This window comes from Camelus bactrianus, chromosome 15 (genome assembly GCF_048773025.1).
Source record: "Camelus bactrianus isolate YW-2024 breed Bactrian camel chromosome 15, ASM4877302v1, whole genome shotgun sequence".
In the NCBI taxonomy this organism is placed as follows: Eukaryota; Metazoa; Chordata; class Mammalia; order Artiodactyla; family Camelidae; genus Camelus; species Camelus bactrianus.
The window spans coordinates 11,777,457-11,847,377 of NC_133553.1; positions in this window are offsets into that span (position 1 = coordinate 11,777,457).

Below are 69,921 nucleotides of genomic sequence, written 5' to 3' on the forward strand. Positions count from 1 at the left end.
TGTCTTCCCCGAGTGTATGCATGTGCGGGCTGCCGGGCAAAGGCGGGGTTTGGGCTGGAAATGCAGGTAGCATGTATGCCTCCCGCTGGAAAGGGTAGGCAATTAGCGGATTTCCCCATGCCAGGGAACACCTTTGACACCACTTAGCTGCGTGGAGTGCGGCCCCGAACCTCCCCCACACAGTCAGCCGTGTTCCGGAATTGTGAGTGTGGGGAGGTTCCGTCTTCTGTCTGCAGCACCCGGGATCTACTAGGAGCACTTCGCGTGTCTTCCCCGAGTGTCTGCATGTGCGGGATTCCGGGGAAATGCGGGGGTTGGGCTGGAAATGCAGGTAGTATCTAATGCCTCCCCCTAGACTTGGGAGGTAATTAGCGGACTTCCCCCTGCCAGGGAACACCTGTGACACCAGTCAGCTGCGTGGAGGGCGGCCCCGAACCTCCCCCACTCAGTCAGCCGTGTTCCGGTATTCTGAGAGTGAGGAGGTTCCGTCTTCTGTCTGCAGCACCCGAGATCTCCTAGGAGCATTTCGCGTGTCTTCCCCGAGTGTCTGCCTGTGCGGGCTGACGTGAAAGGCGGGGGTTGGGCTGGAAATGCAGGTAGTATCTTGTGCCTCCCCCTCGACTTGGGAGGTAATTAGCGGACTTCCCCATGCCAGGGAACACCTGTGACACCTGTCAGCTGCGTGGGCGGCGGCCCCATACCTCCCACACACAGTCAGCCGTGTTCCGGAATTCTGAGAGTGAGGAGGTTCCGTCTTCTCTCTGCAGCACCCGGGATCTCCTAGGAGCCTTTCGCGTGTCTTCCCCGAGTGTCTGCATGTGCGGGCTGCCGGGGAAAGGCGGGGTTTGGGCTGGAAATGCAGGTAGTATCTAGTGCCTCCCCCTTGACTTGGTAGGTAATTAGCGGACTTCCCCCTGCCAGGGAATAATTTTGACACCAGTCATCTGCGTGGACGGCGGCGCCAATCCTACCCCACACAGTCAGCCATGTTCCGGAATTGTGAGTGTGGGGAGGTTCCGTCTTCTGTCTGCAGAACCCGGGATCTCCTAGGAGCCCTTTGCGTGTCTTCCCCGAGTGTCTACCTGTGCGGGCTTCCGGAGAAAGGCGGGGGTTGGGCTGGAAATGCAGGTAGTATCTAGTGCCTCCCCCTGAACTTGGGAGGTAATTAGCGGACTTCCCCATGCCAGGGAACACCTTTGACACCACTCACCTGCGTGGAGGGCGGCCCCAAACCTCCCACACACAGTCAGCCGTGTTCCGAAATTGTGAGTGTGGGGAGGTTCTGTTTTTTGTCTGCAGCACCCGGGATCTCCCAGGAGCCTTTCGCGTGTCTTCCCCGAGTGTATCCCATTGCGGGGTACCGGGGAAAGCGGGGGTTGGCCTGGAAATGCAAGTAGCATCTAGTGCCTCCCCCTGGACAGGGTAGGCAATTAGCGGACTTCCCCGTGCCAGGGAACACCTTTGACACCACTTAGCTGCGTGGAGGGCGGCCCCGAACCTCCCCCACACAGTCAGCCGTGTTCCGGAATTCTGAGAGTGGGGAGGTTCCGTCTTCTGTCTGCAGCATCCGAGATCTCCTAGGAGCATTTCGCGTGTCTTCCCCGAGTGTATGCCTGTGCGGGCTACCGGGGAAAGGCGGGATTTGGGCTGGAAATGCAGGTAGCATGTAGTGCCTCCCCCTGGAAAGGGTAGGCAATTAGCGGATTTCCCCATGCCAGGGAACACCTTTGACTCCACTTAACTGCGTTGAGGGCGGCCCCGAACCTCCCCCACACAGTCAGCCGTGTTCCGGTATTGTGAGTGTGGGGAAGTTCCGTCTTCTGTCGGCAGCACCCGGGATCTCCTAGGAGTCCTTCGCGTGTCTTGCCCGAGTGTCAACCTGTGCGGGCTGCCGGGCAAAGGCGGGGTTTGGGCTGGAAATGTAGGTAGTATCTAGTGCCTCCACCTGGACATGGGACGAAATTAGCGGACTTCCCCCTGCCAGGGAATACCTTTGACTCCACTCAGCTGCGTGGAGGGCGGCCCCGAACCTCCCCCACACAGTCAGCCTTGTTCCGGAATTGTGAGTGTGGGGAGGATCCGTCTTCTGCCTGCAGCACCCGGGATCTCCTAGGAGACCTTCGCGTGTCTTCCCGAGTGTCTGCATGTGCGGGCTGCCGAGGAAAGGCGGGGTATGGGCTGGAAATGCAGGTAGCATCTAGTGCCTCCCCCTGGACAGGGAAGGCAATTAGCGGATTTACCCATGCCAGGGAACACCTTTGACACCACTTAACTGCGTGGAGGGCGGCCCCGAACCTCCCCCACACAGTCAGCCGTGTTCCAGAATTCTGAGAGTGGGGAGGTTCCGTCTTCTGTCTGCAGCACCCGAGATCTCCTAGGAGCATTTCGCGTGTCTTCCCCGAGTGTATGCATGTGCGGGCTGCCGGGGAAAGGCGGGGTTTGGGCTGGAAATGCAGGTAGCATGTATGCCTCCCGCTGGAAAGGGTAGGCAATTTGCGGATTTCCCCATGCCAGGGAACACCATTGACACCACTTAGCTGCGTGGAGTGCGGCCCCGAACCTCCCCCACACAGTCAGCCGTGTTCCGGAATTGTGAGTGTGGGGAGGTTCCGTCTTCTGTCTGCAGCACCCGGGATCTCCTAGGAGCACTTCGCGTGTCTTCCCCGAGTGTCTGCATGTGCGGGCTTCCGGGGAAATGCGGGGGTTGGGCTGGAAATGCAGGTAGTATCTAGTGCCTCCCCCTAGACTTGGGAGGAAATTAGCGGACATCCCCCTGCCAGGGAACACCTGTGACACCAGTCTGCTGCGTGGACGTCGGCCCCAAACCTCCCACACACAGTCAGCCGTGTTCCGGAATTCTGAGAGTGAGGAGGTTCCGTCTTCTCTCTGCAGCACCCGGGATCTCCTAGGAGCCTTTCGCGTGTCTTCCCCGAGTGTCTGCCTGTGCGGGCTGACGTGAAAGGTGGGGGTTGGGCTGGAAATGCAGGTAGTATCTTGTGCCTCCCCCTGGACTTGGGAGGTAATTAGCGGACTTCCCCATGCCAGGGAACACCTGTGACACCAGTCAGCTGCGTGGGCGGCGGCCCCAAACCTCCCACACACAGTCAGCCGTGTTCCGGAATTCTGAGAGTGAGGAGGTTCCGTCTTCTCTCTGCAGCACCCGGGATCTCCTAGGAGCCTTTCGCGTGTCTTCCCCGAGTGTCTGCATGTGCGGGCTGCCGGGGAAAGGCGGGGTTTGGGCTGGAAATGCAGGTAGTATCTAGTGCCTCCCCCTTGACTTGGTAGGTAATTAGCGGACTTCCCCCTGCCAGGGAATAATTTTGACACCAGTCATCTGCGTGGACGGCGGCCGCAAACCTACCCCACACAGTCAGCCATGTTCCGGAATTGTGAGTGTGGGGAGGTTCCGTCTTCTGTCTGCAGAATCCGGGATCTCCTAGGAGCCCTTTTCGTGTCTTCCCCGAGTGTCTACCTGTGCGGGCTTCCGGGGAAAGGCGGGGGTTGGGCTGGAAATGCAGGTAGTATCTAGTGCCTCCCCCTGGACTTGGGAGGTAATTAGCGGACTTCCCCATGCCAGGGAACACCTTTGACACCACTCACCTGCGTGGAGGGCGGCCCGGAAACTCCCCCACACAGTCAGCCTTGTTCCGGTATTGTGAGTGTGGGGAAGTTCCGTCTTCTGTCGGCAGCACCCGGGATCTCCTAGGAGTCCTTCGCGTTTCTTGCCCGAGTGTCAACCTGTGCGGGCTGCCGGGCAAAGGCGGGGTTTGGGCTGGAAATGTAGGTAGTATCTAGTGCCTCCACCTGGACATGGGACGAAATTAGCGGACTTCCCCCTGCCAGGGAATACCTTTGACTCCACTCAGCTGCGTGGAGGGCGGCCCCGAACCTCCCCCACACAGTCAGCCTTGTTCCGGAATTGTGAGTGTGGGGAGGATCCGTCTTCTGCCTGCAGCACCCGGGATCTCCTAGGAGCCCTTCGCGTGTCTTCCCGAGTGTCTGCATGTGCGGGCTGCCGAGGAAAGTCGGGGTTTGGGCTGGAAATGCAGGTAGCATCTAGTGCCTCCCCCTGGACAGGGAAGGCAATTAGCGGATTTACCCATGCCAGGGAACACCTTTGACACCACTTAACTGCGTGGAGGGCGGCCCCGAAACTCCCCGACACAGTCAGCCGTGTTCCGGTATTGTGAGTGTGGGGAAGTTCCGTCTTCTGTCTGCAGCAAACGGGATCTCCTAGGAGCCCTTCGCGTATCTTCCGCGAGTGTCTGCCTGTGCGGGCTGACGTGAAAGGCGGGGGTTGGGCTGGAAATGCAGGTAGTATCTTGTGCCTCCCCCTCGACTTGGGAGGTAATTAGCGGACTTCCCCATGCCAGGGAACACCTGTGACACCAGTCAGTTGCGTGGACGGCGGACCCAAACCTCCCACACACAGTCAGCCGTGTTCCGGAATTCTGAGAGTTAGGAGGTTCCGTCTTCTCTCTGCAGCACCCGGGATCTCATAGGAGCCTTTCGCGTGTCTTCCCCGAGTGTCTCCCATTGCGGGCTGACGGAGAAAGCGGGGGTTGGGCTGGAAATGCAAGTAGCATCTAGTGCCTCCCCCTGGACAGTGTAGGCAATTAGCGGACTTCCCCGTGCCAGGGAACACCTTTGACACCACTTAGCAGCGTGGAGGGCGGCCCCGAACCTCCCCCACACAGTCAGCCGTGTTCCAGAATTCTGAGAGTGGGGAGGTTCCGTCTTCTGTCTGCAGCACCCGAGATCTCCTAGGAGCATTTCGCGTGTCTTCCCCGAGTGTATGCATGTGCGGGCTGCCGGGGAAAGGCGGGGTTTGGGCTGGAAATGCAGGTAGCATGTATGCCCCCCGCTGGAAAGGGTAGGCAATTAGCGGATTTCCCCATGCCAGGGAACACCTTTGACACCACTTAGCTGCGTGGAGTGCGGCCCCGAACCTCCCCCACACAGTCAGCCGTGTTCCGGAATTGTGAGTGTGGGGAGGTTCCGTCTTCTGTCTGCAGCACCCGGGATCTCCTAGGAGCACTTCGCGTGTCTTCCCCGAGTGTCTGCATGTGCGGGCTTCCGGGGAAATGCGGGGGTTGGGCTGGAAATGCAGGTAGTATCTAGTGCCTCCCCCTAGACTTGGGAGGAAATTATCGGACTTCCCCCTGCCAGGGAACACATGTGACACCAGTCAGCTGCGTGGACGTCGGCCCCAAACCTCCCACACACAGTCAGCCGTGTTCCGGTATTCTGAGAGTGGGGATGTTCCGTCTTCTGTCGGCAGCACCCGGTATCTCCTAGGAGTCCTTCGCGTGTCTTGCCCGAGTGTCTACCTGTGCGGGCTGCCGGGGAAAGGCGGGGTTTGGGCTGGAAATGTAGGTAGTATCTAGTGCCTCCACCTGCACATGGGACGAAATTAGCGGAATTCCCCCTGCCAGGGAATACCTTTGACACCACTCAGCTCCGTGGAGGGCGGCCCCTAACCTCCCCCACACAGTCAGCCGTGTTCCGAAATTCTGAGAGTTTGGATGTTCCGTCTTCTGTCTGCAGCACCCGGGATCTCCTAGGAGCACTTCGCGTGTCTTCAACGAGTGTCTGCATCTGCGGCCTTCCGGGGAAATGCGGGGGTTGGGCTGGAAGTGCAGGTAGTATCTAGTGCCTCCCCCTGGACTTGGGAGGTAATTAGCGGACTTCCCCCTGACAGAGAACACCTGTGACACCAGTCAGCTGCGTGGACGGCGGCCCCAAACCTCCCACACACAGTCAGCCGTGTTCCAGTATTCTGAGAGTGAGGAGGTTCCTTCTTCTGTCTGCAGCACCCGAGATCTCCTAGGAGCATTTCGCGTGTCTTCCCCGAGTGTCTGCCTGTGCGGGCTGACGTGAAAGTTGGGGGTTGGGCTGGAAATGCAGGTAGTATCTTGTGCCTCCCCCTGGACTTGGGAGGTAATTAGCGGACTTCCCCATGCCAGGAAACACCTGTGACACCAGTCAGCTGCGTGGGCGGCGGCCCCAAACCTCCCACACACAGTCAGCCGTGTTCCGGAATTCTGAGAGTGAGGAGGTTCCGTCTTCTCTCTGCAGCACCCGGGATCTCCTAGGAGCCTTTCGCGTGTCTTCCCCGAGTGTCTGCATGTGCGGTCTGCCGGGGAAAGGCGGGGTTTGGGCTGGAAATGCAGGTAGCATGTAGTGCCTCCCCCTGGAAAGGTTAGGCAATTAGCGGATTTCCCCATGCCAGGGAACACCTTTGACACCACTTAACTGCGTTGAGGGCGGCCCCGAACCTCCCCCACACAGTCAGCCGTGTTCCGGTATTGTGAGTGTGGGGAAGTTCCGTCTTCTGTCGGCAGCACCCGGGATCTCCTAGGAGTCCTTCGCGTGTCTTGCCCGAGTGTCAACCTGTGCGGGCTGCCGGGCAAAGGCGGGGTTTGGGCTGGAAATGTAGGTAGTATCTAGTGCCTCCACCTGGACATGGGACGAAATTAGCGGACTTCCCCCTGCCAGGGAATACCTTTGACTCCACTCAGCTGCGTGGAGGGCGGCCCCGAACCTCCCCCACACAGTCAGCCTTGTTCCGGAATTGTGAGTGTGGGGAGGATCCGTCTTCTGCCTGCAGCACCCGGGATCTCCTAGGAGCCCTTCGCGTGTCTTCCCGAGTGTCTGCATGTGCGGGCTGCCGAGGAAAGTCGGGGTTTGGGCTGGAAATGCAGGTAGCATCTAGTGCCTCCCCCTGGACAGGGAAGGCAATTAGCGGATTTACCCATGCCAGGGAACACCTTTGACACCACTTAACTGCGTGGAGGGCGGCCCCGAAACTCCCCCACACAGTCAGCCGTGTTCCGGTATTGTGAGTGTGGGGAAGTTCCGTCTTCTGTCTGCAGCAAACGGGATCTCCTAGGAGCCCTTCGCGTATCTTCCGCGAGTGTCTGCCTGTGCGGGCTGACGTGAAAGGCGGGGGTTGGGCTGGAAATGCAGGTAGTATCTTGTGCCTCCCCCTGGACTTGGGAGGTAATTAGCGGACTTCCCCATGCCAGGGAACACCTGTGACACCAGTCAGCTGCGTGGGCGGCGGCCCCAAACCTCCCACACACAGTCAGCCGTGTTCCGGAATTCTGAGAGTGAGGAGGTTCCGTCTTCTCTCTGCAGCACCCGGGATCTCCTAGGAGCCTTTCGCGTGTCTTCCCCGAGTGTCTGCATGTGCGGGCTGCCGGGGAAAGGCGGGGTTTGGGCTGGAAATGCAGGTAGTATCTAGTGCCTCCCCCTTGACTTGGTAGGTAATTAGCGGACTTCCCCCTGCCAGGGAATAATTTTGACACCAGTCATCTGCGTGGACGGCGGCCCCAAACCTACCCCACACAGTCAGCCATGTTCCGGAATTGTGAGTGTGGGGAGGTTCCGTCTTCTGTCTGCAGAACCCGGGATCTCCTAGGAGCCCTTTGCGTGTCTTCCCCGAGTGTCTACCTGTGCGGGCTTCCGGAGAAAGGCGGGGGTTGGGCTGGAAATGCATGTAGTATCTAGTGCCTCCCCCTGGACTTGGGAGGTAATTAGCGGACTTCCCCATGCCAGGGAACACCTTTGACACCACTCACCTGAGTGGAGGGCGGCCCCAAACCTCCCACACACAGTCAGCCGTGTTCCGAAATTGTGAGTGTGGGGAGGTTCTTTTTTTTGTCTGCAGCACCCGGGATCTCCCAGGAGCCTTTCGCGTGTCTTCCCCGAGTGTATCCCATTGCGGGCTACCGGGGAAAGCGGGGGTTGGCCTGGAAATGCAAGTAGCATCTAGTGCCTCCCCCTGGACAGGGTAGGCAATTAGCGGACTTCCCCGTGCCAGGGAACACCTTTGACACCACTTAGCTGCGTGGAGGGCGGCCCCGAACCTCCCCCACACAGTCAGCCGTGTTCCGGAATTCTGAGAGTGGGGAGGTTCCGTCTTCTGTCTGCAGCACCCGAGATCTCCTAGGAGCATTTCGCGTGTCTTCCCCGAGTGTATGCATGTGGGGGCTACCGGGGAAAGGCGGGATTTGGGCTGGAAATGCAGGTAGCATGTAGTGCCTCCCCCTGGAAAGGGTAGGCAATTAGCGGATTTCCCCATGCCAGGGAACACCTTTGACACCACTTAACTGCGTTGAGGGCGGCCCCGAACCTCCCCCACACAGTCAGCCGTGTTCCGGTATTGTGAGTGTGGGGAAGTTCCGTCTTCTGTCGGCAGCACCCGGGATCTCCTAGGAGTCCTTCGCGTGTCTTGCCCGAGTGTCAAACTGTGCGGGCTGCCGGGCAAAGGCGGGGTTTGGGCTGGAAATGTAGGTAGTATCTAGTGCCTCCACCTGGACATGGGACGAAATTAGCGGACTTCCCCCTGCCAGGGAATACCTTTGACACCACTCAGCTGCGTGGAGGGCGGCCCCGAACCTCCCCCACACAGTCAGCCTTGTTCCGGAATTGTGAGTGTGGGGAGGATCCGTCTTCTGCCTGCAGCACCCGGGATCTCCTAGGAGCCTTTCGCGTGTCTTCCCGAGTGTCTGCATGTGCGGGCTGCCGAGGAAAGGCGGGGTTTGGGCTGGAAATGCAGGTAGCATCTAGTGCCTCCCCCTGGACAGGGAAGGCAATTAGCGGATTTACCCATGCCAGGGAACACCTTTGACACCACTTAACTTCGTGGAGGGCGGCCCCGAACCTCCCCCACACAGTCAGCCGTGTTCCAGAATTCTGAGAGTGGGGAGGTTCCGTCTTCTGTCTGCAGCACCCGAGATCTCCTAGGAGCATTTCGCGTGTCTTCCCCGAGTGTATGCATGTGCGGGCTGCCGGGGAAAGGCGGGGTTTGGGCTGGAAATGCAGGTAGCATGTATGCCTCCCGCTGGAAAGGGTAGGCAATTAGCGGATTTCCCCATGCCAGGGAACACCTTTGACACCACTTAGCTGCGTGGAGTGCGGCCACGAACCTCCCCCACACAGTCAGCCGTGTTCCGGAATTGTGAGTGTGGGGAGGTTCCGTCTTCTGTCTGCAGCACCCGGGATCTCCTAGGAGCACTTCGCGTGTCTTCCCCGAGTGTATGCATGTGCGGGCTTCCGGGGAAATGCAGGGGTTGGGCTGGAAATGCAGGTAGTATCTAGTGCCTCCCCCTAGACTTGGGAGGAAATTAGCGGACATCCCCCTGCCAGGGAACACCTTTGACACCAGTCAGCTGCGTGGACGTCGGCCCCAAACCTCCCACACACAGTCAGCCGTGTTCCGGAATTCTGAGAGTGAGGAGGTTCCGTCTTCTCTCTGCAGCACCCGGGATCTCCTAGGAGCCTTTCGCGTGTCTTCCCCGAGTGTCTGCCTGTGCGGGCTGACGTGAAAGGTGGGGGTTGGGCTGGAAATGCAGGTAGTATCTTGTGCCTCCCCCTGGACTTGGGAGGTAATTAGCGGACTTCCCCATGCCAGGGAACACCTGTGACACCAGTCAGCTGCGTGGGCGGCGGCCCCAAACCTCCCACACACAGTCAGCCGTGTTCCGGAATTCTGAGAGTGAGGAGGTTCCGTCTTCTCTCTGCAGCACCCGGGATCTCCTAGGAGCCTTTCGCGTGTCTTCCCCGAGTGTCTGCATGTGCGGGCTGCCGGGGAAAGGCGGGGTTTGGGCTGGAAATGCAGGTAGTATCTAGTGCCTCCCCCTTGACTTGGTAGGTTATTAGCGGACTTCCCCCTGCCAGGGAATAATTTTGACACCAGTCATCTGCGTGGACGGCGGCCGCAAACCTACCCCACACAGTCAGCCATGTTCCGGAATTGTGAGTGTGGGGAGGTTCCGTCTTCTGTCTGCAGAACCCGGGATCTCCTAGGAGCCCTTTTCGTGTCTTCCCCGAGTGTCTACCTGTGCGGGCTTCCGGAGAAAGGCGGGGGTTGGGCTGGAAATGCAGGTAGTATCTAGTGCCTCCCCCTGGACTTGGGAGGTAATTAGCGGACTTCCCCATGCCAGGGAACACCTTTGACACCACTCACCTGCGTGGAGGGCGGCCCCAAACCTCCCACACACAGTCAGCCGTGTTCCGGAATTCTGAGAGTGGGGAGGTTCCGTCTTCTGTCTGCAGCACCCGAGATCTCCTAGGAGCATTTCTCGTGTCTTCCCCGAGTGTATGCATGTGCGGGCTACCGGGGAAAGGCGGGGTTTGGGCTGGAAATGCAGGTAGCATGTAGTGCCTCCCCCTGGAAAGGGTAGGCAATTAGCGGATTTCCCCATGCCAGGGAACACCTTTGACATCACTTAACTGCGTTGAGGGCGGCCCCGAACCTCCCCCACACAGTCAGCCGTGTTCCGGTATTGTGAGTGTGAGGAGGTTCCGTCTTCTTTCTGCAGCACCCGGGATCTCCTAGGAGCACTTCGCGTGTCTTCCCCGAGTGTATGCATGTGCGGGCTTCCGGGGAAATGCAGGGGTTGGGCTGGAAATGCAGGTAGTATCTAGTGCCTCCCCCTAGACTTGGGAGGAAATTAGCGGACATCCCCCTGCCAGGGAACACCTGTGACACCAGTCAGCTGCGTGGACGTCGGCCCCAAACCTCCCACACACAGTCAGCCGTGTTCCGGAATTCTGAGAGTGAGGAGGTTCCGTCTTCTCTCTGCAGCACCCGGGATCTCCTAGGAGCCTTTCGCGTGTCTTCCCCGAGTGTCTGCCTGTGCGGGCTGACGTGAAAGGTGGGGGTTGGGCTGAAAATGCAGGTAGTATCTTGTGCCTCCCCCTGGACTTGGGAGGTAATTAGCGGACTTCCCCATGCCAGGGAACACCTGTGACACCAGTCAGCTGCGTGGGCGGCGGCCCCAAACCTCCCACACACAGTCAGCCGTGTTCCGGAATTCTGAGAGTGAGGAGGTTCCGTCTTCTCTCTGCAGCACCCGGGATCTCCTAGGAGCCTTTCGCGTGTCTTCCCCGAGTGTCTGCATGTGCGGGCTGCCGGGGAAAGGCGGGGTTTGGGCTGGAAATGCAGGTAGTATCTAGTGCCTCCCCCTTGACTTGGTAGGTTATTAGCGGACTTCCCCCTGCCAGGGAATAATTTTGACACCAGTCATCTGCGTGGACGGCGGCCGCAAACCTACCCCACACAGTCAGCCATGTTCCGGAATTGTGAGTGTGGGGAGGTTCCGTCTTCTGTCTGCAGAACCCGGGATCTCCTAGGAGCCCTTTTCGTGTCTTCCCCGAGTGTCTACCTGTGCGGGCTTCCGGAGAAAGGCGGGGGTTGGGCTGGAAATGCAGGTAGTATCTAGTGCTTCCCCCTGGACTTGGGAGGTATTTAGCGGACTTCCCCATGCCAGGGAACACCTTTGACACCACTCACCTGCGTGGAGGGCGGCCCCAAACCTCCCACACACAGTCAGCCGTGTTCCGGAATTCTGAGAGTGGGGAGGTTCCGTCTTCTGTCTGCAGCACCCGAGATCTCCTAGGAGCATTTCGCTTGTCTTCCCCGAGTGTATGCATGTGCGGGCTACCGGGGAAAGGCGGGGTTTGGGCTGGAAATGCAGGTAGCATGTATTGCCTCCCCCTGGAAAGGGTAGGCAATTAGCGGATTTCCCCATGCCAGGGAACACCTTTGACACCACTTAACTGCGTTGAGGGCGGCCCCGAACCTCCCCTACACAGTCAGCCGTGTTCCGGTATTGTGAGTGTGGGGAAGTTCCGTCTTCTGTCGGCAGCACCCGGGATCTCCTAGGAGTCCTTCGCGTGTCTTGCCCGAGTGTCAACCTGTGCGGGCTGCCGGGCAAAGGCGGGGTTTGGGCTGGAAATGTAGGTAGTATCTAGTGCCTCCACCTGGACATGGGACGAAATTAGCGGACTTCCCCCTGCCAGGGAATACCTTTGACTCCACTCAGCTGCGTGGAGGGCGGCCCCGAACCTCCCCCACACAGTCAGCCTTGTTCCGGAATTGTGAGTGTGGGGAGGATCCGTCTTCTGCCTGCAGCACCCGGGATCTCCTAGGAGCCCTTCGCGTGTCTTCCCGAGTGTCTGCATGTGCGGGCTGCCGAGGAAAGTCGGGGTTTGGGCTGGAAATGCAGGTAGCATCTAGTGCCTCCCCCTGGACAGGGAAGGCAATTAGCGGATTTACCCATGCCAGGGAACACCTTTGACACCACTTAACTGCGTGGAGGGCGGCCCCGAAACTCCCCCACACAGTCAGCCGTGTTCCGGTATTGTGAGTGTGGGGAAGTTCCGTCTTCTGTCTGCAGCAAACGGGATCTCCTAGGAGCCCTTCGCGTATCTTCCGCGTGTGTCTGCCTGTGCGGGCTGACGTGAAAGGCGGGGGTTGGGCTGGAAATGCAGGTAGTATCTTGTGCCTCCCCCTCGACTTGGGAGGTAATTAGCGGACTTCCCCATGCCAGGGAACACCTGTGACACCAGTCAGCTGCGTGGACGGCGGACCCAAACCTCCCACACACAGTCAGCCGTGTTCCGGAATTCTGAGAGTGAGGAGGTTCCGTCTTCTCTCTGCAGCACCCGGGATCTCCTAGGAGCCTTTCGCGTGTCTTCCCCGAGTGTCTCCCATTGCGGGCTGACGGAGAAAGCGGGGGTTGGGCTGGAAATGCAAGTAGCATCTAGTTCCTCCCCCTGGACAGTGTAGGCAATTAGCGGACTTCCCCGTGCCAGGGAACACCTTTGACACCACTTAGCAGCGTGGAGGGCGGCCCCGAACCTCCCCCACACAGTCAGCCGTGTTCCAGAATTCTGAGAGTGGGGAGGTTCCGTCTTCTGTCTGCAGCACCCGAGATCTCCTAGGAGCATTTCGCGTGTCTTCCCCGAGTGTATGCATGTGCGGGGTGCCGGGGAAAGGCGGGGTTTGGGCTGGAAATGCAGGTAGCATGTATGCCCCACACTGGAAAGGGTAGGCAATTAGCGGATTTCCCCATGCCAGGGAACACCTTTGACACCACTTAGCTGCGTGGAGTGCGGCCCCGAACCTCCCCCACACAGTCAGCCGTGTTCCGGAATTGTGAGTGTGGGGAGGTTCCGTCTTCTGTCTGCAGCACCCGGGATCTCCTAGGAGCACTTCGCGTGTCTTCCCCGAGTGTCTGCATGTGCGGGCTTCCGGGGAAATGCGGGGGTTGGGCTGGAAATGCAGGTAGTATCTAGTGCCTCCCCCTAGACTTGGGAGGAAATTAGCGGACTTCCCCCTGCCAGGGAACACCTGTGACACCAGTCAGCTGCGTGGACGTCGGCCCAAAACCTCCCACACACAGTCAGCCGTGTTCCGGTATTCTGAGAGTGAGGAGGTTCCGTCTTGTGTCTGCAGCACCCGAGATCTACTAGGAGCATTTCGCGTGTCTTCCCCGAGTGTATGTATGTGCGGGCTGCCGGGGAAAGGCGGGGTTTGGGCTGCAAATGCAGGTAGCATGTACTGCCTTCCCCTGGAAAGGGTAGGCAATTAGCGGATTTCCCCATGCCAGGGAACACCTTTGACACCACTTAGCTGCGTGGAGGGCGGCCCCGATCCTTCCCCACACAGTCAGGCGTGATCCGGAATTGTGAGTGTTGGGAGGTTTCGTCTTCTGTCTGCAGCACACGGGATCTCCTAGGAGAACTTCGCGTGTCTTCCCCGAGTGTCTGCATGTGCGGGCTGCCTGGGAAAGGCGGGGTTTGGGCTGGAAATGCAGGTAGTACCTAGTGCCTCCCCCTTTACTTGGTAGGTAATTAGCGGACTTCCCCCTGCCAGGGAATAATTTTGACACCACTCAGCTACGTGGAGGGCGGCCCCTAACCTCCACCACACAGTCAGCCGTGTTCCGAAATTGTGATTGTGGGGACGTTCCGTTTTCTGTCTGCAGCACCCGGGATCTCCTAGGAACCCTTCGCGTGTCTTCCCCGAGTGTCTCCCATTGCGGGCTGCCGGGGAAATGCGGGGGTTGTGCTGGGAATGCAGGTAGCATCTAGTGCCTCCCCCTGGACAGGGTAGGCAATTAGCGGACTTCCCCATGCCAGGGAACACCTGTGACACCAGTCAGCTGCGTGGACGGCGGCCCCAAACCTCCCCCACAAAGTCAGCCGTGTTCCGGAATTCTGAGAGTGAGGAGGTTCCGTCTTCTCTCTGCAGCACCCGAGATCTCCTAGGAGCATTTCGCGTGTCTTCCCCGATTGTATGCATGTGCGGGCTGCCGGGGAAAGGCGGGAATTGGGCTGGAAATGCAGGTAGCATGTAGTGCCTCCCCCTGGAAAGGGTAGGCAATTAGCGGATTTCCCCATGCCAGGGAACACCTTTGACACCACTTAGCTGCGTGGAGGGCGGCCCCGAACCTTCCCCACACAGTCAGCCGTGTTCCGGAATTGTGAGTGTGGGGAGGTTCCGTCATCTGTCTGCAGCACCCGGGATCACCTAGGAGCACTTCGCGTGTCTTCCCCGAGTGTCTGCATGTGCGGGCTCCCGGGAAATGCGGGGTTTGGGCTGGAAATGCAGGTAGTATCTAGTGCCTCCCCCTTGACTTGGTAGGTAATTAGCGGACTTCCCCCTGCCAGGGAATAATTTTGACACCAGTCATCTTCGTGGACGGCGGCCCCAAACCTCCCCCACACAGTCAGCCGTGTTCCGGAATTCTGAGAGTGGGGATGTTCCGTCTTCTGTCGGCAGCACCCGGGATCTCCTAGGAGTCCTTCGCGTGTCTTGCCCGAGTGTCTACCTGTGCGGGCTGCCGGGGAAAGGCGGGGTTTGGGCTGGAAATGTAGGTAGTATCTAGTGCCTCCACCTGCACATGGGACGAAATTAGCGGAATTCCCCCTGCCAGGGAATACCTTTGACACCACTCAGCTGCGTGGAGGGCGGCCCCTAACCTCCCCCACACAGTCAGCCGTGTTTCGGAATTGTGAGTGTGGGGAGGATCCGTCTTCTGTCTGCAGCACCCGAGATCTCCTAGGAGCATTTTCGTGTCTTCCCCGAGTGTATGCATGTGCGGGCTGCCGGGGAAAGGCGGGGTTTGGGCTGGAAATGCAGGTAGCATGTATGCCTCCCGCTGGGAAGGGTAGGCAATTAGCGGATTTCCCCATGCCAGGGAACACCTTTGACACCACTTAGCTGCGTGGAGTGCGGCCCCGAACCTCCCCCACACAGTCAGCCGTGTTCCGGAATTGTGAGTGTGGGGAGGTTCCGTCTTCTGTCTGCAGCACCCGGGATCTCCTAGGAGCACTTCGCGTGTCTTCCCCGAGTGTCTGCCTGTGCGGGCTGACGGGGAAAGGCGGGGGTTGGGCTGGAAATGCAGGTAGTATCTAGTGCCTCCCCCTGGACTTGGGAGGTAATTTGCCGAATTCCCCCTGCCAGGGAACACCTGTGACACCAGTCAGCTGCGTGGACGGCGGCCACCAACCTCCCCCACACAGTAAGCCGTGTTCCGGAATTCTGAGAGTTTGGATGTTCCGTCTTCTGTCGGCAGCACCCGGGATCTCCTAGGAGTCCTTCGCGTGTCTTGTCCGAGTGTCAACCTGTGCGGGCTGACGGAGAAAGCGGGGGTTGGGCTGGAAATGCAAGTAGCATCTAGTGCCTCCCCCTGGACAGTGTAGGCAATTAGCGGACTTCCCCGTGCCAGGGAACACCTTTGACACCACTTAGCAGCGTGGAGGGCGGCCCCGAACCTCCCCCACACAGTCAGCCGTGTTCCAGAATTCTGAGAGTGGGGAGGTTCCGTCTTCTGTCTGCAGCACCCGAGATCTCCTAGGAGCATTTCGCGTGTCTTACCCGAGTGTATGCATGTGCGGGCTGCCGGGGAAAGGCGGGGTTTGGGCTGGAAATGCAGGTAGCATGTATGCCCCCCGCTGGAAAGGGTAGGCAATTAGCGGATTTCCCCATGCCAGGGAACAACTTTGACACCACTTAGCTGCGTGGAGTGCAGCCCCGAACCTCCCCCACACAGTCAGCCGTGTTCCGGAATTGTGAGTGTGGGGAGGTTCCGTCTTCTGTCTGCAGCACCCGGGATCTCCTAGGAGCATTTCGCGTGTCTTCCCCGAGTGTCTCACATTGCGGGCTGCCGGGGAAATGCGGGGGTTGTGCTGGGAATGCAGGTAGCATCTAGTGCCTCCCCCTGGACAGGGTAGGCAATTAGCGGACTTCCCCATGCCAGGGAACACCTGTGACACCAGTCAGCTGCGTGGACGGCGGCCCCAAACCTCCCCCACACAGTCAGCCGTGTTCCGGAATTGTGAGTGTGGGGAGGTTCCGTTATCTGTCTGCAGCACCCGGGATCACCTAGGAGCACTTCGCGTGTCTTCCCCGAGTGCTGCATGTGCGGGCTGCCGGGAAAGGCGGGGTTTGGGCTGGAAATGCAGGTAGTATCTAGTGCCTCCCCCTTGACTTGGTAGGTAATTAGCGGACTTCCCCCTGCCAGGGAATAATTTTGACACCAGTCATCTTCGTGGACGGCGGCCCCAAACCTCCCCCACACAGTCAGCCGTGTTCCGGAATTCTGAGAGTGGGGATGTACCGTCTTCTGTCGGCAGCACCCGGGATCTCCTAGGAGTCCTTCGCGTGTCTTGCCCGAGTGTCTACCTGTGCGGGCTGCCGGGGAAAGGCGGGGTTTGGGCTGGAAATGTAGGTAGTATCTAGTGCCTCCACCTGCACATGGGACGAAATTAGCGGAATTCCCCCTGCCAGGGAATACCTTTGACACCACTCAGCTGCGTGGAGGGCGGCCCCTAACCTCCCCCACACAGTCAGCCGTGTTCCGGAATTGTGAGTGTGGGGAGGATCCGTCTTCAGTCTGCAGCACCCGAGATCTCCTAGGAGCATTTCGCGTGTCTTCCCCGAGTGTCTGTATGTGCGGGCTGCCGGGGAAAGGCGGGGTTTGGGCTGGAAATGCATGTAGCATGTATGCCTCCCGCTGGAAAGGGTAGGCAATTAGCGGATTTCCCCATGCCAGGGAACACCTTTGACACCACTTAGCTGCGTGGAGTGCGGCCCAGAACCTCCCCCACAAAGTCAGCCGTGTTCCGGAATTGTGAGTGTGGGGAGGTTCCGTCTTCTGTCTGCAGCACCCGGGATCTCCTAGGAGCACTTCGCGTGTCTTCCCCGAGTGTCTGCCTGTGCGGGCTGACGTGAAAGGTGGGGGTTGGGCTGGAAATGCAGGTAGTATCTTGTGCCTCCCCCTGGACTTGGGAGGTAATTAGCGGAATTCCCCATGCCAGGGAACACCTGTGACACCAGTCAGCTGCGTGGGCGGCGGCCCCAAACCTCCCACACACAGTCAGCCGTGTTCCGGAATTCTGAGAGTGAGGAGGTTCCGTCTTCTCTCTGCAGCACCCGGGATTTCCTAGGAGCCTTTCGCGTGTCTTCCCCGATTGTCTTCATGTGCGGGCTGCCGGGGAAAGGCGGGGTTTGGGCTGGAAATGCAGGTAGTATCTAGTGCCTCCCCCTTGACTTGGTAGGTAATTAGCGGACTTCCCCCTGCCAGGGAATAATTTTGACATCAGTCATCTGCGTGGACGGCGGCCGCAAACCTACCCCACACAGTCAGCCATGTTCCGGAATTGTGAGTGTGGGGAGGTTCCGTCTTCTGTCTGCAGAACCCGGGATCTCCTAGGAGCCCTTTTCGTGTCTTCCCCGAGTGTCTACCTGTGCGGGCTTCCGGAGAAAGGCGGGGGTTGTGCTGGAAATGCAGGTAGTATCTAGTGCCTCCCCCTGGACTTGGGAGGTAATTAGCGGACTTCCCCATGCCAGGGAACACCTTTGACACCACTCACCTGCGTGGAGGGCGGCCCCAAACCTCCCACACACAGTCAGCCGTGTTCCGGAATTCTGAGAGTGAGGAGGTTCCGTCTTCTCTCTGCAGCACCCGAGATCTCCTAGGAGCATTTCGCGTGTCTTCCCCGAGTGTATGCATGTGCGTGCTACCGGGGAAAGGCGGGGTTTGGGCTGGAAATGCAGGTAGCATGTAGTGCCTCCCCCTGGAAAGGGTAGGCAATTAGCGGATTTCCCCATGACAGGGAACACCTTTGACACCACTTAACTGCGTTGAGGGCGGCTCCGAACCTCCCCAACACAGTCAGCCGTGTTCCGGTATTGTGAGTGTGGGGAAGTTCCGTCTTCTGTCGGCAGCACCCGGGATCTCCTAGGAGTCCTTCGCGTGTCTTGCCCGAGTGTCAACCTGTGCGGGCTGCCGGGCAAAGGCGGGGTTTGGGCTGGAAATGTAGGTAGTATCTAGTGCCTCCACCTGGACATGGGACGAAATTAGCGGACTTCCCCCTGCCAGGGAATACCTTTGACTCCACTCAGCTGCGTGGAGGGCGGCCCCGAACCTCCCCCACACAGTCAGCCTTGTTCCGGAATTGTGAGTGTGGGGAGGATCCGTCTTCTGCCTGCAGCACCCGGGATCTCCTAGGAGACTTTCGCGTGTCTTCCCCGAGTGTCTCCCATTGCGGGCTGACGGAGAAAGCGGGGGTTGGGCTGGAAATGCAAGTAGCATCTAGTGCCTCCCCCTGGACAGTGTAGGCAATTAGCGGACTTCCCCGTGCCAGGGAACACCTTTGACACCACTTAGAAGCGTGGAGGGCGGCCTCGAAACTCCCCCACACAGTCAGCCGTGTTCCAGAATTCTGAGAGTGGGGAGGTTCCGTCTTCTGTCTGCAGCACCCGAGATCTCCTAGGAGCATTTCGCGTGTCTTCCCCGAGTGTATGCATGTGCGGGCTGCCGGGGAAAGGCGGGGTTTGGGCTGGAAATGCAGGTAGCATGTATGCCCCCCGCTGGAAAGGGTAGGCAATTAGCGGATTTCCCCATGCCAGGGAACACCTTTGACACCACTTAGCTGCGTGGAGTGCGGCCCCGAACCTCCCCCACACAGTCAGCCGTGTTCCGGAATTGTGAGTGTGGGGAGGTTCCGTCTTATGTCTGCAGCACCCGGGATCTCCTAGGAGCACTTCGCGTGTCTTCCCCGAGTGTCTGCATGTGCGGGCTACCGGGGAAATGCTGGGGTTGGGCTGGAAATGCAGGTAGTATCTAGTGCCTCCCCCTAGACTTGGGAGGAATTTAGCGGACTTCCCCCTGCCAGGGAACACCTGTGACACCAGTCAGCTGCGTGGACGTCGGCCCCAAACCTCCCACACACAGTCAGCCGTGTTCCGGTATTCTGAGAGTGAGGAGGTTCCGTCTTCTGTCTGCAGCACCCGAGATCTACTAGGAGCATTTCGCGTGTCTTCCCCGAGTGTATGTATATGCGGGCTGCCGGGGAAAGGCGGGGTTTGGGCTGCAAATGCAGGTAGCATGTATTGCCTTCCCCTGGAAAGGGTAGGCAATTAGCGGATTTCCCCATGCCAGGGAACACCTTTGACACCACTTAGCTGCGTGGAGGGCGGCCCCGATCCTTCCCCACACAGTCAGGCGTGATCCGGAATTGTGAGTGTTGGGAGGTTTCGTCTTCTGTCTGCAGCACACGGGATCTCCTAGGAGAACTTCGTGTGTCTTCCCCGAGTGTCTGCATGTGCGGGCTGCCTGGGAAAGGCGGGGTTTGGGCTGGAAATGCAGGTAGTACCTAGTGCCTCCCCCTTTACTTGGTAGGTAATTAGCGGACTTCCCCCTGCCAGGGAATAATTTTGACACCACTCAGATACGTGGAGGGCGGCCCCTAACCTCCACCACACAGTCAGCCGTGTTCCGAAATTGTGATTGTGGGGAGGTTCCGTTTTCTGTCTGCAGCACCCGGGATCTCCTAGGAACCCTTCGCGTGTCTTCCCCGAGTGTCTCCCATTGCGGGCTGCCGGGGAAATGCGGGGGTTGTGCTGGGAATGCAGGTAGCATCTAGTGCCTCCCCCTGGACAGGGTAGGCAATTAGCGGACTTCCCCATGCCAGGGAACACCTGTGACACCAGTCAGCTGCGTGGACGGCGGCCCCAAACCTCCCCCACAAAGTCAGCCGTGTTCCGGAATTCTGAGAGTGAGGAGGTTCCGTCTTCTCTCTGCAGCACCCGAGATCTCCTAGGAGCATTTCGCGTGTCTTCCCCGATTGTATGCATGTGCGGGCTGCCGGGGAAAGGCGGGAATTGGGCTGGAAATGCAGGTAGCATGTAGTGCCTCCCCCTGGAAAGGGTAGGCAATTAGCGGATTTCCCCATGCCAGGGAACACCTTTGACACCACTTAGCTGCGTGGAGGGCGGCCCCGAACCTTCCCCACACAGTCAGCCGTGTTCCGGAATTGTGAGTGTGGGGAGGTTCCGTCATCTGTCTGCAGCACCCGGGATCACCTATTAGCACTTCGCGTGTCTTCCCCGAGTGTCTGCATGTGCGGGCTCCCGGGAAAGGCGGGGTTTGGGCTGGAAATGCAGGTAGTATCTAGTGCCTCCCCCTTGACTTGGTAGGTAATTAGCGGACTTCCCCCTGCCAGGGAATAATTTTGACACCAGTCATCTTCGTGGACGGCGGCCCCAAACCTCCCCCACACAGTCAGCCGTGTTCCGGAATTCTGAGAGTGGGGATGTTCCGTGTTCTGTCGGCAGCACCCGGGATCTCCTAGGAGTTCTTCGCGTGTCTTGCACGAGTGTCTACCTGTGCGGGCTACCGGGGAAATGCTGGGGTTGGGCTGGAAATGCAGGTAGTATCTAGTGCCTCCCCCTAGACTTGGGAGGAAATTAGCGGAATTCCCCCTGACAGGGAACACCTGTGACACCAGTCAGCTGCGTGGACGTCGGCCCCAAACCTCCCACACACAGTCAGCCGTGTTCCGGTATTCTGAGAGTGAGGAGGTTCCGTCTTCTGTCTGCAGCACCCGAGATCTACTAGGAGCATTTCGCGTGTCTTCCCCGAGTGTATGTATGTGCGGGCTGCCGGGGAAAGGCGGGGTTTGGGCTGCAAATGCAGGTAGCATGTATTGCCTTCCCCTGGAAAGGGTAGGCAATTAGCGGATTTCCCCATGCCAGGGAACACCTTTGACACCACTTAGCTGCGTGGAGTGCGGCCCCGATCCTTCCCCACACAGTCAGGCGTGATCCGGAATTGTGAGTTTTGGGAGGTTTCGTCTTCTGTCTGCAGCACACGGGATCTCCTAGGAGAACTTCGCGTGTCTTCCCCGAGTGTCTGCATGTGCGGGCTGCCTGGGAAAGGCGGGGTTTGGGCTGGAAATGCAGGTAGTACCTAGTGCCTCCCCCTTTACTTGGTAGGTAATTAGCGGACTTCCCCCTGCCAGGGAATAATTTTGACACCACTCAGCTACGTGGAGGGCGGCCACTAACCTCCACCACACAGTCAGCCGTGTTCCGAAATTGTGATTGTGGGGAGGTTCCGTTTTCTGTCTGCAGCACCCGGGATCTCCTAGGAACCCTTCGCGTGTCTTCCCCAAGTGTCTCCCATTGCGGGCTGCCGGGGAAATGCGGGGGTTGGGCTGGAAATGCAGGTAGTATCTAGTGCCTCCCCCTGGACTTGGGAGGTAATTTGCCGACTTCCCCCTGCCAGGGAACACCTGTGACACCAGTCAGCTGCGTGGACGGCGGCCCCAAACCTCCCCCACACAGTCAGCCGTGTTCCGGAATTCTGAGAGTTTGGATGTTCCGTCTTCTGTCTGCAGCACCCGGGATCGCCTAGGAGCACTTCGCGTGTCTTCAACGAGTGTCTGCATCTGCGGCCTTCCGGGGAAATTCGGGGGTTGGGCTGGAAATGCAGGTAGTATCTAGTGCCTCCCCCTGGACTTGGGAGGTAATTAGCGGACTTCCCCCTGACAGAGAACACCTGTGACACCAGTCAGCTGCGTGGACGGCGGCCCCAAACCTCCCACACACAGTCAGCCGTGTTCCGGAATTCTGAGAGTGGGGAGGTTCCGTCTTCTGTCTGCAGCATCCGAGATCTCCTAGGAGCATTTCGCGTGTCTTCCCCGAGTGTATGCATGTGCGGGCTGCTGGGGAAAGGCGAGGTTTGGGCTGGAAATGCAGGTAGCATGTATTGCCTCCCCCTGGTAAGGGTAGGCAATTAGCGGATTTCCCCATGCCAGGGAACACCTTTGACACCACTTAAATGCGTGGAGGGCTGCCCCGAACCTCCCCCACACAGTCAGCCGTGTTCCGGTATTGTGAGTGTGGGGAAGTTCCGTCTTCTGTCTGCAGCAAACGGGATCTCCTAGGAGCCCTTCGCGTATCTTCCCCGAGTGTCTGCCTGTGCGGGCTGACGTGAAAGGCGGGGGTTGGGCTGGAAATGCAGGTAGTATCTTGTGCCTCCCCCTGGACTTGGGAGGTAATTAGCGGACTTCCCCATGCCAGGGAACACCTGTGACACCAGTCAGCTGCGTGGGCGGCGGCCCCAAACCTCCCACACACAGTCAGCCGTGTTCCGGAATTCTGAGAGTGAGGAGGTTCCGTCTTCTCTCTGCAGCACCCGGGATCTCCTAGGAGCCTTTCGCGTGTCTTCCCCGAGTGTCTGCATGTGCGGGCTGCCGGGGAAAGGCGGGGGTTGGGCTGGAAATGCAGGTCGCATTTAGTGCCTCCCCCTGTACTTGGGAGGTAATTAGCGGACTTCCCCATGCCAGGGAACACCTTTGACACCACTTAGCTGCGTGGGGGGCGGCCCCGTACCTCCCCCACACAGTCAGCCGTGTTCCGGAATTGTGAGTGTGGGGAGGTTCCGTCTTCTGTCTGCAGCACCCGGGATCTCCTAGGAGCACTTCGCGTGTCTTCCCCGAGTGTCTGCCTGTGCGGGATGACGGGGAAAGGCGGGGGTTGGGCTGGAAATGCAGGTAGTATCTAGTGCCTCCCCCTGGACTTGGGAGGTAATTTGCCAACTTCCCCCTGCCAGGGAACACCTGTGACACCAGTCAGCTGCGTGGACGGCGGCCCCAAACCTCCCCCACACAGTCAGCCGTGTTCCGGAATTCTGAGAGTGGGGATGTTCCGTCTTCTGTCGGCAGCACCCGGGATCTCCTAGGAGTCCTTCGCGTGTCTTGCCCGAGTGTCTACCTGTGCGGGCTGCCGGGGAAAGGCGGGGTTTGGGCTGGAAATATAGGTAGTATCTAGTGCCTCCACTTGCACATGGGATGAAATTAGCGGAATTCCCCCTGCCAGGGAATACCTTTGACACCACTCAGCTGCGTGGAGGGCGGCCCCTAACCTCCCCCACACAGTCAGCCGTGTTCCGGAATTGTGAGTGTGGGGAGGATCCGTCTTCTGTCTGCAGCACCCGAGATCTCCTAGGAGCATTTCGCGTGTCTTCCCCGAGTGTATGCATGTGCGGGCTGCCGGGGAAAGGCGGGGTTTGGGCTGGAAATGCAGGTAGCATGTATGCCTCCCGCTGGAAAGGGTAGGCAATTAGCGGATTTCCCCATGCCAGGGAACACCTTTGACACCACTTAGCTGCGTGGAGTGCGGCCCCGAACCTCCCCCACACAGTCAGCCGTGTTCCGGAATTGTGAGTGTGGGGAGGATCCGTCTTCTGTCTGCAGCACCCGGGATCTCCTAGGAGCACTTCGCGTGTCTTCAACGAGTGTCTGCATCTGCGGCCTTCCGGGGAAATGCGGGGGTTGGGCTGGAAATGCAGGTAGTATCTAGTGCCTCCCCCTGGACTTGGGAGGTAATTAGCGGACTTCCCCCTGACAGAGAACACCTGTGACACCAGTCAGCTGCGTGGACGGCGGCCCCAAACCTCCCACACACAGTCAGCCGTGTTCCGGAATTCTGAGAGTGGGGAGGTTCCGTCTTCTGTCTGCAGCACCCGAGATCTCCAAGGAGCATTTCGCGTGTCTTCCCCGAGTGTATGCATGTGCGGGCTGCTGGGGAAAGGCGAGGTTTGGGCTGGAAATGCAGGTAGCATGTATTGCCTCCCCCTGGTAAGGGTAGGCAATTAGCGGATTTCCCCATGCCAGGGAACACCTATGACACCACTTAACTGCGTGGAGGGCGGCCCCGAACCTCCCACACACAGTCAGCCGTGTTCCGGTATTGTGAGTGTGGGGAAGTTCCGTCTTCTGTCTGCAGCAAACGGGATCTCCTAGGAGCCCTTCGCGTATCTTCCCCGAGTGTCTGCCTGTGCGGGCTGACGTGAAATGCGGGGGTTGGGCTGGAAATGCAGGTAGTATCTTGTGCCTCCACCTGGACTTGGGAGGTAATTAGCGGACTTCCCCATGCCAGGGAACACCTGTGACACCAGTCAGCTGCGTGGGCGGCGGCCCCAAACCTCCCACACACAGTCAGCCGTGTTCCGGAATTCTGAGAGTGAGGAGGTTCCGTCTTCTGTCTGCAGCACCCGGGATCTCCTAGGAGCCTTTCGCGTGTCTTCCCCGAGTGTCTGCATGTGCGGGCTGCCGGGGAAAGGCGGGGGTTGGGCTGGAAATGCAGGTCGCATTTAGTGCCTCCCCCTGTACTTGGGAGGTAATTAGCGGACTTCCCCATGCCAGGGAACACCTTTGACACCACTCACCTGCGTGGGGGGCGGCCCCAAACCTCCCAAACACAGTCAGCCCTGTTCCGATATTGTGAGTGTGGGGAGGTTCCGTTTTCTCTCTGCAGCACCCGGGATCTCCTAGGAGCCCTTCCCGTGTCTTCCCCGAGTGTCTCCCATTGCGGGCTGACGGAGAAAGCGGGGGTTGGGCTGGAAATGCAAGTAGCATCTAGTGCCTCCCCCTGGACAGTGTAGGCAAATAGCGGACTTCCCCGTGCCAGGGAACACTTTTGACACCACTTTGCAGCGTGGAGGGCGGCCCCGAACCTCCCCCACACAGTCAGCCGTGTTCCAGAATTCTGAGAGTGGGGAGGTTCCGTCTTCTTTCTGCAGCACCCGAGATCTCCTAGGAGCATTTCGCGTGTCTTCCCCGAGTGTATGCATGTGCGGGCTGCCGGGGAAAGGCGGGGTTTGGGCTGGAAATGCAGGTAGCATGTATGCCTCCCGCTGGAAAGGGTAGGCAATTAGCGGATTTCCCCATGCCAGGGAACACCTTTGACACCACTTAGCTGCGTGGAGTGCGGCCCCGAACCTCCCCCACACAGTCAGACGTGTTCCGGAATTGTGAGTGTGGGGAGGTTCCGTCTTCTGTCTGCAGCACCCGGGATCTCCTAGGAGCACTTCGCGTGTCTTCCCCGAGTGTCTGCATGTGCGGGCTTCCGGGGAAATGCGGGGGTTGGGCTGGAAATGCAGGTAGTATCTAGTGCCTCCCCCTAGACTTGGGAGGTAATTAGCGGACTTCCCCCTGCCAGGGAACACCTGTGACACCAGTCAGCTGCGTGGAGGGCGGCCCCGAACCTCCCCCACACAGTCAGCCGTGTTCCGGAATTCTGAGAGTGGGGAGGTTCCGTCTTCTGTCTGCAACACCCGGGATCTCCTAGGAGCCCTTCGCGTGTCTTCCCCGAATATATGCATGTGCGGGATGCCGGGGAAAGGCTGGGTTTGGGCTGGAAATGCAGGTAGCATGTATGCCTCCCGCTGGAAAGGGTAGGCAATTAGCGGATTTCCCCATGCCAGGGAACAACTTTGACACCACTTAGCTGCGTGGAGGGCGGCCCCGAACCTCCCCCACACAGTCAGCCGTGTTCCGGTATTCTGAGAGTGAGGAGGTTCCGTCTTCTGTCTGCAGCACCCGAGATCTCCTAGGAGCATTTCGCGTGTCTTCCCCGAGTGTCTGCCTGTGCGGGCTGACGTGAAAGGCGGGGGTTGGGCTGGAAATGCAGGTAGTATCTTGTGCCTCCCCCTGGACTTGGGAGGTAATTAGCGGACTTCCCCATGCCAGGGAACACCTGTGACACCAGTCAGCTGCGTGGGCGGCGGCCCCAAACCTCCCACACACAGTCAGCCGTGTTCCGGAATTCTGAGAGTGAGGAGGTTCCGTCTTCTCTCTGCAGCACCCGGGATCTCCTAGGAGCCTTTCGCGTGTCTTCCCCGAGTGTCTGCATGTGCGGGCTGCCGGGGAAAGGCGGGGTTTGGGCTGGAAATGCAGGTAGTATCTAGTGCCTCCCCCTTGACTTGGTAGGTAATTAGCGGACTTCCCCCTGCCAGGGAATAATTTTGACACCAGTCATCTGCGTGGACGGCGGCCCCAAACCTACCCCACACAGTCAGCCATGTTCCGGAATTGTGAGTGTGGGGAGGTTCCGTCTTCTGTCTGCAGAACCCGATATCTCCTAGGAGCCCTTTGCGTGTCTTCCCGAGTGTCTATCTGTGCGGGCTTCCGGAGAAAGGCGGGGGTTGGGCTGGAAATGCAGGTAGTATCTAGTGCCTCCCCCTGGACTTGGGAGGTAATTAGCGGACTTCCCCATGCCAGGGAACACCTTTGACACCACTCACCTGCGTGGAGGGCGGCCCCAAACCTCCCACACACAGTCAGCCGTGTTCCGAAATTGTGAGTGTGGGGAGGTTCCGTTTTTTGTCTGCAGCACCCGGGATCTCCCAGGAGCCTTTCGCGTGTCTTCCCCGAGTGTATCCCATTGCGGGCTGCCGGGGAAAGCGGGGGTTGGCCTGGAAATGCAAGTAGCATCTAGTGCCTCCCCCTGGACATGGTAGGCAATTAGCGGACTTCCCCGTGCCAGGGAACACCTTTGACACCACTTAGCTGCGTGGAGGGCGGCCCCGAACCTCCCCCACACAGTCAGCCGTGTTCCGGAATTCTGAGAGTGGGGAGGTTCCGTCTTCTGTCTGCAGCACCCGAGATCTCCTAGGAGCATTTCGCGTGTCTTCCCCGAGTGTATGCATGTGCGGGCTACCGGGGAAAGGCGGGATTTGGGCTGGAAATGCAGGTAGCATGTAGTGCCTCCCCCTGGAAAGGGTAGGCAATTAGCGGATTTCCCCATGCCAGGGAACACTTTTGACACCACTTAACTGCGTTGAGGGCGGCCCCGAACCTCCCCCACACAGTCAGCCGTGTTCCGGTATTGTGAGTGTGGGGAAGTTCCGTCTTCTGTCGGCAGCACCCGGGATCTCCTAGGAGTCCTTCGCGTGTCTTGCCCGAGTGTCAACCTGTGCGGGCTGCCGGGCAAAGGCGGGGTTTGGGCTGGAAATGTAGGTAGTATCTAGTGCCTCCACCTGGACATGGGACGAAATTAGCGGACTTCCCCCTGCCAGGGAATACCTTTGACTCCACTCAGCTGCGTGGAGGGCGGCCCCGAACCTCCCCCACACAGTCAGCCTTGTTCCGGAATTGTGAGTGTGGGGAGGATCCGTCTTCTGCCTGCAGCACCCGGGATCTACTAGGAGCCCTTCGCGTGTCTTCCCGAGTGTCTGCATGTGCGGGCTGCCGAGGAAAGTCGGGGTTTGGGCTGGAAATGCAGGTAGCATCTAGTGCCTCCCCCTGGACAGGGAAGGCAATTAGCGGATTTACCCATGCCAGGGAACACCTTTGACACCACTTAACTGCGTGGAGGGCGGCCCCGAACCTCCCCCACACAGTCAGCCGTGTTCCAGAATTCTGAGAGTGGGGAGGTTCCGTCTTCTGTCTGCAGCACCCGAGATCTCCTAGGAGCATTTCGCGTGTCTTCCCCGAGTGTATGCATGTGCGGGCTGCCGGGGAAAGGCGGGGTTTGGGCTGGAAATGCAGGTAGCATGTATGCCTCCCGCTGGAAAGGGTAGGCAATTAGCGGATTTCCCCATGCCAGGGAACACCTTTGACACCACTTAGCTGCGTGGAGTGCGGCCCCGAACCTCCCCCACACAGTCAGCCGTGTTCCGGAATTGTGAGTGTGGGGAGGTTCCGTCTTCTGTCTGCAGCACCCGGGATCTCCTAGGAGCACTTCGCGTGTCTTCCCCGAGTGTCTGCATGTGCGGGCTTCCGGGGAAATGCGGGGGTTGGGCTGGAAATGCAGGTAGTATCTAGTGCCTCCCCCTAGACTTGGGAGGAAATTAGCGGACATCCCCCTGCCAGGGAACACCTGTGACACCAGTCAGCTGCGTGGACGTCGGCCCCAAACCTCCCACACACAGTCAGCCGTGTTCCGGAATTCTGAGAGTGAGGAGGTTCAGTCTTCTCTCTGCAGCACCCGGGATCTCCTAGGAGCCTTTCGCGTGTCTTCCCCGAGTGTCTGCCTGTGCGGGCTGACGTGAAAGGTGGGGGTTGGGCTGGAAATGCAGGTAGTATCTTGTGCCTCCCCCTGGACTTGGGAGGTAATTAGCGGACTTCCCCATGCCAGGGAACACCTGTGACACCAGTCAGCTGCGTGGGCGGCGGCCCCAAACCTCCCACACACAGTCAGACGTGTTCCGGAATTCTGAGAGTGAGGAGGTTCCGTCTTCTCTCTGCAGCACCCGGGATCTCCTAGGAGCCTTTCGCGTGTCTTCCCCGAGTGTCTGCATGTGCGGGCTCCCGGGGAAAGGCGGGGTTTGGGCTGGAAATGCAGGTAGTATCTACTGCCTCCCCCTTGACTTGGTAGGTAATTAGCGGACTTCCCCCTGCCAGGGAATAATTTTGACACCTGTCATCTGCGTGGACGGCGGCCGCAAACCTACCCCACACAGTCAGCCATGTTCCGGAATTGTGAGTGTGGGGAGGTTCCGTCTTCTGTCTGCAGAACCCGGGATCTCCTAGGAGCCCTTTTCGTGTCTTCCCCGAGTGTCTATCTGTGCGGGCTTCCGGAGAAAGGCGGGGGTTGGGCTGGAAATGCAGGTAGTATCTAGTGCCTCCCCCTGGACTTGGGAGGTAATTAGCGGACTTCCCCATGCCAGGGAACACCTTTGACACCACTCACCTGCGTGGAGGGCGGCCCCAAACCTACCACACACAGTCAGCCGTGTTCCGGAATTCTGAGAGTGGGGAGGTTCCGTCTTCTGTCTGCAGCACCCGAGATCTCCTAGGAGCATTTCGCGTGTCTTCCCCGAGTGTATGCATGTGCGGGCTGCCGGGCAAAGGCGTGGTTTTGGCTGGAAATGTAGGTAGTATCTAGTGCCTCCACCTGGACATGGGACGAAATTAGCGGACTTCCCCCTGCCAGGGAATACCTTTGACTCCACTCAGCTGCGTTGAGGGCGGCCCCGAACCTCCCCCACACAGTCAGCCGTGTTCCGGTATTGTGAGTGTGGGGAAGTTCCATCTTCTGTCTGCAGCAAACGGGATCTCCTAGGAGCCTTTCGCGTGTCTTCCCCGAGTGTCTCCCATTGCGGGCTGACGGAGAAAGCGGGGGTTGGGCTGGAAATGCAAGTAGCATCTAGTGCCTCCCCCTGGACAGTGTAGGCAATTAGCGGACTTCCCCGTGCCAGGGAACACCTTTGACACCACTTAGCAGCATGGAGGGCGGCCCCGAACTTCCCCCACACAGTCAGCCGTGTTCCGGTATTCTGAGAGTGAGGAGGTTCCGTCTTCTGTCTGCAGCACCCGAGATCTCCTAGGAGCATTTCGCGTGTCTTCCCCGAGTGTCTGCCTGTGCGGGCTGACGTGAAAGGCGGGGGTTGGGCTGGAAATGCAGGTAGTATCTTGTGCCTCCCCCTGGACTTGGGAGGTAATTAGCGGACTTCCCCATGCCAGGGAACACCTGTGACACCAGTCAGCTGCCTGGGCGGCGGCCCCAAAACTCCCACACACAGTCAGCCGTGTTTCGGAATTCTGAGAGTGAGGAGGTTCCGTCTTCTCTCTGCAGCAACCGGGATCTCCTAGGAGCCTTTCGCGTGTCTTCCCCGAGTGTCTGCATGTGCGGGCTGCCGGGGAAAGGCGGGGTTTGGGCTGGAAATGCAGGTAGTATCTAGTGCCTCCCCCTTGACTTGGTAGGTAATTAGCGGACTTCCCCCTGCCAGGGAATAATTTTGACACCAGTCATCTGCGTGGACGGCGGCCCCAAACCTACCCCAGACACAGTCAGCCATGTTCCGGAATTGTGAGTGTGGGGAGGTTCCGTCTTCTGTCTGCAGAACCCGGGATCTCCTAGGAGCCCTTTGCATGTCTTCCCCGAGTGTCTACCTGTGCGGGCTTCCGGAGAAAGGCGGGGGTTGGGCTGGAAATGCAGGTAGTATCTAGTGCCTCCCCCTGGACTTGGGAGGTAATTAGCGGAATTCCCCATGCCAGGGAACACCTTTGACACCACTCACCTGCGTGGAGGGCAGCCCCAAACCTCCCACACACAGTCAGCCGTGTTCCGAAATTGTGAGTGTGGGGAGGTTCCGTTTATTGTCTGCAGCACCCGGGATCTCCCAGGAGCCTTTCGCGTGTCTTCCCCGAGTGTATCCCATTGCGGGCTGCCGGGGAAAGCGGGGGTTGGCCTGGAAATGCAAGTAGCATCTAGTGCCTCCCCCTGGACAGGGTAGGCAATTAGCGGAATTCCCCGTGCCAGGGAACACCTTTGACACCACTTAGCTGCGTGGAGGGCGGCCCCGAACCTCCCCCACACAGTCAGCCGTGTTCCGGAATTCTGAGAGTGGGGAGGTTCCGTCTTCTGTCTGCAGCACCCGAGATCTCCTAGGAGCATTTCGCGTGTCTTCCCCGATTGTATGCATGTGCGGGCTACCGGGGAAAGGCGGGATTTGGGCTGGAAATGCAGGTAGCATGTAGTGCCTCCCCCTGGAAGGGTAGGCAATTAGCGGACTTCCCCATGCCAGGGAACACCTTTGACACCACTTAACTGCGTTGAGGGCGGCCCCGAACCTCCCCCACACAGTCAGCCGTGTTCCGGTATTGTGAGTGTGGGGAAGTTCCGTCTTCTGTCGGCAGCACCCGGGATCTCCTAGGAGTCCTTCGCGTGTCTTGCCCGAGTGTCAACCTGTGCGGGCTGCCGGGCAAAGGCGGGGTTTGGGCTGGAAATTTAGGTAGTATCTAGTGCCTCCACCTGGACATGGGACGAAATTAGCGGACTTCCCCCTGCCAGGGAATACCTTTGACTCCACTCAGCTGCGTGGAGGGCGGCCCCGAACCTCCCCCACACAGTCAGCCTTGTTCCGGGATTGTGAGTGTGGGGAGGATCCGTCTTCTGCCTGCAGCACCCGGGATCTCCTAGGAGCCCTTCGCGTGTCTTCCCGAGTGTCTGCATGTGCGGGCTGCCGAGGAAAGGCGGGGTTTGGGCTGGAAATGCAGGTAGCATCTAGTGCCTCCCCCTGGACAGGGAAGGCATTTAGCGGATTTACCCATGCCAGGGAACACCTTTGACACCACTTAACTGCGTGGAGGGCGGCCCCGAAACTCCCCCACACAGTCAGCCGTGTTCCGGTATTGTGAGTGTGGGGAAGTTCCGTCTTCTGTCTGCAGCAAACGGGATCTCCTAGGAGCCCTTCGCGTATCTTCCGCGAGTGTCTGCCTGTGCGGGCTGACGTGAAAGGCGGGGGTTGGGCTGGAAATGCAGGTAGTATCTTGAGCCTCCCCCTCGAATTGGGAGGTAATTAGCGGACTTCCCCATGCCAGGGAACACCTGTGACACCAGTCAGCTGCGTGGACGGCGGACCCAAACCTCCCACACACAGTCAGCCGTGTTCCGGAATTCTGAGAGTGAGGAGTTTCCGTCTTCTCTCTGCAGCACCCGGGATCTCCTAGGAGCCTTTCGCGTGTCTTCCCCGAGTGTCTCCCATTGCGGGCTGACGGAGAAAACGGGGGTTGGGCTGGAAATGCAAGTAGCATCTAGTGCTTCCCCCTGGACAGTGTAGGCAATTAGCGGACTTCCCCGTGCCAGGGAACACCTTTGACACCACTTAGCAGCGTGGAGGGCGGCCCCGAACCTCCCCCACACAGTCAGCCGTGTTCCAGAATTCTGAGAGTGGGGAGGTTCCGTCTTCTGTCTGCAGCACCCGAGATCTCCTAGGAGCATTTCGCGTGTCTTCCCCGAGTGTATGCATGTGCGGGCTTCCGGGGAAATGCGGGGGTTGGGCTGGAAATGCAGGTAGCATGTATGCCTCCCGCTGGAAAGGGTAGGCAATTAGCGGATTTCCCCATGCCAGGGAACACCTTTGACACCACTAAGCTGCGTGGAGTGCGGCCTCGAACCTCCCCCACACAGTCAGCCGTGTTCCGGATTTGTGAGTGTGGGGAGGTTCCGTCTTCTGTCTGCAGCACCCGGGATCTCCTAGGAGCACTTCGCGTGTCTTCCCCGAGTGTCTGCATGTGCGGGCTTCCGGGGAAATGCGGGGGTTGGGCTGGAAATGCAGGTAGTATCTAGTGCCTCCCCCTAGACTTGGGAGGAAATTAGCGGACTTCCCCCTGCCAGGGAACACCTGTGACACCAGTCAGCTGCGTGGACGTCGGCCCCAAACCTCCCACACACAGTCAGCCGTGTTCCGGTATTCTGAGAGTGAGGAGGTTCCGTCTTCTGTCTGCAGCACCCGAGATCTCCTAGGAGCATTTCGCTTGTCTTCCCCGAGTGTCTGCCTGTGCGGGCTGACGTGAAAGGTGGGGGTTGGGCTGGAAATGCAGGTAGTATCTTGTGCCTCCCCCTGGACTTGGGAGGTAATTAGCGGACTTCCCCATGCCAGGGAACACCTTTGACACCACTCACCTGCGTGGAGGGCGGCCCCAAACCTCCCACACACAGTCAGCCGTGTTCCGGAATTCTGAGAGTGGGGAGGTTCCGTCTTCTGTCTGCAGCACCCGAGATCTCCTAGGAGCATTTCGCGTGTCTTCCCCAAGTGTATGCATGTGCGGGCTACCGGGGAAAGGCGGGGTTTGGGCTGGAAATGCAGGTAGCATGTAGTGCCTCCCCCTGGAAAGGGTAGGCAATTAGCGGATTTCCCCATGCCAGGGAACACCTTTGACACCACTTAAATGCGTTGAGGGCGGCCCCGAACCTCCCCCACACAGTCAGCCGTGTTCCGGTATTGTGAGTGTGGGGAAGTTCCGTCTTCTGTCGGCAGCACCCGGGATCTCCTAGGAGTCCTTCGCGTGTCTTGCCCGAGTGTCAACCTGTGCGGGCTGCCGGGCAAAGGCGGGGTTTGGGCTGGAAATGTAGGTAGTATCTAGTGCCTCCACCTGGACATGGGACGAAATTAGCGGACTTCCCCCTGCCAGGGAATACCTTTGACTCCACTCAGCTGCGTGGAGGGCGGCCCCGAACCTCCCCCACACAGTCAGCCTTGTTCCGGAATTGTGAGTGTGGGGAGGATCCGTCTTCTGCCTGCAGCACCCGGGATCTCCTAGGAGCCCTTCGCGTGTCTTCCCGAGTGTCTGCATGTGCGGGCTGCCGAGGAAAGTCGGGGTTTGGGCTGGAAATGCAGGTAGCATCTAGTGCCTCCCCCTGGACAGGGAAGGCAATTAGCGGATTTACCCATGCCAGGGAACACCTTTGACACCACTTAACTGCGTGGAGGGCGGCCCCGAACCTCCCCCACACAGTCAGCCGTGTTCCGGTATTGTGAGTGTGGGGAAGTTCCGTTTTCTGTCTGCAGCAAACGGGATCTCCTAGGAGCCCTTGGCGTATCTTCCGCGAGTGTCTGCCTGTGCGGGCTGACGTGAAAGGCGGGGGTTGGGCTGGAAATGCAGGTAGTATCTTGTGCCTCCCCCTCGACTTGGGAGGTAATTAGCGGACTTCCCCATGCCAGGGAACACCTGTGACACCAGTCAGCTGCGTGGACGGCGGACCCAAACCTCCCACACACAGTCAGCCGTGTTCCGGAATTCTGAGAGTGAGGAGGTTCCGTCTTCTCTCTGCAGCACCCGGGATCTCCTAGGAGCCTTTCGCGTGTCTTCCCCGAGTGTCTCCCATTGCGGGCTGACGGAGAAAGCGGGGGTTGGGCTGGAAATGCAAGTAGCATCTAGTGCCTCCCCCTGGACAGTGTAGGCAATTAGCGGACTTCCCCGTGCCAGGGAACACCTTTGACACCACTTAGAATCGTGGAGGGCGGACCCGAACCTCCCCCACACAGTCAGCCGTGTTCCAGAATTCTGAGAGTGGGGAGGTTCCGTCTTCTGTCTGCAGCACCCGAGATCTCCTAGGAGCATTTCGCGTGTCTTCCCCGAGTGTATGCATGTGCGGGCTGCCGGGGAAAGGCGGGGTTTGGGCTGGAAATGCAGGTAGCATGTATGCCCCCCGCTGGAAAGGGTAGGCAATTAGCGGATTTCCCCATGCCAGGGAACACCTTTGACACCACTTAGCTGCGTGGAGTGCGGCCACGAACCTCCCCCACACAGTCAGCCGTGTTCCGGAATTGTGAGTGTGGGGAGGTTCCGTCTTCAGTCTGCAGCACCCGGGATCTCCTAGGAGCACTTCGCGTGTCTTCCCCGAGTGTCTGCATGTGCGGGCTTCCGGGGAAATGCGGGGGTTGGGCTGGAAATGCAGGTAGTATCTAGTGCCTCCCCCTAGACTTGGGAGGAAATTAGCGGACTTCCCCCTGCCAGGGAACACCTGTGACACCAGTCAGCTGCGTGGACGGCGGCCCCAAACCTCCCACACACAGTCAGCCTTGTTCCGGTATTCTGAGAGTGAGGAGGTTCCATCTTCTGTCTGCAGCACCCGAGATCTACTAGGAGCATTTCGCGTGTCTTCCCCGAGTGTATGTATGTGCGGGCTGCCGGGGAAAGGCGGGGTTTGGGCTGCAAATGCAGGTAGCATGTATTGCCTTCCCCTGGAAAGGGTAGGCAATTAGCGGATTTCCCCATGCCAGGGAACACCTTTGACACCACTTAGATGCGTGGAGGGCGGCCCCGATCCTTCCCCACACAGTCAGGACTGATCCGGAATTGTGAGTGTTGGGAGGTTTCGTCTTCTGTCTGCAGCACACGGGATCTCCTAGGAGAACTTCGCGTGTCTTCCCCGAGTGTCTGCATGTGCGGGCTCCCTGGGAAAGGCGGGGTTTGGGCTGGAAATGCAGGTAGTACCTAGTGCCTCCCCCATTACTTGGTAGGTAATTAGCGGACTTCCCCCTGCCAGGGAATAATTTTGACACCACTCAGCTACGTGGAGGGCGGCCCCTAACCTCCACCACACAGTCAGCCGTGTTCCGAAATTGTGATTGTGGGGAGGTTCCGTTTTCTGTCTGCAGCACCCGGGATCTCCTAGGAACACTTCGCGTGTCTTCCCCGAGTGTCTCCCATTGCGGGCTGCCGGGGAAATGCGGGGGTTGTGCTGGGAATGCAGGTAGCATCTAGTGCCTCCCCCTGGACAGGGTAGGCAATTAGCGGACTTCCCCATGCCAGGGAACACCTGTGACACCAGTCAGCTGCGTGGACGGCGGCCCCAAACCTCCCCCACAAAGTCAGCCGTGTTCCGGAATTCTGAGAGTGAGGAGGTTCCGTCTTCTCTCTGCAGCACCCGAGATCTCCTAGGAGCATTTCGCGTGTCTTCCCCGATTGTATGCATGTGCGGGCTGCCGGGGAAACGCGGGAATTGGGCTGGAAATGCAGGTAGCATGTAGTGCCTCCCCCTGGAAAGGGTAGGCAATTAGCGGATTTCCCCATGCCAGGGAACACCTTTGACACCACTTAGCTGCGTGGAGGGCGGCCCCGAACCTTCCCCACACAGTCAGCCGTGTTCCGGAATTGTGAGTGTGGGGAGGTTCCGTCATCTGTCTGCAGCACCCGGGATCACCTAGGAGCACTTCGCGTGTCTTCCCCGAGTGTCCTCATGTGCGGGCTGCCGGGAAAGGCGGGGTTTGGGCTGGAAATGCAGGTAGTATCTAGTGCCTCCCCCTTGACTTGGTAGGTAATTAGCGGACTTCCCCCTGCCAGGGAATAATTTTGACAACAGTCATCTTCGTGGACGGCGGCCCCAAACCTCCCCCACACAGTCAGCCGTGTTCCGGAATTCTGAGAGTGGGGATGTTCCGTCTTCTGTCGGCAGCACCCGGGATCTCCTAGGAGTACTTCGCGTGTCTTGCCCGAGTGTCTACCTGTGCGGGCTGCCGGGGAAAGGCGGGGTTTGGGCTGGAAATGTAGGTAGTCTCTAATGCCTCCACCTGCACATGGGACGAAATTAGCGGAATTCCCCCTGCCAGGGAATACCTTTGACACCACTCAGCTGCGTGGAGGGCGGCCCCTAACCTCCCCCACACAGTCAGCCGTGTTCCGGAATTGTGAGTGTGGGGAGGATCCGTCTTCTGTCTGCAGCACCCGAGATCTCCTAGGAGCATTTCACGTGTCTTCCCCGAGTGTATGCATGTGCGGGCTGCCGGGGAAAGGCGGGGTTTGGGCTGGAAATGCAGGTAGCATGTATGCCTCCCGCTGGAAAGGGTAGGCAATTAGCGGATTTCCCCATGCCAGGGAACACCTTTGACACCACTTAGCTGCGTGGAGTGCGGCCCCGAACCTCCCCCACACAGTCAGCCGTGTTCCGGAATTGTGAGTGTGGGGAGGTTCCGTCTTCTGTCTGCAGCACCCGGGATCTCCTAGGAGCACTTCGCGTGTCTTCCCCGAGTGTCTGCCTGTGCGGGCTGACGGGGAAATGCCGGGGTTGGGCTGGAAATGCAGGTAGTATCTAGTGCCTCCCCCTGGACTTGGGAGGTAATTTGCCGACTTCCCCCTGCCAGGGAATAATTTTGACACCAGTCAGCTGCGTGGACGGCGGCCCCAATCCTCCCCCACACAGTCAGCCGTGTTCCGGAATTCTGAGAGTTTGGATGTTCCGTCTTCTGTCTGCAGCACCCGGGATCTCCTAGGAGCACTTCGCGTGTCTTCAACGAGTGTCTGCATCTGCGGCCTTCCGGGGAAATGCGGGGGTTGGGCTGGAAATGCAGGTAGTATCTAGTGCCTCCCCCTGGACTTGGGAGGTAATTAGCGGACTTCCCCCTGACAGAGAACACCTGTGACACCAGTCAGCTGCGTGGACGGCGGCCCCAAACCTCCCACACACAGTCAGCCGTGTTCCGGTATTCTGAGAGTGAGGAGGTTCCGTCTTCTGTCTGCAGCACCCGAGATATCCTAGGAGCATTTCGCGTGTCTTCAACGAGTGTCTGCATCTGCGGCCTTCCGGGGAAATGCGGGGGTTGGGCTGGAAATGCAGGTAGTATCTAGTGCCTCCCCCTGGACTTGGGAGGTAATTAGCGGACTTCCCCCTGACAGAGAACACCTGTGACACCAGTCAGCTGCGTGGACGGCGGCCCCAAACCTCCCACACACAGTCAGCCGTGTTCCGGTATTCTGAGAGTGAGGAGGTTCCGTCTTCTCTCTGCAGCACCCGGGATCTCCTAGGAGCCTTTCGCGTGTCTTCCCCGAGTGTCTGCATGTGCGGGCTGCCGGGGAAAGGCGGGGTTTGGGCTGGAAATGCAGGTAGTATCTAGTGCCTCCCCCTTGACTTGGTAGGTAATTAGCGGACTTCCCCCTGCCAGGGAATAATTTTGACACCAGTCATCTGCGTGGACGGCGGCCGCAAACCTACCCCACACAGTCAGCCATGTTCCGGAATTGTGAGTGTGGGGAGGTTCCGTCTTCTGTCTGCAGAACCCGGGATCTCCTAGGAGCCCTTTTCGTGTCTTCCCCGAGTGTCTACCTGTGCGGTCTTCTGGAGAAAGGCGGGGGTTGGGCTGGAAATGCAGGTAGTATCTAGTGCCTCCCCCTGGACTTGGGAGGTAATTAGCGGACTTCCCCATGCCAGGGAACACCTTTGACACCACTCACCTGCGTGGAGGGCGGCCCCAAACCTCCCACACACAGTCAGCCGTGTTCCGGAATTCTGAGAGTGGGGAGGTTCCGTCTTCTGTCTGCAGCACCCGAGATCTCCTAGGAGCATTTCGCGTGTCTTCCCCGAGTGTATGCATGTGCGGGCTACCGGGGAAAGGCGGGGTTTGGGCTGGAAATGCAGGTAGCATGTAGTGCCTCCCCCTGGAAAGGGTAGGCAATTAGCGGATTTCCCCATGCCAGGGAACACCTTTGACACCACTTAACTGCGTTGAGGGCGGCCCCGAACCTCCCCCACACAGTCAGCCGTGTTCCGGTATTGTGAGTGTGGGGAAGTTCCGTCTTCTGTCGGCAGCACCCGGGATCTCCTAGGAGTCCTTCGCGTGTCTTGCCCGAGTGTCAACCTGTGCGGGCTGCCGGGCAAAGGCGGGGTTTGGGCTGGAAATGTAGGTAGTATCTAGTGCCTCCACCTGGACATGGGACGAAATTAGCGGACTTCCCCCTGCCAGGGAATACCTTTGACTCCACTCAGCTGCGTGGAGGGCGGCCCCGAACCTCCCCCACACAGTCAGCCTTGTTCCGGAATTGTGAGTGTGGGGAGGATCCGTCTTCTGCCTGCAGCACCCGGGATCTCCTAGGAGCCCTTCGCGTGTCTTCCCGAGTGTCTGCATGTGCGGGCTGCCGAGGAAAGTCGGGGTTTGGGCTGGAAATGCAGGTAGCATCTAGTGCCTCCCCCTGGACAGGGAAGGCAATTAGCGGATTTACCCATGCCAGGGAACACCTTTGACACCACTTAACTGCGTGGAGGGCGGCCCCGAACCTCCCCCACACAGTCAGCCGTGTTCCGGTATTGTGAGTGTGGGGAAGTTCCGTCTTCTGTCTGCAGCAAACGGGATCTCCTAGGAGCCCTTCGCGTATCTTCCGCGAGTGTCTTCCTGTGCGGGCTGACGTGAAAGGCGGGGGTTGGGCTGGAAATGCAGGTAGTATCTTGTGCCTCCCCCTCGACTTGGGAGGTAATTAGCGGACTTCCCCATGCCAGGGAACACCTGTGACACCAGTCAGCTGCGTGGACGGCGGCCCCAAACCTCCCACACACAGTCAGCCGTGTTCCGGAATTCTGAGAGTGAGGAGGTTCCGTCTTCTCTCTGCAGCACCCGGGATCTCCTAGGAGCCTTTCGCGTGTCTTCCCCGAGTGTCTCCCATTGCGGGCTGACGGAGAAAGCGGGGGTTGGGCTGGAAATGCAAGTAGCATCTAGTGCCTCCCCCTGGACAGTGTAGGCAATTAGCGGACTTCCCCGTGCCAGGGAACACCTTTGACACCACTTAGAAGCGTGGAGGGCGGCCCCGAACCTCCCCCACACAGTCAGCCGTGTTCCAGAATTCTGAGAGTGGGGAGGTTCCGTCTTCTGTCTGCAGCACCCGAGATCTCCTAGGAGCATTTCGCGTGTCTTCCCCGAGTGTATGCATGTGCGGGCTGCCGGGGAAAGGCGGGGTTTGGGCTGGAAATGCAGGTAGCATGTATGCCCCCCGCTGGAAAGGGTAGGCAATTAGCGGATTTCCCCATGCCAGGGAACACCTTTGACACCACTTAGCTGCGTGGAGTGCGGCCCCGAACCTCCCCCACACAGTCAGCCGTGTTCCGGAATTGTGAGTGTGGGGAGGTTCCGTCTTCTGTCTGCAGCACCCGGGATCTCCTAGGAGCACTTCGCGTGTCTTCCCCGAGTGTCTGCATGTGCGGGCTTCCGGGGAAATGCGGGGGTTGGGCTTCAAATGCAGGTAGTATCTAGTGCCTCCCCCTAGACTTGGGAGGAAATTAGCGGACTTCCCCCTGCCAGGGAACACCTGTGACACCAGTCAGCTGCGTGGACGTCGGCCCCAAACCTCCCACACACAGTCAGCCGTGTTCCGGTATTCTGAGAGTGAGGAGGTTCCGTCTTTTGTCTGCAGCACCCGAGATATACTAGGAGCATTTCGCGTGTCTTCCCCGAGTGTATGTATGTGCGGGCTGCCGGGGAAAGGCGGGGTTTGGGCTGCAAATGCAGGTAGCATGTATTGCCTTCCCCTGGAAAGGGTAGGCAATTAGCGGATTTCCCCATGCCAGGGAACACCTTTGACACCACTTAGCTGCGTGGAGGGCCCCCGATCCTTCCCCACACAGTCAGGCGTGATCCGGAATTGTGAGTGTTGGGAGGTTTCGTCTACTGTCTGCAGCACACGGGATCTCCTAGGAGAACTTCGCGTGTCTTCCCCGAGTGTCTGCATGTGCGGGCTCCCTGGGAAAGGCGGGGTTTGGGCTGGAAATGCAGGTAGTACCTAGTGCCTCCCCCATTACTTGGTAGGTAATTAGCGGACTTCCCCCTGCCAGGGAATAATTTTGACACCACTCAGCTACGTGGAGGGCGGCCCCTAACCTCCACCACACAGTCAGCCGTGTTCCGAAATTGTGATTGTGGGGAGGTTCCGTTTTCTGTCTGCAGCACCCGGGATCACCTAGGAACCCTTCGCGTGTCTTCCCCAAGTGTCTCCCATTGCGGGCTGCCGGGGAAATGCGGGGGTTGTGCTGGGAATGCAGGTAGCATCTAGTGCCTCCCCCTGGACAGGGTAGGCAATTAGCGGACTTCCCCATGCCAGGGAACACCTGTGACACCAGTCAGCTGCGTGGACGGCGGCCCCAAACCTCCCCCACAAAGTCAGCCGTGTTCCGGAATTCTGAGAGTAAGGAGGTTCCGTCTTCTCTCTGCAGCACCCGAGATCTCCTAGGAGCATTTCGCGTGTCTTCCCCGATTGTATGCATGTGCGGGCTGCCGGGGAAACGCGGGAATTGGGCTGGAAATGCAGGTAGCATGTAGTGCCTCCCCCTGGAAAGGGTAGGCAATTAGCGGATTTCCCCATGCCAGGGAACACCTTTGACACCACTTAGCTGCGTGGAGGGCGGCCCCGAACCTTCCCCACACAGTCAGCCGTGTTCCGGAATTGTGAGTGTGGGGAGGTTCCGTCATCTGTCTGCGGCACCCGGGATCACCTAGGAGCACTTCGCGTGTCTTCCCCGAGTGTCTGCATGTGGGGGCTGCCGGGAAAGGCGGGGTTTGGGCTGGAAATGCAGGTAGTATCTAGTGCCTCCCCCTTGACTTGGTAGGTAATTAGCGGACTTCCCCCTGCCAGGGAATAATTTTGACAACAGTCATCTTCGTGGACGGCGGCCCCAAACCTCCCCCACACAGTCAGCCGTGTTCCGGAATTCTGAGAGTGGGGATGTTCCGTCTTCTGTCGGCAGCATCCGGGATCTCCTAGGAGTCCTTCGCGTGTCTTGCCCGAGTGTCTACCTGTGCGGGCTGCCGGGGAAAGGCGGGGTTTGGGCTGGAAATGTAGGTAGTGTCTAGTGCCTCCACCTGCACATGGGACGAAATTAGCGGAATTCCCCCTGCCAGGGAATACCTTTGACACCACTCAGCTGCGTGGAGGGCGGCCCCTAACCTCCCACACACAGTCAGCCTTGTTCCGGAATTGTGAGTGTGGGGAGGATCCGTCTTCTGTCTGCAGCACCCGAGATCTCCTAGGAGCATTTCGCGTGTCTTCCCCGAGTATATGCATGTGCGGGCTGCCGGGGAAAGGCGGGGTTTGGGCTGGAAATGCAGGTAGCATGTATGCCTCCCGCTGGAAAGGGTAGGCAATTAGCGGATTTCCCCATGCCAGGGAACACCTTTGACACCACTTAGCTGCGTGGAGTGCGGCCCCGTACCTCCCCCACACAGTCAGCCGTGTTCCGGAATTGTGAGTGTGGGGAGGTTCCGTCTTCTGTCTGCAGCACCCGGGATCTCCTAGGAGCACTTCGCGTGTCTTCCCCGAGTGTCTGCCTGTGCGGGCTGACGGGGAAATGCCGGGGTTGGGCTGGAAATGCAGGTAGTATCTAGTGCCTCCCCCTGGACTTGGGAGGAAATTTGCCGACTTCCCCCTGCTAGGGAACACCTGTGACACCAGTCAGCTGCGTGGACGGCGGCCCCAAACCTCCCCCACACAGTCAGCCGTGTTCCGGAATTCTGAGAGTTTGGATGTTCCGTCTTCTGTCTGCAGCACCCGGGATCTCCTAGGAGCACTTCGCGTGTCTTCAACGAGTGTCTGCATCTGCGGCCTTCCGGGGAAATGCGGGGGTTGGGCTGGAAATGCAGGTAGTATCTAGTGCCTCCCCCTGGACTTGGGAGGTAATTAGCGGACTTCCCCCTGACAGAGAACACCTGTGACACCAGTCAGCTGCGTGGACGGCGGCCCCAAACCTCCCACACACAGTCAGCCGTGTTCCGGAATTCTGAGAGTGAGGAGGTTCCGTCTTCTCTCTGCAGCACCCGGGATCTCCTAGGAGCCTTTCGCGTGTCTTCCCCGAGTGTCTGCATGTGCGGGCTGCCGGGGAAAGGCGGGGTTTGGGCTGGAAATGCAGGTAGTATCTAGTGCCTCCCCCTTGACTTGGTAGGTAATTAGCGGACTTCCCCCTGCCAGGGAATAATTTTGACACCAGTCATCTGCGTGGACGGCGGCCGCAAACCTACCCCACACAGTCCGCCATGTTCCGGAATTGTGAGTGTGGGGAGGTTCCGTCTTCTGTCTGCAGAACCCGGGATCTCCTAGGAGCCCTTTTCGTGTCTTCCCCGAGTGTCTACCTGTGCGGGCTTCCGGAGAAAGGCGGGGGTTGGGCTGGAAATGCAGGTAGTATCTAGTGCCACCCGCTGGACTTGGGAGGTAATTAGCGGACTTCCCCATGCCAGGGAACACCTTTGACACCACTCACCTGCGTGGAGGGCGGCCCCAAACCTCCCACACACAGTCAGCCATGTTCCGGAATTCTGAGAGTGGGGAGGTTCCGTCTTCTGCCTGCAGCACGCGGGATCTCCTAGGAGCCCTTCGCGTGTCTTCCCGGAGTGTATGCATGTGCGGGCTACCGGGGAAAGCCGGGGTATGGGCTGGAAATGCAGGTAGCATGTAGTGCCTCCCCCTGGAAAGGGTAGGCAATTAGCGGATTTCCCCATGCCAGGGAACACTTTGACACCACTTAACTGCGTTGAGGGCGGCCCCGAACCTCCCCCACACAGTCAGCCGTGTTCCGGTATTGTGAGTGTGGGGAAGTTCCGTCTTCTGTCGGCAGCACCCGGGATCTCCTAGGAGTCCTTCGCGTGTCTTGCCCGAGTGTCAACCTGTGCGGGCTGCCGGGCAAAGGCGGGGTTTGGGCTGGAAATGTAGGTAGTATCTAGTGCCTCCACCTGGACATGGGACGAAATTAGCGGACTTCCCCCTGCCAGGGAATACCTTTGACTCCACTCAGCTGCGTGGAGGGCGGCCCCGAACCTCCCCCACACAGTCAGCCTTGTTCCGGAATTGTGAGTGTGGGGAGGATCCGTCTTCTGCCTGCAGCACGCGGGATCTCCTAGGAGCCCTTCGCGTGTCTTCCCGAGTGTCTGCATGTGCGGGCTGCCGAGGAAAGTCGGGGTTTGGGCTGGAAATGCAGGTAGCATCTAGTGACTCCCCCTGGACAGGGAAGGCAATTAGCGGATTTACCCATGCCAGGGAACACCTTTGACACCACTTAACTGCGTGGAGGGCGGCCCCGAACCTCCCCCACACAGTCAGCCGTGTTCCGGTATTGTGAGTGTGGGGAAGTTCCGTCTTCTGTCTGCAGCAAACGGGATCTCCTAGGAGCCCTTCGCGTATCTTCCGCGAGTGTCTGCCTGTGCGGGCTGACGTGAAAGCCGGGGGTTGGGCTGGAAATGCAGGTAGTATCTTGTGCCTCCCCCTCGACTTGGGAGGTAATTAGCGGACTTCCCCATGCCAGGGAACACCTGTGACACCAGTCAGCTGCGTGGACGGCGGACCCAAACCTCCCACACACAGTCAGCCGTGTTCCGGAATTCTGAGAGTGAGGAGGTTCCGTCTTCTCTCTGCAGCACCCGGGATCTCCTAGGAGCCTTTCACGTGTCTTCCCCGAGTGTCTCCCATTAAGGGCTGACGGAGAAAGCGGGGGTTGGGCTGGAAATGCAAGTAGCATCTAGTGCCTCCCCCTGGACAGTGTAGGCAATTAGCGGACTTCCCCGTGCCAGGGAACACCTTTGACACCACTTAGCAGCGTGCAGGGCGGCCCCGAACCTCCCCCACACAGTCAGCCGTGTTCCAGAATTCTGAGAGTGGGGAGGTTCCGTCTTCTGTCTGCAGCAACCGAGATCTCCTAGGAGCATTTCGCGTGTCTTCCCCGAGTGTATGCATGTGCGGGCTGCCGGGGAAAGGCGGGGTTTGGGCTGGAAATGCAGGTAGCATGTATGCCCCCCGCTGGAAAGGGTAGGCAATTAGCGGATTTCCCCATGCCAGGGAACACCTTTGACACCACTTAGCTGCGTGGAGTGCGGCCCCGAACCTCCCCCACACAGTCAGCCGTGTTCCGGAATTGTGAGTGTGGGGAGGTTCCGTCTTCTGTCTGCAGCACCCGGGATCTCCTAGGAGCACTTCGCGTGTCTTCCCCGAGTGTCTGCATGTGCGGGCTTCCGGGGAAATGCGGGGGTTGGGCTGGAAATGCAGGTAGTATCTATTGCCTCCCCCTAGACTTGGGAGGAAATTAGCGGACTTCCCCCTGCCAGGGAACACCTGTGTCACCAGTCAGCTGCGTGGACGTCGGCCCCAAACCTCTCACACACAGTCAGCCGTGTTCCGGTATTCTGAGAGTGAGGAGGTTCCGTCTTCTGTCTGCAGCACCCGAGATCTACTAGGAGCATTTTGCGTGTCTTCCCCGAGTGTATGTATGTGCGGGCTGCCGGGGAAAGGCGGGGTTTGGGCTGCAAATGCAGGTAGCATGTATTGCCTTCCCCTGGAAAGGGTAGGCAATTAGCGGATTTCCCCATGCCAGGGAACACCTTTGACACCACTTAGCTGCGTGGAGGGCGGCCCCGATCCTTCCCCACACAGTCAGGCGTGATCCGGAATTGTGAGTGTTGGGAGGTTTCGTCTTCTGTCTGCAGCACACGGGATCTCCTAGGAGAACTTCGCGTGTCTTCCCCGAGTGTCTGCATGTGCGGGCTGCCTGGGAAAGGCGGGGTTTGGGCTGGAAATGCAGGTAGTACCTAGTGCCTCCCCCTTTACTTGGTAGGTAATTAGCGGACTTCCCCCTGCCAGGGAATAATTTTGACACCACTCAGCTACGTGGAGGGCGGCCCCTAACCTCCACCACACAGTCAGCCGTGTTCCGAAATTGTGAGTGTGGGGAGGTTCCGTTTTCTGTCTGCAGCACCCGGGATCTCCTAGGAACCCTTCGCGTGTCTTCCCCGAGTGTCTCCCATTGCGGGCTGCCGGGGAAATGCGGGGGTTGTGCTGGGAATGCAGGTAGCATCTAGTGCCTCCCCCTGGACAGGGTAGGCAATTAGCGGACTTCCCCATGCCAGGGAACACCTGTGACACCAGTCAGCTGCGTGGACGGCGGCCCCAAACCTCCCCCACAAAGTCAGCCGTGTTCCGGAATTCTGAGAGTGAGGAGGTACCGTCTTCTCTCTGCAGCACCCGAGATCTCCTAGGAGCATTTCGCGTGTCTTCCCCGATTGTATGCATGTGCGGGCTGCCGGGGAAAGGCGGGAATTGGGCTGGAAATGCAGGTAGCATGTAGTGCCTCCCCCTGGAAAGGGTAGGCAATTAGCGGATTTCCCCATGCCAGGGAACACCTTTGACACCACTTAGCTGCGTGGAGGGCGGCCCCGAACCTTCCCCACACAGTCAGCCGTGTTCCGGAATTGTGAGTGTGGGGAGGTTCCGTCATCTGTCTGCAGCACCCGGGATCACCTAGGAGCACTTCGCGTGTCTTCCCCGAGTGTCTGCATGTGCGGGCTGCCGGGAAAGGCGGGGTTTGGGCTGGAAATGCAGGTAGTATCTAGTGCCTCCCCCTTGACTTGGTAGGTAATTAGCGGACTTCCCCCTGCCAGGGAATAATTTTGACACCAGTCATCTTCGTGGACGGCGGCCCCAAACCTCCCCCACACAGTCAGCCGTGTTCCGGAATTCTGAGAGTGGGGATGTTACGTCTTCTGTCGGCAGCACCCGGGATCTCCTAGGAGTCCTTCGCGTGTCTTGCCCGAGTGTCTACCTGTGCGGGCTGCCGGGGAAAGGCGGGGTTTGGGCTGGAAATGTAGGTAGTATCTAGTGCCTCCACCTGCACATGGGACGAAATTAGCGGAATTCCCCCTGCCAGGGAATACCTTTGACACCACTCAGCTGCGTGGAGGGCGGCCCCTAACCTCCCCCACACAGTCAGCCGTGTTCCGGAATTGTGAGTGTGGGGAGGATCCGTCTTCTGTCTGCAGCACCCGAGATTTCCTAGGAGCATTTCGCGTGTCTTCCCCGAGTGTATGCATGTGCGGGCTGCCGGGGAAAGGCGGGGTTTGTGCTGGAAATGCAGGTAGCATGTATGCCTCCCGCTGGAAAGGGTAGGCAATTAGCGGATTTCCCCATGCCAGGGAACACCTTTGACACCACTTAGCTGCGTGGAGTGCGGCCCCGAACCTCCCCCACACAGTCAGCCGTGTTCCGGAATTGTGAGTGTGGGGAGGTTCCGTCTTCTGTCTGCAGCACCCGGGATCTCCTAGGAGCACTTCGCGTGTCTTCCCCGAGTGTCTGCCTGTGCGGGCTGACGGGGAAAGGCGGGGGTTGGGCTGGAAATGCAGGTAGTATCTAGTGAATCCCCCTGGACTTGGGTGGTAATTTGCCGACTTCCCCCTGCCAGGGAACACCTGTGACACCAGTCAGCTGCGTGGACGGCGGCCCCCAACCTCCCCCACACAGTCAGCCGTGTTCCGGAATTCTGAGGGTTTGGATGTTCCGTCTTCTGTCTGCAGCACCCGGGATCTCCTAGGAGCACTTCGCGTGTCTTCAACGAGTGTCTGCATCTGCGGCCTTCCGGGGAAATGCGGGGGTTGGGCTGGAAATGCAGGTAGTATCTAGTGCCTCCCCCTGGACTTGGGAGGTAATTAGCGGACTTCCCCCTGACAGAGAACACCTGTGACACCAGTCAGCTGCGTGGACGGCGGCCCCAACCCTCCCACACACAGTCAGCCGTGTTCCGGAATTCTGAGAGTGGGGAGGTTCCGTCTTCTGTCTGCAGCACCCGAGATCTCCTAGGAGCATTTCGCGTGTCTTCCCCGAGTGTATGCATGTGCGGGCTGCCGGGGAAAGGCGGGGTTTGGGCTGGAAATGCAGGTAGCATGTATGCCTCCCGCTGGAAAGGGTAGGCAATTAGCGGATTTCCCCATGCCAGGGAACACCTTTGACACCACTTAGCTGCGTGGAGTGCGGCCCCGAACCTCCCCCACACAGTCAGCCGTGTTCCGGAATTGTGAGTGTGGGGAGGTTCCGTCTTCTGTCTGCAGCACCCGGGATCTCCTAGGAGCACTTCGCGTGTCTTCCCCGAGTGTCTGCCTGTGCGGGCTGACGGGGAAAGGCGGGGGTTGGGCTGGAAATGCAGGTAGTATCTAGTGAATCCCCCTGGACTTGGGTGGTAATTTGCCGACTTCCCCCTGCCAGGGAACACCTGTGACACCAGTCAGCTGCGTGGACGGCGGCCCCAAACCTCCCCCACACAGTCAGCCGTGTTCCGGAATTCTGAGAGTTTGGATGTTCCGTCTTCTGTCTGCAGCACCCGGGATCTCCTAGGAGCACTTCGCGTGTCTTCAACGAGTGTCTGCATCTGCGGCCTTCCGGGGAAATGCGGGGGTTGGGCTGGAAATGCAGGTAGTATCTAGTGCCTCCCCCTGGACTTGGGAGGTAATTAGCGGACTTCCCCCTGACAGAGAACACCTGTGACACCAGTCAGCTGCGTGGACGGCGGCCCCAAACCTCCCACACACAGTCAGCCGTGTTCCGGAATTCTGAGAGTGGGGAGGTTCCGTCTTCTGTCTGCAGCACCCGAGATCTCCTAGGAGCATTTCGCGTGTCTTCCCCGAGTGTATTCATGTGCGGGCTGTTGGGGAAAGGCGGGGTTTGGGCTGGAAATGCAGGTAGCATGTATTGCCTCCCCCTGGTAAGGGTAGGCAATTAGCGGATTTCCCCATGCCAGGGAACACCTTTGACACCACTTAACTGCGTGGAGGGCGGCCCCGAACCTCCCCCACACAGTCAGCCGTGTTCCGGTATTGTGAGTGTGGGGAAGTTCCGTCTTCTGTCTGCGGCAAACGGGATCTCCTAGGAGCCCTTCGCGTATCTTCCCCGAGTGTCTGCCTGTGCGGGCTGACGTGAAAGGCGGGGGTTGGGCTGGAAATGCAGGTAGTATCTTGTGCCTCCCCCTGGACTTGGGAGGTAATTAGCGGACTTCCCCATGCCAGGGAACACCTGTGACACCAGTCAGCTGCGTGGGCGGCGGCCCCAGACCTCCCACACACAGTCAGCCGTGTTCCGGAATTCTGAGGGTTTGGATGTTCCGTCTTCTGTCTGCAGCACCCGGGATCTCCTAGGAGCACTTCGCGTGTCTTCAACGAGTGTCTGCATCTGCGGCCTTCCGGGGAAATGCGGGGGTTGGGCTGGAAATGCAGGTAGTATCTAGTGCCTCCCCCTGGACTTGGGAGGTAATTAGCGGACTTCCCCCTGACAGAGAACACCTGTGACACCAGTCAGCTGCGTGGACGGCGGCCCCAACCCTCCCACACACAGTCAGCCGTGTTCCGGAATTCTGAGAGTGGGGAGGTTCCGTCTTCTGTCTGCAGCACCCGAGATCTCCTAGGAGCATTTCGCGTGTCTTCCCCGAGTGTATTCATGTGCGGGCTGTTGGGGAAAGGCGGGGTTTGGGCTGGAAATGCAGGTAGCATGTATTGCCTCCCCCTGGTAAGGGTAGGCAATTAGCGGATTTCCCCATGCCAGGGAACACCTTTGACACCACTTAACTGCGTGGAGGGCGGCCCCGAACCTCCCCCACACAGTCAGCCGTGTTCCGGTATTGTGAGTGTGGGGAAGTTCCGTCTTCTGTCTGCGGCAAACGGGATCTCCTAGGAGCCCTTCGCGTATCTTCCCCGAGTGTCTGCCTGTGCGGGCTGACGTGAAAGGCGGGGGTTGGGCTGGAAATGCAGGTAGTATCTTGTGCCTCCCCCTGGACTTGGGAGGTAATTAGCGGACTTCCCCATGCCAGGGAACACCTGTGACACCAGTCAGCTGCGTGGGCGGCGGCCCCAGACCTCCCACACACAGTCAGCCGTGTTCCGGAATTCTGAGGGTTTGGATGTTCCGTCTTCTGTCTGCAGCACCCGGGATCTCCTAGGAGCACTTCGCGTGTCTTCAACGAGTGTCTGCATCTGCGGCCTTCCGGGGAAATGCGGGGGTTGGGCTGGAAATGCAGGTAGTATCTAGTGAATCCCCCTGGACTTGGGTGGTAATTTGCCGACTTCCCCCTGCCAGGGAACACCTGTGACACCAGTCAGCTGCGTGGACGGCGGCCCCAAACCTCCCCCACACAGTCAGCCGTGTTCCGGAATTCTGAGAGTTTGGATGTTCCGTCTTCTGTCTGCAGCACCCGGGATCTCCTAGGAGCACTTCGCGTGTCTTCAACGAGTGTCTGCATCTGCGGCCTTCCGGGGAAATGCGGGGGTTGGGCTGGAAATGCAGGTAGTATCTAGTGCCTCCCCCTGGACTTGGGAGGTATTTAGCGGACTTCCCCCTGACAGAGAACACCTGTGACACCAGTCAGCTGCGTGGACGGCGGCCCCAAACCTCCCACACACAGTCAGCCGTGTTCCGGAATTCTGAGAGTGGGGAGGTTCCGTCTTCTGTCTGCAGCACCCGAGATCTCCTAGGAGCATTTCGCGTGTCTTCCCCGAGTGTATTCATGTGCGGGCTGTTGGGGAAAGGCGGGGTTTGGGCTGGAAATGCAGGTAGCATGTATTGCCTCCCCCTGGTAAGGGTAGGCAATTAGCGGATTTCCCCATGCCAGGGAACACCTTTGACACCACTTAACTGCGTGGAGGGCGGCCCCGAACCTCCCCCACACAGTCAGCCGTGTTCCGGTATTGTGAGTGTGGGGAAGTTCCGTCTTCTGTCTGCGGCAAACGGGATCTCCTAGGAGCCCTTCGCGTATCTTCCCCGAGTGTCTGCCTGTGCGGGCTGACGTGAAAGGCGGGGGTTGGGCTGGAAATGCAGGTAGTATCTTGTGCCTCCCCCTGGACTTGGGAGGTAATTAGCGGACTTCCCCATGCCAGGGAACACCTGTGACACCAGTCAGCTGCGTGGGCGGAGGCCCCAGACCTCCCACACACAGTCAGCCGTGTTCCGGAATTCTGAGAGTGAGGAGGTTCCGTCTTCTCTCTGCAGCACCCGGGATCTCCTAGGAGCCTTTCGCGTGTCTTCCCCGAATGTCTGCATGTGCGGGCTGCCGGGGAAAGGCGGGGGTTGGGCTGGAAATGCAGGTCGCATTTAGTGCCTCCCCCTGTACTTGGGAGGTAATTAGCGGACTTCCCCCTGCCAGGGAATAATTTTGACACCAGTCATCTGCGTGGACGGCGGTCGCAAACCTACCCCACACAGTCAGCCATGTTCCGGAATTGTGAGTGTGGGGAGGTTCCGTCTTCTGTCTGCAGAACCCGGGATCTCCTAGGAGCCCTTTTCGTGTCTTCCCCGAGTGTCTACCTGTGCGGGCTTCCGGAGAAAGGCGGGGGTTGGGCTGGAAATGCAGGTAGTATCTAGTGCCTCCCCCTGGATTTGGGAGGTAATTAGCGGACTTCCCCATGCCAGGGAACACCTTTGACACCACTCACCTGCGTGGAGGGCGGCCCCAAACCTCCCACACACAGTCAGCCGTGTTCCGGAATTCTGAGAGTGGGGAGGTTCCGTCTTCTGTCTGCAACACCCGAGATCTCCTAGGAGCATTTCGCGTGTCTTCCCCGAGTGTATGCATGTGCGGGCTGCCGGGGAAAGGCGGGGTTTGGGCTGGAAATGCAGGTAGCATGTATGCCTCCCGCTGGAAAGGGTAGGCAATTAGCGGATTTCCCCATGCCAGGGAACACCTTTGACACCACTTAGCTCCGTGGAGTGCGGCCCCGAACCTCCCCCACACAGTCAGCCGTGTTCCGGAATTGTGAGTGTGGGGAGGTTCCGTCTTCTGTCTGCAGCACCCGGGATCTCCTAGGAGCACTTCGCGTGTCTTCCCCGAGTGTCTGCCTGTGCGGGCTGACGGGGAAAGGCGGGGGTTGGGCTGGAAATGCAGGTAGTATCTAGTGCCTCCCCCTGGACTTGGGAGGTAATTTGCCGACTTCCCCCTGCCAGGGAACACCTGTGACACCAGTCAGCTGCGTGGACGGCGGCCCCAAACCTCCCCCACACAGTCAGCCGTGTTCCGGAATTCTGAGAGTTTGGATGTTCCGTCTTCTGTCTGCAGCACCCGGGATCTCCTAGGAGCACTTCGCGTGTCTTCAACGAGTGTCTGCATCTGCGGCCTTCCGGGGAAATGCGGGGGTTGGGCTGGAAATGCAGGTAGTATCTAGTGCCTCCTCCTGGACTTGGGAGGTAATTAGCGGACTTCTCCCTGACAGAGAACACCTGTGACACCAGTCAGCTGCGTGGACGGCGGCCCCAAACCTCCCACACACAGTCAGCCGTGTTCCGGAATTCTGAGAGTGGGGAGGTTCCGTCTTCTGTCTGCAGCACCCGAGATCTCCTAGGAGCATTTCGCGTGTCTTCCCCGAGTGTATGCATGTGCGGGCTGCTGGGGAAAGGCGGGGTTTGGGCTGGAAATGCAGGTAGCATGTATTGCCTCCCCCTGGACTTGGGAGGTAATTAGCGGACTTCCCCATGCCAGGGAACACCTGTGACACCAGTCAGCTGCGTGGGCGGCGGCCCCAAACCTCCCACACACAGTCAGCCGTGTTCCGGAATTCTGAGAGTGACGAGGTTCCGTCTTCTCTCTGCAGCACCCGGGATCTCCTAGGAGCCTTTCGCGTGTCTTCCCCGAGTGTCTGCATGTGCGGGCTGCCGGGGAAAGGCGGGGTTTGGGCTGGAAATGCAGGTCGCATTTAATGCCTCCCCCTGTACTTGGGAGGTAATTAGCGGACTTCCCCCTGCCAGGGAATAATTTTGACACCAGTCATCTGCGTGGACGGCGGCCGCAAACCTACCCCACACAGTCAGCCATGTTCCGGAATTGTGAGTGTGGGGAGGTTCCGTCTTCTGTCTGCAGAACCCGGGATCTCCTAGGAGCCCTTTTCGTGTCTTCCCCGAGTGTCTACCTGTGCGGGCTTTCAGAGAAAGGCGGGGGTTGGGCTGGAAATGCAGGTAGTATCTAGTGCCTCCCCCTGGACTTGGGAGGTAATTGGCGGACTTCCCCATGCCAGGGAACACCTTTGACACCACTCACCTGCGTGGAGGGCGGCCCCAAACCTCCCACACACAGTCAGCCGTGTTCCGGAATTCTGAGAGTGGGGAGGTTCCGTCTTCTGTCTGCAGCACCCGAGATCTCCTAGGAGCATTTCGCGTGTCTTCCCCGAGTGTATGCATGTGCGGGCTACCGGAGAAAGGCGGGGTTTGGGCTGGAAATGCAGGTAGCATGTAGTGCCTCCCCCTGGAAAGGGTAGGCAATTAGCGGATTTCCCCATGCCAGGGAACACCTTTGACACCACTTAACTGCGTTGAGGGCGGCCCCGAACCTCCCCCACACAGTCAGCCGTGTTCCGGTATTGTGAGTGTGGGGAAGTTCCGTCTTCTGTCAGCAGCACCCGGGATCTCCTAGGAGTCCTTCGCGTGTCTTGCCCGAGTGTCAACCTGTGCGGGCTGCCGGGCAAAGGCGGGGTTTGGGCTGGAAATGTAGGTAGTATCTAGTGCCTCCACCTGGACATGGGACGAAATTAGCGGACTTCCACCTGCCAGGGAATACCTTTGACTCCACTCAGCTGCGTGGAGGGTGGCCCCGAACCTCCCCCACACAGTCAGCCGTGTTCCGGTATTGTGAGTGTGGGGAAGTTCCGTCTTCTGTCTGCAGCAAACGGGATATCCTAGGAGCCCTTCGCGTATCTTCCGCGAGTGTCTGCCTGTGCGGGCTGACGTGAAAGGCGGGGGTTGGGCTGCAAATGCAGGTAGTATCTTGTGCCTCCCCCTCGACTTGGGAGGTAATTAGCGGACTTCCCCATGCCAGGGAACACCTGTGACACCAGTCAGCTGCGTGGACGGCGGACCCAAACCTCCCACACACAGTCAGCCGTGTTCCGGAATTCTGAGAGTGAGGAGGTTCCGTCTTCTCTCTGCAGCACCCGGGATCTCCTAGGAGCCTTTCGCGTGTCTTCCCCGAGTGTCTCCCATTGCGGGCTGACGGAGAAAGCGGGGGTTGGGCTGGAAATGCAAGTAGCATCTAGTGCCTCCCCCTGGACAGTGTAGGCAATTAGCGGACTTCCCCGTGCCAGGGAACACCTTTGACACCACTTAGCAGCGTGGAGGGCGGCCCCGAACCTCCCCCACACAGTCAGCCGTGTTCCAGAATTCTGAGTGTGGGGAGGTTCCGTCTTCTGTCTGCAGCACCCGAGATCTCCTAGGAGCATTTCGCGTGTCTTCCCCGAGTGTATGCATGTGCGGGCTGCCGGGGAAAGGCGGGGTTTGGGCTGGAAATGCAGGTAGCATGTATGCCCCCCGCTGGAAAGGGTAGGCAATTAGCGGATTTCCCCATGCCAGGGAACACCTTTGACACCACTTAGCTGCGTGGAGTGCGGCCCCGAACCTCCCCCACACAGTCAGCCGTGTTCCGGAATTGTGAGTGTGGGGAGGTTCCGTCTTCTGTCTGCAGCACCCGGGATCTCCTAGGAGCACTTCGCGTGTCTTCCCCGAGTGTCTGCATGTGCGGGCTTCCGGGGAAATGCGGGGGTTGGGCTGGAAATGCAGGTAGTATCTAGTGCCTCCCCCTAGACTTGGGAGGAAATTAGCGGACTTCCCCCTGCCAGGGAACACCTGTGTCACCAGTCAGCTGCGTGGACCTCGGCCCCAAACCTCCCACACACAGTCAGCCGTGTTCCGGTATTCTGAGAGTGAGGAGGTTCCGTCTTCTGTCTGCAGCACCCGTGATCTACTAGGAGCATTTTGCGTGTCTTCCCCGAGTGAATGTATGTGCGGGCTGCCGGGGAAAGGCGGGGTTTGGGCTGCAAATGCAGGTAGCATATATTGCCTTCCCCTGGAAAGGGTAGGCAATTAGCGGATTTCCCCATGCCAGGGAACACCTTTGACACCACTTAGCTGCGTGGAGGGCTGCCCCGATCCTTCCCCACACAGTCAGGCGTGATCCGGAATTGTGAGTGTTGGGAGGTTTCGTCTTCTGTCTGCAGCACACGGGATCTCCTAGGAGAACTTCGCGTGTCTTCCCCGAGTGTTTGCATGTGCGGGCTGCCTGGGAAAGGTGGGGTTTGGGCTGGAAATGCAGGTAGTACCTAGTGCCTCCCCCTTTACTTGGTAGGTAATTAGCGGACTTCCCCCTGCCAGGGAATAATTTTGACACCACTCAGCTACGTGGAGGGCGGCCCCTAACCTCCACCACACAGTCAGCCGTGTTCCGAAATTGTGATTGTGGGGAGGTTCCGTTTTCTGTCTGCAGCACCCGGGATCTCCTAGGAACCCTTCGCGTGTCTTCCCCGAGTGTCTCCCATTGCGGGCTGCCGGGGAAATGCGGGGGTTGTGCTGGGAATGCAGGTAGCATCTAGTGCCTCCCCCTGGACAGGGTAGGCAATTAGCGGACTTCCCCATGCCAGGGAACACCTGTGACACCAGTCAGCTGCGTGGACGGCGGCCCCAAACCTCCCCCACAAAGTCAGCCGTGTTCCGGAATTCTGAGAGTGAGGAGGTTCCGTCTTCTCTCTGCAGCACCCGAGATCTCCTAGGAGCATTTCGCGTGTCTTCCCCGATTGTATGCATGTGCGGGCTACCGGGGAAAGGCGGGAATTGGGCTGGGAATGCAGGTAGCATGTAGTGCCTCCCCCTGGAAAGGGTAGGCAATTAGCGGATTTCCCCATGCCAGGGAACACCTTTGACACCACTTAGCTGCGTGGAGGGCGGCCCCGAACCTTCCCCACACAGTCAGCCGTGTTCCGGAATTGTGAGTGTGGGGAGGTTCCGTCATCTGTCTGCAGCACCCGGGATCACCTAGGAGCACTTCGCGTGTCTTCCCCGAGTGTCTGCATGTGCGGGCTGCCGGGAAAGGCGGGGTTTGGGCTGGAAATGCAGGTAGTATCTAGTGCCTCCCCCTTGACTTGGTAGGTAATTAGCGGACTTCCCCCTGCCAGGGAATAATTTTGACACCAGTCATCTTCGTGGACGGCGGCCCCAAACCTCCCCCACACAGTCAGCCGTGTTCCGGTATTGTGAGTGTGGGGATGTTCCGTCTTCTGTCGGCAGCACCCGGGATCACCTAGGAGTCTTTCGCGTGTCTTGCCCGAGTTTCAACCTGTGCGGGCTGCCGGGCAAAGGCGGGGTTTGGGCTGGAAATGTAGGTAGTATCTAGTGCCTCCACCTGGACATGGGACGAAATTAGCGGACTTCCCCCTGCCAGGGAATACCTTTGACTCCACTCAGCTGCGTGGAGGGCGGCCCCGAACCTCCCCCACACAGTCAGCCGTGTTCCGGTATTGTGAGTGTGGGGAAGTTCCGTCTTCTGTCTGCAGCAAACGGGATCTCCTAGGAGCCCTTCGCGTATCTTCCGCGAGTGTCTGCCTGTGCGGGCTGACGTGAAAGGCGGGGGTTGGGCTGCAAATGCAGATAGTATCTTGTGCCTCCCCCTCGACTTGGGAGGTAATTAGCGGACTTCCCCATGCCAGGGAACACCTGTGACACCAGTCAGCTGCGTGGACGGCGGACCCAAACCTCCCACACACAGTCAGCCGTGTTCCGGAATTCTGAGAGTGAGGAGGTTCCGTCTTCTCTCTGCAGCACCCGGGATCACCTAGGAGCCTTTCGCGTGTCTTCCCCGAGTGTCTCCCATTGCGGGCTGACGGAGAAAGCGGGGGTTGGGCTGGAAATGCAAGTAGCATCTAGTGCCTCCCCCTGGACAGTGTAGGCAATTAGCGGACTTCCCCGTGCCAGGGAACACCTTTGACACCACTTAGAAGCGTGGAGGGCGGCCCCGAACCTCCCCCACACAGTCAGCCGTGTTCCAGAATTCTGAGAGTGGGGAGGTTCCGTCTTCTGTCTGCAGCACCCGAGATCTCCTAGGAGCATTTCGCGTGTCTTCCCCGAGTGTATGCATGTGCGGGCTTCCGGGGAAATGCGGGGGTTGGGCTGGAAATGCAGGTAGTATCTAGTGCCTCCCCCTAGACTTGGGAGGAAATTAGCGGACTTCCCCCTGCCAGGGAACACCTGTGTCACCAGTCAGCTGCGTGGACGTCGGCCCCAAACCTCCCACACACAGTCAGCCGTGTTCCGGTATTCTGAGAGTGAGGAGGTTCCGTCTTCTGTCTGCAGCACCCGAGATCTACTAGGAGCATTTTGCGTGTCTTCCCCGAGTGTATGTATGTGCGGGCTGCCGGGGAAAGGCGGGGTTTGGGCTGCAAATGCAGGTAGCATATATTGCCTTCCCCTGGAAAGGGTAGGCAATTAGCGGATTTCCCCATGCCAGGGAACACCTTTGACACCACTTAGCTGCGTGGAGGGCGGCCCCGATCCTTCCCCACACAGTCAGGCGTGATCCGGAATTGTGAGTGTTGGGAGGTTTCGTCTTCTGTCTGCAGCACACGGGATCTCCTAGGAGAACTTCGCGTATCTTCCCCGAGTGTCTGCCTGTGCGGGCTGACGTGAAAGACGGGGGTTGGGCTGGAAATGCAGGTCGCATTTAGTGCCTCCCCCTGTACTTGGGAGGTAATTAGCGGACTTCCCCCTGCCAGGGAATAATTTTGACACCAGTCATCTGCGTGGACGGCGGCCGCAAACCTACCCCACACAGTCAGCCATGTTCCGGAATTGTGAGTGTGGGGAGGTTCCGTCTTCTGTCTGCAGAACCCGGGATCTCCTAGGAGCCCTTTTCGTGTCATCCCCGAGTGTCTACCTGTGCGGGCTTCCGGAGAAAGGCGGGGGTTGTGCTGGAAATGCAGGTAGTATCTAGTGCCTCCCCCTGGACTTGGGAGGTAATTAGCGGACTTCCCCATGCCAGGGAACACCTTTGACACCACTCACCTGCGTGGAGGGCGGCCCCAAACCTCCCACACACAGTCAGCCGTGTTCCGGAATTGTGAGTGTGGGGAGGTTCCGTCTTCTGTCTGCAGCACCCGAGATCTCCTAGGAGCATTTCGCGTGTCTTCCCCTAGTGTATGCATGTGCGGGCTACCGGGGAAAGGCGTGGTTTGGGCTGGAAATGCAGGTAGCATGTAGTGCCTCCCCCTGGAAAGGGTAGGCAATTAGCGGATTTCCCCATGCCAGGGAACACCTTTGACATCACTTAACTGCGTGGAGGGCGGCCCCGAACCTCCCCCACACAGTCAGCCGTGTTCCGGTATTGTGAGTGTGGGGAAGTTCCGTCTTCTGTCTGCAGCAAACGGGATCTCCTAGGAGCCCTTCGCGTATCTTCCGCGAGTGTCTGCCTGTGCGGGCTGACGTGAAAGGCGGGGGTTGGGCTGCAAATGCAGGTAGTATCTTGTGCCTCCCCCTCGACTTGGGAGGTAATTAGCGGACTTCCCCATGCCAGGGATCACCTGTGACACCAGTCAGCTGCGTGGACGTCGGACCCAAACCTCCCACACACAGTCAGCCGTGTTCCGGAATTCTGAGAGTGAGGAGGTTCCGTCTTCTCTCTGCAGCACCCGGGATCTCCTAGGAGCCTTTCGCGTGTCTTCCCCGAGTGTCTCCCATTGCGGGCTGACGGAGAAAGCGGGGGTTGGGCTGGAAATGCAAGTAGCATCTAGTGCCTCCCCCTGGACAGTGTAGGCAATTAGCGGACTTCCCCGTGCCAGGGAACACCTTTGACACCACTTAGCAGCGTGGAGGGCGGCCCCGAACCTCCCCCACACAGTCAGCCGTGTTCCGGAATTGTGAGTGTGGGGAGGTTCCGTCTTCTGTCTGCAGCACCCGGGATCTCCTAGGAGCACTTCGCGTGTCTTCCCCGAGTGTCTGCATGTGCGGGCTGCCGGGGAAAGGCGGGGTTTGGGCTGGAAATGCAGGTAGCATGTATGCCCCCCGCTGGAAAGGGTAGGCAATTAGCGGATTTCCCCATGCCAGGGAACACCTTTGACACCACTTAGCTGCGTGGAGTGCGGCCCCGAACCTCCCCCACACAGTCAGCCGTGTTCCGGAATTGTGAGTGTGGGGAGGTTCCGTCTTCTGTCTGCAGCACCCGGGATCTCCTAGGAGCACTTCGCGTGTCTTCCCCGAGTGTCTGCATGTGCGGGCTTCCGGGGAAATGCGGGGGTTGGGCTGGAAATGCAGGTAGTATCTAGTGCCTCCCCCTAGACTTGGGAGGAAATTAGCGGACTTCCCCCTGCCAGGGAACACCTGTGTCACCAGTCAGCTGCGTGGACGTCGGCCCCAAACCTCCCACACACAGTCAGCCGTGTTCCGGTATTCTGAGAGTGAGGAGGTTCCGTCTTCTGTCTGCAGCACCCGAGATCTACTAGGAGCATTTTGCGTGTCTTCCCCGAGTGTATGTATATGCGGGCTGCCGGGGAAAGGCGGGGTTTGGGCTGCAAATGCAGGTAGCATGTATTGCCTTCCCCTGGAAAGGGTAGGCAATTAGCGGATTTCCCCATGCCAGGGAACACCTTTGACACCACTTAGCTGCGTGGAGGGCGGCCCCGAACCTTCCCCACACAGTCAGGCGTGATCCGGAATTGTGAGTGTTGGGAGGTTTCGTCTTCTGTCTGCAGCACACGGGATCTCCTAGGAGAACTTCGCGTGTCTTCCCCGAGTGTCTGCATGTGCGGGCTGCCTGGGAAAGGCGGGGTTTGGGCTGGAAATGCAGGTAGTACCTAGTGCCTCCCCCTTTACTTGGTAGGTAATTAGCGGACTTCCCCCTGCCAGGGAATAATTTTGACACCACTCAGCTACGTGGAGGGCGGCCCCTAACCTCCACCACACAGTCAGCCGTGTTCCGAAATTGTGATTGTGGGGAGGTTCCGTTTTCTGTCTGCAGCACCCGGGATCTCCTAGGAACCCTTCGCGTGTCTTCCCCGAGTGTCTCCCATTGCGGGCTGCCGGGGAAATGCGGGGGTTGTGCTGGGAATGCAGGTAGCATCTAGTGCCTCCCCCTGGACAGGGTAGGCAATTAGCGGACTTCCCCATGCCAGGGAACACCTGTGACACCAGTCAGCTGCGTGGACGGCGGCCCCAAACCTCCCCCACAAAGTCAGCCGTGTTCCGGAATTCTGAGAGTGAGGAGGTTCCGTCTTCTCTCTGCAGCACCCGAGATCTCCTAGGAGCATTTCGCGTGTCTTCCCCGATTGTATGCATGTGCGGGCTGCCGGGGAAAGGCGGGAATTGGGCTGGAAATGCAGGTAGCATGTAGTGCCTCCCCCTGGAAAGGGTAGGCAATTAGCGGATTTCCCCATGCCAGGGAACACCTTTGACACCACTTAGCTGCGTGGAGTGCGGCCCCGAACCTTCCCCACACAGTCAGCCGTGTTCCGGAATTGTGAGTGTGGGGAGGTTCCGTCATCTGTCTGCAGCACCCGGGATCACCTAGGAGCACTTCGCGTGTCTTCCCCGAGTGTCTGCATGTGCGGGCTGCCGGGAAAGGCGGGGTTTGGGCTGGAAATGCAGGTAGTATCTAGTGCCTCCCCCTTGACTTGGTAGGTAATTAGCGGACTTCCCCCTGCCAGGGAATAATTTTGACACCAGTCATCTTCGTGGACGGCGGCCCCAAACCTCCCCCACACAGTCAGCCGTGTTCCGGAATTCTGAGAGTGGGGATGTTCCGTCTTCTGTCGGCAGCACCCGGTATCTCCTAGGAGTCCTTCGCGTGTCTTGCCCGAGTGTCTACCTGTGCGGGCTGCCGGGAAAGGCGGGGTTTGGGCTGGAAAAGTAGGTAGTATCTAGTGCCTCCACCTGCACATGGGACGAAATTAGCGGAATTCCCCCTGCCAGGGAATACCTTTGACACCACTCAGCTGCGTGGAGGGCGGCCCCTAACCTCCCCCACACAGTCAGCCGTGTTCCGGAATTGTGAGTGTGGGGAGGATCCGTCTTCTGTCTGCAGCACCCGAGATCTCCTAGGAGCATTTCGCGTGTCTTCCCCGAGTGTATGCATGTGCGGGCTGCCGGGGAAAGGCGGGGTTTGGGCTGGAAATGCAGGTAGCATGTATGCCTCCCGCTGGAAAGGGTAGGCAATTAGCGGATTTCCCCATGCCAGGGAACACCTTTGACACCACTTAGCTGCGTGGAGTGCGGCCCCGAACCTCCCCCACACAGTCAGCCGTGTTCCGGAATTGTGAGTGTGGGGAGGTTCCGTCTTCTGTCTGCAGCACCCGGGATCTCCTAGGAGCACTTCGCGTGTCTTCCCCGAGTGTCTGCCTGTGCGGGCTGACGGGGAAAGGCGGGGGTTGGGCTGGAAATGCAGGTAGTATCTAGTGCCTCCCCCTGGACTTGGGAGGTAATTTGCCGACTTCCCCCTGCCAGGGAACACCTGTGACACCAGTCAGCTGCGTGGACGGCGGCCCCAAACCTCCCCCACACAGTCAGCCGTGTTCCGGAATTCTGAGAGTTTGGATGTTCCGTCTTCTGTCTGCAGCACCCGGGATCTCCTAGGAGCACTTCGCGTGTCTTCAACGAGTGTCTGCCTGTGCGGGCTGACGGGGAAAGGCGGGGGTTGGGCTGGAAATGCAGGTAGTATCTAGTGCCTCCCCCTGGACTTGGGAGGTAATTAGCGGACTTCCCCCTGACAGAGAACACCTGTGACACCAGTCAGCTGCGTGGACGGCGGCCCCAAACCTCCCACACACAGTCAGCCGTGTTCCGGAATTCTGAGAGTGGGGAGGTTCCGTCTTCTGTCTGCAGCACCCGAGATCTCCTAGGAGCATTTCGCGTGTCTTCCCCGAGTGTATGCATGTGCGGGCTGCCGGGGAAAGGCGGGGTTTGGGCTGGAAATGCAGGTAGCATGTATTGCCTCCCCCTGGTAAGGGTAGGCAATTAGCGGATTTCCCCATGCCAGGGAACACCTTTGACACCATTTAACTGCGTGGAGGGCGGCCCCGAACCTCCCCCACACAGTCAGCCGTGCTCCGATATTGTGAGTGTGGGGAAGTTCCGTCTTCTGTCTGCGGCAAACGGGATCTCCTAGGAGCCCTTCGCGTATCTTCCCCGAGTGTCTGCCTGTGCGGGCTGACGTGAAAGGCGGGGGTTGGGCTGGAAATGCAGGTAGTATCTTGTGCCTCCCCCTGGACTTGGGAGGTAATTAGCGGACTTCCCCATGCCAGGGAACACCTGTGACACCAGTCAGCTGCGTGGGCGGCGGCCCCAAACCTCCGACACACAGTCAGCCGTGTTCCGGAATTCTGAGAGTGAGGGGGTTCCGTCTTCTCTCTGCAGCACCCGGGATCTCCTAGGAGCCTTTCGCGTGTCTTCCCCGAGTGTCTGCATGTGCGGGCTGCCGGGGAAAGGCGGGGGTTGGGCTGGAAATGCAGGTCGCATTTAGTGCCTCCCCCTGTACTTGGGAGGTAATTAGCGGACTTCCCCATGCCAGGGAACACTTTGACACCACACAGCTGCGTGGATGGCGGCCCCAAACCTCCCCCACACAGTCAGCCGTGTTCCGGAATTGTGAGTGTGGGGAGGATCCGTCTTCTGTCTGCAGCACCCGAGATCTCCTAGGAGCATTTCGCGTGTCTTCCCCGAGTGTATGCATGTGTGGGCTGCCGGGGAAAGGCGGGGTTTGGGCTGGAAATGCAGGTAGCATGTATGCCTCCCGCTGGAAAGGGTAGGCAATTAGCGGATTTCCCTATGCCAGGGAACACCTTTGACACCACTTAGCTGCGTGGAGTGCGGCCCCGAACCTCCCCCACACAGTCAGCCGTGTTCCGGAATTGTGAGTGTGGGGAGGTTCCGTCTTCTGTCTGCAGCACCCGGGATCTCCTAGGAGCACTTCGCGTGTCTTCCCCGAGTGTCTGCATGTGCGGGCTTCCGGGGAAATGCGGGGGTTGGGCTGGAAATGCAGGTAGTATCTAGTTCCTCCCCCTAGACTTGGGAGGTAATTAGCGGACTTCCCCCTGCCAGGGAACACCTGTGACACCAGTCAGCTGCGTGGATGGCGGCCCCGAACCTCCCCCACACAGTCAGCCGTGTTCCAGAATTCTGAGAGTGGGGAGGTTCCGTCTTCTGTCTGCAACACCCGGGATCTCCTAGGAGCCCTTCGCGTGTCTTCCCCGAGTGTATGCATGTGCGGGATGCCGGGGAAAGGCTGGGTTTGGGCTGGAAATGCAGGTAGCATGTATGCCTCCCGCTGGAAAGGGTAGGCAATTAGCGGATTTCCCCATGCCAGGGACCAACTTTGACACCACTTAGCTACGTGGAGGGCGGCCACGAACCTCCCCCACACAGTCAGCCGTGTTCCGATATTCTGAGAGTGAGGAGGTTCCGTCTTCTGTCTGCAGCACCCGAGATCTCCTAGGAGCATTTCGCGTGTCTTCCCCGAGTGTCTGCCTATGCGGGCTGACGTGAAAGGCGGGGGTTGGGCTGGAAATGCAGGTACTATCTTGTGCCTCCCACTGGATTTGGGAGGTAATTAGCGGACTTCCCCATGCCAGGGAACACCTGTGACACCAGTCAGCTGCGTGGACGGCGGCCCCAAACCTCCCACACACAGTCAGCCGTGTTCCGGAATTCTGAGAGTGAGGAGGTTCCGTCTTCTCTCTGCAGCACCCGGGATCTCCTAGGAGCCTTTCGCGTGTCTTCCCCGAGTGTCTGCATGTGCGGGCTGCCGGGGAAATGCGGGGTTTGGGCTAGAAATGCAGGTAGTATCTAGTGCCTCCCCCTTGACTTGGTAGGTAATTAGCGGACTTCCCCCTGCCAGGGAATAATTTTGACACCAGTCATCTGCGTGGACGGCGGCCCCAAACCTACCCCACACAGTCAGCCATGTTCCGGAATTGTGAGTGTGGGGAGGTTCCGTCTTCTGTCTGCAGAACCCGGGATCTCCTAGGAGCCCTTTTCGTGTCTTCCCCGAGTGTCTACCTGTGCGGGCTTCCGGAGAAAGGCGGGGGTTGGGCTGGAAATGCAGGTAGTATCTAGTGCCTCCCCCTGGACTTGGGAGGTAATTAGCGGACTTCCCCATGCCAGGGAACACCTTTGACACCACTCACCTGCGTGGAGGGCGGCCCCGAACCTCCCCCACACAGTCAGCCGTGTTCCGGAATTCTGAGAGTGGAGAGGTTCCGTCTTCTGTCTGCAGCACCCGAGATCTCCTTGGAGCATTTCGCGTGTCTTCCCCGAGTGTATGCATGTGCGGGCTACCGGGGAAAGGCGGGATTTTGGCTGGAAATGCAGGTAGCATGTAGTGCCTCCCCCTGGAAAGGGTAGGCAATTAGCGGATTTCCCCATGCCAGGAAACACCTTTGACACCACTTAACTGCGTTGAGGGCGGCCCCGAACCTCCCCCACACAGTCAGCCGTGTTCCGGTATTGTGAGTGTGGGGAAGTTCCGTCTTCTGTCGGCAGCACCCGGGATCTCCTAGGAGTCCTTCGCGTGTCTTGCCCGAGTGTCAACCTGTGCAGGCTGCCGGGCAAAGGCGGGGTTTGGGCTGGAAATATAGGTAGTATCTAGTGCCTACACCTGGACATGGGACGAAATTAGCGGACTTCCCCCTGCCAGGGAATACCTTTGACTCCACTCAGCTGCGTGGAGGGCGGCCCCGAACCTCCCCCACACAGTCAGCCTTGTTCCGGAATTGTGAGTGTGGGGAGGATCCGTCTTCTGCCTGCATCACCCGGGATCTCCTAGGAGCCCTTCGCGTGTCTTCCCGAGTGTCTGCATGTGCGGGCTGCCGAGGAAAGGCGGGGTTTGGGCTGGAAATGCAGGTAGCATCTAGTGCCTCCCCCTGGACAGGGAAGGCAATTAGCGGATTTACCCATGCCAGGGAACACCTTTGACACCACTTAACTGCGTGGAGGGCGGCCCCGAACCTCCCCCACACAGTCAGCCGTGTTCCAGAATTCTGAGAGTGGGGAGGTTCCGTCTTCTGTCTGCAGCACCCGAGATCTCCTAGGAGCATTTCGCGTGTCTTCCCCGAGTGTATGCATGTGCGGGCTGCCGGGGAAAGGCGGGGTTTGGGCTGGAAATGCAGGTAGCATGTATGCCTCCCGCTGGAAAGGATAGGCAATTAGCGGATTTCCCCATGCCAGGGAACACCTTTGACACCACTTAACTGCGTGGAGGGCGGCCCCGAAACTCCCCCACACAGTCAGCCGTGTTCCGGTATTGTGAGTGTGGGGAAGTTCCGTCTTCTGTCTGCAGCAAACGGGATCTCCTAGGAGCCCTTCGCGTATCTTCCGCGAGTGTCTGCCTGTGCGGGCTGACGTGAAAGGCGGGGGTTGGGCTGGAAATGCAGGTAGTATCTTGTGCCTCCACCTCGACTTGGGAGGTAATTAGCGGACTTCCCCATGCCAGGGAACACCTGTGACACCAGTCAGCTGCGTGGACGGCGGACCCAAACATCCCACACACAGTCAGCCGTGTTCCGGAATTCTGAGAGTGAGGAGGTTCCGTCTTCTCTCTGCAGCACCCGGGATCTCCTAGGAGCCTTTCGCGTGTCTTCCCCGAGTTTCTCCCATTGCGGGCTGACGGAGAAAGCGGGGGTTGGGCTGGAAATGCAGGTAGCATGTATGCCCCCCGCTGGAAAGGGTAGGCAATTAGCGGATTTCCCCATGCCAGGGAACACCTTTGACACCACTTAGCTGCGTGGACGTCGGCCCCAAACCTCCCACACACAGTCAGCCGTGTTCCGGTATTCTGAGAGTGAGGAGGTTCCGTCTTCTGTCTGCAGCACCCGAGATCTACTAGGAGCATTTCGCGTGTCTTCCCCGAGTGTATGTATGTGCGGGCTGCCGGGGAAAGGCGGGGTTTGGGCTGCAAATGCAGGTAGCATGTATTGCCTTCCCCTGGAAAGGGTAGGCAATTAGCGGATTTCCCCATGCCAGGGAACACCTTTGACACCACTTAGCTGCGTGGAGGGCGGCCTCGATCCTTCCCCACACAGTCAGGCGTGATCCGGAATTGTGAGTGTTGGGAGGTTTCGTCTTCTGTCTGCAGCACACGGGATCTCCTAGGAGAACTTCGCGTGTCTTCCCGAGTGTCTGCATGTGCGGGCTGCCTGGGAAAGGCGGGGTTTGGGCTGGAAATGCAGGTAGTACCTAGTGCCTCCCCCTTTACTTGGTAGGTAATTAGCGGACTTCCCTCTGCCAGGGAATAATTTTGACACCACTCAGCTACGTGGAGGGCGGCCCCTAACCTCCACCACACAGTCAGCCGTGTTCCGAAATTGTGATTGTGGGGAGGTTCCGTTTTCTGTCTGCAGCACCCGGGATCTCCTAGGAACCCTTCGCGTGTCTTCCCCGAGTGTCTCCCATTGCGGGCTGCCGGGGAAATGCGGGGGTTGTGCTGGGAATGCAGGTAGCATCTAGTGCCTCCCCCTGGACAGGGTAGGCAATTAGCGGACTTCCCCATGCCAGGGAACACCTGTGACACCAGTCAGCTGCGTGGACGGCGGCCCCAAACCTCCCCCAAAAAGTCAGCCGTGTTCCGGAATTCTGAGAGTGAGGAGGTTCCGTCTTCTCTCTGCAGAACCCAAGATCTCCTAGGAGCATTTCGCGTGTCTTCCCCGATTGTATGCATGTGCGGGCTGCCGGGGAAAGGCGGGAATTGGGCTGGAAATGCAGGTAGCATGTAGTGCCTCCCCCTGGAAAGGGTAGGCAATTAGCGGATTTCCCCATGCCAGGGAACACCTTTGACACCACTTAGCTGCGTGGAGGGCGGCCCCGAACCTTCCCCACACAGTCAGCCGTGTTCCGGAATTGTGAGTGTGGGGAGGTTCCGTCATCTGTCTGCAGCACCCGGGATCACCTAGGAGCACTTCGCGTGTCTTCCCCGAGTGTCTGCATGTGCGGGCTGCCGGGAAAGGCGGGGTTTGGGCTGGAAATGCAGGTAGTATCTAGTGCCTCCCCCTTGACTTGGTAGGTAATTAGCGGACTTCCCCCTGCCAGGGAATAATTTTGACACCAGTCATCTTCGTGGACGGCGGCCCAAACCTCCCCCACACAGTCAGCCGTGTTCCGGAATTCTGAGAGTGGGGATGTTCCGTCTTCTGTCGGCAGCACCCGGGATCTCCTAGGAGTCCTTCGCGTGTCTTGCCCGAGTGTCTACCTGTGCGGGCTGCCGGGGAAAGGCGGGGTTTGGGCTGGAAATGTAGGTAGTATCTAGTGCCTCCACCTGCACATGGGACGAAATTAGCGGAATTCCCCCTGCCAGGGAATACCTTTGACACCACTCAGCTGCGTGGAGGGCGGCCCCTAACCTCCCCCACACAGTCAGCCGTGTTCCGGAATTGTGAGTGTGGGGAGGATCCGTCTTCTGTCTGCAGCACCCGAGATCTCCTAGGAGCATTTCGCGTGTCTTCCCCGAGTGTATGCATGTGCGGGCTGCCGGGGAAAGGCGGGGTTTGGGCTGGAAATGCAGGTAGCATGTATGCCTCCCGCTGGAAAGGGTAGGCAATTAGCGGATTTCCCCATGCCAGGGAACACCTGTGACACCAGTCAGCTGCGTGGACGGCGGCCCCAAACCTCCCCCACACAGTCAGCCGTGTTCCGGAATTCTGAGAGTTTGGTTGTTCCGTCTTCTGTCTGCAGCACCCGGGATCTCCTAGGAGCACTTCGCGTGTCTTCAACGAGTGTCTGCATCTGCGGCCTTCCGGGGAAATGCGGGGGTTGGGCTGGAAATGCAGGTAGTATCTAGTGCCTCCCCCTGGACTTGGGAGGTAATTAGCGGACTTCCCCCTGACAGAGAACACCTGTGACACCAGTCAGCTGCGTGGACGGCGGCCCCAAACCTCCCACACACAGTCAGCCGTTTTCCGGTATTTTGAGAGTGAGGAGGTTCCGTCTTCTGTCTGCAGCACCCGAGATCTCCTAGGAGCATTTCGCGTGTCTTCCCCGAGTGTCTGCCTGTGCAGGCTGACGTGAAAGGTGGGGGTTGGGCTGGAAATGCAGGTAGTATCTTGTGCCTCCCCCTGGACTTGGGAGGTAATTAGCGGACTTCCCCATGCCAGGGAACACCTGTGACACCAGTCAGCTGCGTGGGTGGCGGCCCCAAACCTCCCACACACAGTCAGCCGTGTTCCGGAATTCTGAGAGTGAGGAGGTTCCGTCTTCTCTCTGCAGCACCCGGGATCTCCTAGGAGCCTTTCGCGTGTCTTCCCCGAGTGTCTGCATGTGCGGGCTGCCGGGGAAAGGCGGGGTTTGGGCTGGAAATGCAGGTAGTATCTAGTGCCTCCCCCTTGACTTGGTAGGTAATTAGCGGACTTCCCCCTGCCAGGGAATAATTTTGACACCAGTCATCTGCGTGGACGGCGGCCGCAAACCTACCCCACACAGTCAGCCATGTTCCGGAATTGTGAGTGTGGGGAGGTTCCGTCTTCTGTCTGCAGAACCCGGGATCTCCTAGGAGCCCTTTTCGTGTCTTCCCCGAGTGTCTACCTGTGCGGGCTTCCGGAGAAAGGCGGGGGCTGGGCTGGAAATGCAGGTAGTATCTAGTGCCTCCCCCTGGACTTGGGAGGTAATTAGCGGACTTCCCCATGCCAGGGAACACCTTTGACACCACTCACCTGCGTGGAGGGCGGCCCCAAACCTCCCACACACAGTCAGCCGTGTTCCGGAATTCTGAGAGTGGGGAGGTTCCGTCTTCTGTCTGCAGCACCCGAGATCTCCTAGGAGCATTTCGCGTGTCTTCCCCGAGTGTATGCATGTGCGGGCTACCGGGGAAAGGCGGGGTTTGGGCTGGAAATGCAGGTAGCATGTAGTGCCTCCCCCTGGAAAGGGTAGGCAATTAGCGGATTTCCCCATGCCAGGGAACACCTTTGACACCACTTAACTGCGTTGAGGGCGGCCCCGAACCTCCCCCTCACAGTCAGCCGTGTTCCGGTATTGTGAGTGTGGGGAAGTTCCGTCTTCTCTCGGCAGCACCCGGGATCTCCTAGGAGTCCTTCGCGTGTCTTGCCCGAGTGTCAACCTGTGCGGGCTGCCGGGCAAAGGCGGGGTTTGGGCTGGAAGTGTAGGTAGTATCTAGTGCCTCCACCTGGACATGGGACGAAATTAGCGGACTTCCCCCTGCCAGGGAATACCTTTGACTCCACTCAGCTGCGTGGAGGGCGGCCCCGAACCTCCCCCACACAGTCAGCCTTGTTCCGGAATTGTGAGTGTGGGGAGGATCCGTCTTCTGCCTGCAGCATCCGGGATCTCCTAGGAGCCCTTCGCGTGTCTTCCCAAGTGTCTGCATGTGCGGGCTGCCGAGGAAAGTCGGGGTTTGGGCTGGAAATGCAGGTAGCATCTAGTGCCTCCCCCTGGACAGGGAAGGCAATTAGCGGATTTACCCATGCCAGGGAACACCTTTGACACCACTTAACTGCGTGGAGGGCGGCCCCGAAACTCCCCCACACAGTCAGCCGTGTTCCGGTATTGTTAGTGTGGGGAAGTTCCGTCTTCTGTCTGCAGCAAACGGGATCTCCTAGGAGAACTTCGCGTGTCTTCCCCGAGTGTCTGCATGTGCGGGCTGCCTGGGAAAGGCGGGGTTTGGGCTGGAAATGCAGGTAGTTCCTAGTGCCTCCCCCTTTACTTGGTAGGTAATTAGCGGAATTCCCCCTGCCAGGGAATAATTTTGACACCACTCAGCTACGTGGAGGGCGGCCCCTAACCTCCACCACACAGTCAGCCGTGTTCCGAAATTGTGATTGTGGGGAGGTTCCGTTTTCTGTCTGCAGCAACCGGGATCTCCTTGGAACCCTTCGCGTGTCTTCCCCGAGTGTCTCCCATTGCGGGCTGCCGGGGAAATGCGGGGGTTGTGCTGGGAATGCAGGTAGCATCTAGTGCCTCCCCCTGGACAGGGTAGGCAATTAGCGGACTTCCCCATGCCAGGGAACACCTGTGACACCAGTCAGCTGCGTGGACGGCGGCCCCAAACCTCCCCCACAAAGTCAGCCGTGTTCCGGAATTCTGAGAGTGAGGAGGTTCCGTCTTCTCTCTGCAGCACCCGAGATCTCCTAGGAGCATTTCGCGTGTCTTCCCCGATTGTATGCATGTGCGGGCTGCCGGGGAAAGGCGGGAATTGGGCTGGAAATGCAGGTAGCATGTAGTGCCTCCCCCTGGAAAGGGTAGGCAATTAGCGGATTTCCCCATGCCAGGGAACACCTTTGACACCACTTAGCTGCGTGGAGGGCGGCCCCGAACCTTCCCCACACAGTCAGCCGTGTTCCGGAATTGTGAGTGTGGGGAGGTTCCGTCATCTGTCTGCAGCACCCGGGATCACCTAGGAGCACTTCGCGTGTCTTCCCCGAGTGTCTGCATGTGCGGGCTGCCGGGAAAGGCGGGGTTTGGGCTGGAAATGCAGGTAGTATCTAGTGCCTACCCCTTGACTTGGTAGGTAATTAGCGGAATTCCCCCTGCCAGGGAATAATTTTGACACCAGTCATCTTCGTGGACGGCGGCCCCAAACCTCCCCCACACAGTCAGCCGTGTTCCGGAATTCTGAGGGTGGGGATGTTCCGTCTTCTGTCGGCAGCACCCGGGATCTCCTAGGAGTCCTTCGCGTGTCTTGCCCGAGTGTTTACCTGTGCGGCCTGCCGGGGAAAGGCGGGGTTTGGGCTGGAAATGTAGGTAGTATCTAGTGCCTCCACCTGCACATGGGACGAAATTAGCGGAATTCCCCCTGCCAGGGAATACCTTTGACACCACTCAGCTGCGTGGAGGGCGGCCCCTAACCTCCCCCACACAGTCAGCCGTGTTCCGGAATTGTGAGTGTGGGGAGGATCCGTCTTCTGTCTGCAGCACCCGAGATCTCCTAGGAGCATTTCGCGTGTCTTCCCCGAGTGTATGCATGTGCGGGCTGCCGGGGAAAGGCGGGGTTTGTGCTGGAAATGCAGGTAGCATGTATGCCTCCCGCTGGAAAGGGTAGGCAATTAGCGGATTTCCCCATGCCAGGGAACACCTTTGACACCACTTAGCTGCGTGGAGTGCGGCCCCGAACCTCCCCCACACAGTCAGCCGTGTTCCGGAATTGTGAGTGTGGGGAGGTTCCGTCTTCTGTCTGCAGCACCCGGGATCTCCTAGGAGCACTTCGCGTGTCTTCCCCGAGTGTCTGCCTGTGCGGGCTGACGGGGAAAGGCGGGGGTTGGGCTGGAAATGCAGGTAGTATCTAGTGCCTCCCCCTGGACTTGGGAGGTAATTTGCCGACTTCCCCCTGCCAGGGAACACCTGTGACACCAGTCAGCTGCGTGGACGGCGGCCCCAAACCTCCCCCACACAGTCAGCCGTGTTCCGGAATTCTGAGAGTTTGGATGTTCCGTCTTCTGTCTGCAGCACCCGGGATCTCCTAGGAGCACTTCGCGTGTCTTCAACGAGTGTCTGCATCTGCGGCCTTCCGGGGAAATGCGGGGGTTTGGCTGGAAATGCAGGTAGTAT